At 44.9% G+C, this 70,656-nt stretch overlaps 3 protein-coding genes and 1 non-coding gene across 13 annotated transcripts in view; 2 read left to right on the forward strand and 2 right to left on the reverse strand.

The window, feature by feature from the left end:
- Window positions 1-2,628: 2,628 nt before the first annotated feature.
- On the forward strand, window positions 2,629-2,701 carry TRNAG-UCC. The gene has a single exon. It is a non-coding gene; the product is annotated as a tRNA-Gly (tRNA).
- A 3,100-nt stretch (window positions 2,702-5,801) lies between these two features.
- Window positions 5,802-16,064, reverse strand: LGALS12 (galectin 12). Of its 10 annotated transcripts, none has more exons than XM_043870973.1 (10): window positions 15,893-16,064; window positions 15,174-15,525; window positions 13,428-13,516; window positions 13,119-13,332; window positions 11,988-12,107; window positions 11,030-11,068; window positions 10,411-10,437; window positions 9,713-9,801; window positions 7,526-7,749; window positions 5,802-7,109 (listed from the first exon to the last, which is right to left on the reverse strand). In XM_043870973.1, the coding sequence occupies exons 2-10, from the start codon at window positions 15,240-15,242 to the stop codon at window positions 6,991-6,993; spliced, it is 990 nt and encodes a 329-aa protein (XP_043726908.1). In that variant the 5' UTR covers window positions 15,243-15,525; window positions 15,893-16,064; the 3' UTR covers window positions 5,802-6,990. The 10 variants fall into 10 exon arrangements, with proteins under 10 accessions (XP_043726908.1, XP_043726918.1, XP_043726996.1 ...); XM_043870983.1 differs by lacking the exon at window positions 15,893-16,064 and having other exon boundaries at window positions 15,174-15,339; window positions 15,384-15,539; XM_043871061.1 differs by lacking the exon at window positions 15,893-16,064 and having other exon boundaries at window positions 5,802-6,872; window positions 7,526-7,610; window positions 15,174-15,539.
- Window positions 16,065-24,558: 8,494 nt separating this feature from the next.
- Window positions 24,559-43,046, forward strand: PLAAT5 (phospholipase A and acyltransferase 5). The gene is made up of 6 exons (XM_043871071.1): window positions 24,559-25,104; window positions 26,182-26,275; window positions 27,611-27,719; window positions 37,673-37,781; window positions 41,582-41,844; window positions 42,385-43,046. Exons 1-6 carry the CDS (start codon window positions 24,852-24,854, stop codon window positions 42,475-42,477), a joined length of 921 nt encoding a protein of 306 aa, XP_043727006.1. The 5' UTR covers window positions 24,559-24,851; the 3' UTR covers window positions 42,478-43,046.
- Window positions 43,047-61,450: 18,404 nt separating this feature from the next.
- Window positions 61,451-70,656, reverse strand: part of LOC122673372 (solute carrier family 22 member 9-like) — a 14,545-nt gene continuing 5,339 nt past the window's right edge. The window contains 5 exon segments of the mRNA XM_043871101.1: window positions 61,451-61,672; window positions 62,553-62,756; window positions 63,217-63,325; window positions 66,191-66,405; window positions 67,633-67,748. Coding sequence (XP_043727036.1) covers window positions 61,612-61,672; window positions 62,553-62,756; window positions 63,217-63,325; window positions 66,191-66,405; window positions 67,633-67,748 — 705 coding nt within the window. The 3' untranslated portion in view covers window positions 61,451-61,611.

Genomic DNA, 70,656 nt, shown 5'->3' on the forward strand with positions numbered 1-70,656 from the left:
ATGCACACAGATACACCTACTCATTTTCTGGTTCTGTTTCCATATAACTCATTACAGAGCACTGAATAGAGGTCCTTGTGCTATACAGTAGGGCTTTCTAAGTGGCTCAGTGGTAAAGAATCTGCCTGGCAACAGGAGACGTGGGTTTGATCTTTGGGTTGGGAAGATCCCCTGCAGAAGGAAATGGCAGCCCACTCTAGCATTTCTTGCCTGGGAAATCTGGTGGACATAGAAGCCTGGTGGGCTATAGTCCATGGGTTGCAAGAGAGCTGGACATAACTTAGCGACTGAACAACTGCTATGCAGATGATTCTTAATAGTTATCTAGTCTATCTCAATCTCCCAAATTATGCCTTCTTCCTCCTCTCTTCTGGTAACCACAGGTTTGTTTTCTGTATCTATGACTCTATTTCTGTTTTATAAATAATTCATTTGTAATTATAAATTACAGAATCTGCCTGCAATGCAGGAGAGACTGGTTTGACCCCTGGGTTGGGAAGATCCTCTGGAGAAGGCATAGGCTACCCACTACAGTATTCTTGGGCTTTCCTTGTGGCTCAGCTGGTAAAGAATCCATCTGCAATGCAAGAGACCTGGGTTCGATCCCTGAGTTGAGAAGATCCTCTGGAGAAGGGAAAGGCTACCCATGCCAATATTCTGGCCTGGAGAATTCCGTGGACCGTGTAGTTCATGGAGTCACAAAGAGTTGGACACGGCTGAGTGACTTTCACTTTCTTTTTTCTTTTTTTTTAAGAAGGACATAGTCTCAGGAATTTTTTAATCCTTTAAGACAGAATAAATTCAGCTTTTTAAATAACTCAATACATTATCTTGGTTTTATTCAAATTTCACTGGAAAAGGAAAAATGTTGCCAAGCAGTTCTAGTGCATAGTCTTTTTTTTTTTTTTTCATTTATTTTTATTAGTTGGAAGCTAATTACTCTACAATATTGCAGTGGGTTCTGTCACATGTTGACGTGAATCAGTCATGGATTTACAAGTATCCCCCATCCCGATCCCCCCTCCCACCTCCCTCTCCACCCGATCCCTCTGGGTCTTCCCAGTGTACCAGGCCCGAGCACTTGTCTCATACATCCAGCCTGGGCTGGTGATCTGTTTCACCCTTGATAATATACATGTTTCGATGCTGTTCTTTCTAAACATCCCACCCTCGCCTTCTCCCACAGAGTCCAAAAGTCTGTTCTGTACATCTGTGTCTCTTTTTATGTTTTGCATATAGGGTTATTGTTACCATCTTTCTAAATTCCATAAATATGCATTAGTATACTGTATTGGTCTTTATCTTTCTGGCTTACTTCACTCTGTATAATGGGCTCCAGTTTCATCCATCTCATTAGAACTGATTCAAATGAATTCTTTTTAACGGCTGAGTAATATTCCATGGTGTATATGTACCAGAGCTTCCTTATCCATTTGTCTGCTGATGGGCATCTAGGTTGCTTCCATGTCCTGGCTATTATAAACAGTGCTGCGATGAACATTGGGGTGCACGTGTCTCTTTCAGATCTGGTTTCCTCAGTGTGTATGCCCAGAAGTGGGATTGCTGGGTCATGTGACAGTTCTATTTCCAGTTTTTTAAGAAATCTCCACACTGTTCTCCATAGCGGCTGTACTAGTTTGCATTCCCACCAACAGTGTAAGAGGGTTCCCTTTTCTCCACACCCTCTCCAGCATTTATTGCTTGTAGACTTTTGGATAGCAGCCATCCTGACTGGCGTGTAATGGTACCTCATTGTGGTTTTGATTTGCATTTCTCTGATAATGAGTGATGTTGAGCATCTTTTCATGTGTTTGTTAGCCATCTGTATGTCTTCTTTGGAGAAATGTCTGTTTAGTTCTTTGGCCCATTTTTTGATTGGGTCATTTATTTTTCTGGAGTTGAGCTGCAGGAGTTGCTTGTGTATTTTTGAGATTAATCCTTTGTCTGTTGCTTTGTTTGCTATTATTCTCTCCCAATCTGAGGGCTGTCTTTTCACCTTACTTATAGTTTCCTTTGTTGTGCAAAAGCTTTTAAGTTTGTTTAGGTCCCATTTGTTTATTTTTGCTTTTATTTCCAATATTCTGGGAGGTGGGTCATAGAGGATCCTGCTGTGATTTATGTCAGAGTATTAGTTTTTAATAAAGTCACTATGGTCATTCAAATGTGGGTTTTTTGCATTGACATGTATTTTCATTTCACTTGGGTGAATTAGGAGTGGGATTGCTGGTCATATGGTAAGTGTATATTTAAGCTAATAAAAAACTGCCAAGCCACCAACCAGTCTTTGAAGTAAATCTGTATTTTGCAGACTTGTTCTTCAGGTTCTCACTACTCACCCTCTCGCTCCTGCTTTCATTGCTATTCCTTCTTTCTCCTCCATCTCACCATCACACATGCACACTCTGCCCACCCACTCCTCCCACCCCACCCCAGGCCCCCTCATACACTTAACATAACATACACCAACCCTACAATCCAGCAATTTCACCTGTAAGTGTTCACCTATTCACCTAAGTGAACAAACAATGTCTTTAGTTAAAGGAAAACCAAGAAAATTTATTACCTGCATCTGCTCTATAACTATTGCTAAAGGAAATTCCTCAGAGAAAAAGAAATGATACTGGGACTTCCCTGGTGGTTCAGTGGCTAGGATTCTGTGCTTCCAATGCAGGGGGCCCGGGTTCAAACCCTGGTCAGGGAACAAGATCCCATGTGCTGTAACTAAGACCTCATGCAGTCAAATAAATAAATAAATATATATAAAAAAAAAAAAAAAAGAAATGATACTAAAAGGAAATCAGGAACATCAGGAAGGAAGGAAGAACAACAGAAATTAAATATAATAGACCAGTGGTTTTCAGCTGGGGAAATTTAAACCCCCACCCTCTACCACCCTGGACATTTGGCGGTATAACTGCATTGTGTCCAACTTTTTGTGACCCCATGGATTGAAGCATGCCAGGCTCCTCTGTCCTCCAGTATCTCCCTGAGTTTGCTCAAATTCATGTACATTGAGTTGGTAATGCTATCTATCCATGAGAAACAATATCATATCTAAAGCACTTTAATATGCATCAAAAAACAGAACTTCAAAATAAAGGAAGCAAAACCAGACAGAACTGAAAGGAAAAACAGACAAACATGTAATTATAGCTGAAGGCTTTAACATTCCTCTCTGAAAACCTTACAGGACCTGTAGATGGAAAACCAGCAAGAATACAGAAAAGTTGAACAATACCATCAACAAATTGGATCTAACTGACATTTATTGAACAAGTAACATCAGAGTACACATTCAAGTGCCCACAGGAACTTGAAGTTTATATTCTGGATCATGAGAAAATCTTAAAAATTTTAAAATAATTGAAATTATACAAAGTGTGTTCCTGACCATAGTGAAGTTAAACTATAACTCAATAACAGAAAGATATCAGAATGATCTACAATACTTGGAATTAAATAACACACTTTTAAATAATCCACCCATCAAAGAGGAAGTCTCAATGGACATTAGCAAATATTTTAAAATGAACAAAAATGCAAACACAAAATATCAAAATTTGTGTGGTATAGGTAAAGTGCTGAGGAAAAATGTATTATCTTAAATGCTTATACTAGAAAAGAAGAAAAGTTTAAAATCAGTACTCTGAGCTTTCAACTGAAGAAATTAGAAAAAAAGAGCAAAATAAACTAAAGCAAGTAAAAAGAAGGAAATAAAAAATAATAAGGGCAGAAATCTATAAAGCTGGAAACAGAAAACAGTAGAGAAAATCAATAGGGTTGAAGCCATTTTTCTGAAAATACCAATTAAGTTGGTAAAACTCTAGTGAGACTGACAAAGAAAAAAAGGGAAAAAGATTCAAATTACCAATATCAGAAATGAAAGAAGGGTTTTCACTAAAGACCCCATAGACATTGAAAAGATAAGAAAATCATATTATGCCCTGTATGTATGTATTACATTTGATGACTAAGATTAAATGTAGATTGGTACAGCCACTATAGAGAACAGTATGAAGATTCCTTAACAAATTAGGAATAAAATTACCAGATGACCCAACAACCCCACTACTGGGCATATGCTCTGAGAAAACCACAATTCAAAAAGACACATGTACCCTAGTGTTCATCGCAGTACTGTTTACAATAGCCAGGACATGGAAGCAACCTAGATATTCATTGATAGATGAATGGATAAAGAAGATATGGTACATATGTACAATGGAATATTACTCAGCCATAAAAAGGAACAAATTTGAGTCAGTTGTAGTGAGGTGGATGAATCCAGGACCTGTTATACAGAGAAGTCAGAAAGAGCAAAACAAATATTGCCTATTAATGCATATATATGGAATCTAGATTAAATGGACCAATTTCTTGAAAAACACAAACTAACAAAGCCAACCGAAGATAAAATAGATACACAGTCTATTTCTATGTCCTATTAAAAGAATTGAATTTTTAATTAAAAAATCTTCGAAATGGAAATATCCAGGTCTAGATAGCTTCCCCAGCAAATTTCATGAACAGTTTAAAGAAACAATCCCAATGTTTACAAAATTCCAGAAAATAGAGAAGGGGACAGCACTTCTGAGAGAACACACAGATGGAAAATTAGCACATGAAAAGATGCTCAACATCTTTAGCTGCTAGGGAAATACAAATTAAAGCCATAATGAGATACCTCTACACATCAAGAATGGCTAACATAAAAAATCCTGACAATAACAAGTATTGATGAGCATGCAGAACAACTGGAAATTTCATAGATTGCTGGTGGGAATGTGAAATTTCCAAAGCTACTCTGAAATAACTCTGGAAAATAGTTTGATGGTTTCTTATAAAATTAGACATGCATTTACCACATAATCCATCAAGCCCAGTGGTAGGTATTAAACCAAGATAAATGAAGTTACATTCATACAAAGACTTGTATACAAATGTTTTTAGCAGCTCTATTCATAATTGTCAAAAACTGAAAACCACCCAAATGTTCTTCAGTGGGTCAACAGATATATTGTGGTACAATAGAATCATACTGAGTATTAATAATAAATAGAAATGACTCAGTGTTATACACAGCACTTAGATCAGTACCCAAAGGTACTGCTGATTGAAAGAAACCAATTTCAAAGGGTCACATCCTACCTGATTCCATTTATAAGACATTCTCAAAATACAAAATATAGTAATGGTGAGCAGATCAGTGAGTTGCTGGGGGTTAAGTGAAAAAGTTAGCTTAAAGCTTAACATTCATAAAACTAAGATCATGGCATCTGGTCCCATCACCTCATGGGAAATAGATGGGGAGACAGTGGAAACAGTGTCAGACTTTATTTTTTTGGGCTCCAAAACTACTGTAGATGGTGACTGCAGCCATGAAATTAAAAGATGCTTACTCCTTGGAAGGAAAGTTATGACCAACCTAGATAGCATATTAAAAAGCGGAGACATTACTTTGCCAACAAAGGTCCGTCTAGTCAAGACTATGGTTTTTCCAGTGGTCATGTGTGGATGTGAGAGTTGGACTGTGAAGAAAGGTAAGCGCCAAAGAATTGATGCTTTTGAACTGTGATGTTGGAGAAGACTCTTGACAGTCCCTTGGACAGCAAGGAAATCCAACCAGTCCATCCTAAAGGAGATCAGTCTTGGGTGTTCATTGGAAGGACTGATGCTGAAGCTGAAACTCCAGTACTTTGGCCACCTCATGCAAAGAGTTGACTTATTGGAAAAGACCCTGATGCTGGGAGGGATTGGGGGCAGGAGGAGAAGGGGACGACAGAGGATGAGATGGCTGGACATGAGTTTGATGTAAACTCTGGGAGCTGGTGATGGACAGGGAGGCGTGGCGTGCTGCGATTCATGGGGTCGCAAAGAGTCGGACACGACTGAGCGACTGAACTGAACTGAACTGAACTGAAGGGAGGGGGTGGAGAGGTATGATTACACAGAAGTGACACCAAGGAATTTTTTGGAATGACAGAGTTATATATCCTGATTGTATTGGTGGTCATCACACAAATCTAGAATTTTACCCATCCTGGAAAGTCAATTTTACATGTTAATTAAAAAATAAAATAAAAAGTATGGATAACCACTAGAAGTATATAAAATGGAATTCATAACTTTCAAATTAGCTTAAGAAAAAAATGGGAGAGTGATAAAGGAGACTTCATCAATCCAATAGTAAGTATGAAAGCTGAAAACATAAGGACAAAATAGCAATAGTAAGTAGAAAACACAAAATCAGATCATATGAACGATACCAAATATGCCAGGAATCACAGTTGTGGACCTGTGACCAGGCACATGGTCATCTCACAGAGAACACTTCCAGCCTCCCTTGTAGACAGTGTGGCCATGTAACTATTTGCCAATGAGATGTGAGTGCAAATAGTGTGTGCCAATCCCAGGCCTGGGCTTATGACATCAGGTGGGCCTTGTCCATATTCTCTATTTGCCTTCTCAGTGGTTGAAACCCAGATACAGTGGTGACCATGCCTCAGCCATGCAGGTGATGCTGATGCTCTGGGGTTTGTGGGATGACCCAGAAGGTCCACAGCGAGCAGTTACCCACTGACCTGAACTATTTTCTGTTTATGTGAGAAGGAAATAAACATCTCAATTTTTAAAGCTGCTGTATTTTGGGGTACCTTCATTAGTACCTTTGTTAGGCTTCATTTGGAGTATCTACCTCCTTTTAGAGGCCCCTGAAGGACAGCAGAGCCAAATCCCAGGCTCTCAGAAGAGGGAGCTGCAGAGTTTCTGGAGCCTTCACGTTCTTGTGCCCACCTTCTGCTGTGGGGCCCAAAGCATCTGCAGACTCAGGCTCCTGGTTCCGGAGGTGAGCCAGGCCTGACATCGTGGTGACACTTTTAATGAGGGGAGGAGAGTGGGGTCAGCTGGTGGGGCCTTCGGTATAGGCAGGTCCTCTTCTCTGGCTGGGCCCTCTGGCTCCCTCCTCAGTAGTGGACACAGTAGAGCTGGACACTACCACTGATCCGCAGTTCCCGTAGCTGCTCCAGGACCTGCTGGCCCAGGCTGGTGGCCCCGACGCCCTGCCCATTGAGTGCCAGCTTCAGGCCTCCCTCCTGGCACAGGAGCAGCACCTGTATAGAAGGGCATGGGGTGCTGCAGGCTCCCAGGCCCTCCCTTGCCTGCCTGACGCCCCACCCAGTGAGCTTCTCCTTCCATCAAAGGACACAGGGAATGGACCCATGGGGCACCCACTGGTGAAAAAGACAGGATGACGGAGGGGCCCAGGTTGTCATCAGCCCTGCCACAAGGATCTGCCCAGGACTTGGCCTCTGTTTCACCATCTGTAACAGGGGTTGCTTCCCCTAGGGGAGTGGTCTCAACCTCAGCTGCACACTGGAGTCATTAGCAGGGCTTTTTAATAATGCTGAGGCCAGGGCCCACTTTGATTAATTAAATTGGTGTTTCAGGGTGTGCGATCAGGCCCACTGATTTCCTCTCTTCTAGTGGCTCTGGCTCCACATACCGCGCCCCCCCTCCCCGGACGTACCCCCACTCTCCCGGATGGGAGTGCAGCTCTGCGCTCCACCCCAGAGGGACCAGGGGTCTGGGCTCTGACCCACCTCGAAGAATCGCTGGGGGTAGAAGAGAAAGGGGGCCAAGATCAGCTTCTTCCGGCCCCAGCGGGAGACCCAGGCCAGAGTTCTGTCTGCAAAGGACGCCCTGAGAGTCACGGGAACGTGGGCGGCCTCGTCTCGCAGACTGAGCGTGAAACTGTGGGAAGGGGCCGGAGAAGGGGCTTACAGGCTTGCTAAATAAACACCAGATGCTGTGCTAAGCCTTGAGGTCGGTGGTCCAGGGCTTACCTAACCTGTAGAAATGTTCTGGCTGGCCCCCAGTATTGTTCAACTTTAAAGTATTAACATTTTCAAAAACTGAGAAAGTTTATACAAAAGAGAACTTTTGGCTTCTTTTTTAAAAAAAAATTCAGATCTGGCATCAGAAAATCTACAGAAATATTCTTTCCACTTCACCACATTCCCAACCTGGTGCCTCACTGTTTACGTGACCTGCCTGGCCTCTGAGGACATGTGAATTCACGGCCCTTGAGAGAGAGCAGTAAAATGATCTGTGTGTCAACTACTAATAACCATGTGACTTTGAGCTAAGATCTGGCTTCCTGTCTCCAAATTTGGGAAGGAGCGGGGGTTCTTTTCTTCACTGGAAACTTTTCATCTTCCCTGTTCAGGTGGGGTTATCTTTCTCCTTTTTTTCTGATGGGGGAACTCAGGGCTCAGAGGGGTGGAGTGACTTGCCCAAGACCACAGTTTATAAAAGGCAAAACCAGGAATCCAACCCAGTCGTGCCTGGTTTTCGAGGCCCATGCTGCCGAGAGCTTTGCTGCAACCCGCCCAGAATTCACGAACCTGATCAAGAGCATGGGGGGCAAGGATTTAGTCAGGTCAGTGACTTAAAAAACAAGAGCAAAATAGAAGGCGATGGGGCAGGGAAAATACACGGCATTCTCCTTACTCCCCTGCTCTTCCACCACATTTGTGGACCACTTGTTATATGCCTGGCATAATCCCTAAAGCCGGAACTATTTTTACCCCCTTTTACAGACAAGGAAACGGAGGCACAGAGAGGAAAGGTCACTGCTGTGAAGCTGCTCAGATTCGAAGTGTCCTCAACAGAAGTCAAGGGCTTCCCAGGTGGCGCTAGTGGTAAAGAACGCACCTGCCAATGCAGGAGACCTAAGAGACATGGGTTTGATCCCTGGGTTGGGAAGATCCCCTGGAGAAAGAAATGATGACCCACTCCAGTATTATTGCCTGGAGAATTCCATGGACAGAGAAGCCTGGCGGGTACAGTCCCTAGGGTCACACAGAATCGGACACAACTGAAGCGACTTAGCACCCAGGCATGCAACAGAAGTACACCCAGGAAATCGGGTCCAGAAACGTCATGAGATCCAGTGCAGTTCCGGAAAGAAGGAGAGAAGGAAGGATGATGAGGAAGAAGGAAAGAAAAGAAGGAGAAAGAAAGAAAGAAAAGAAAGATACTTGTCTTACTGGAGCCTGCCGGTTTGAGGGATGAAGTAGTAGCGCCCCCTGTGGGAGAGGCCAGGCAGCATCCACTTGAATAGAGTTCCTCTAAGCCCCCACCTCCCAGTGCCGGGCCTGCTCTCTGGGGTCCTCTGGCGGTGTTTCCTAAACCAGGACACTATGGGAGATCACGTGCTCCCATCTGTACGCGACTTTTCAAGTTGTACACTTTTGTTCTCTAGTTTTTATTTTTTTGGCTGAGAGGCATGAGGGAATCTTAGTTTCCTGACCAGAGAGCAAATCTGTGCCCCCTCACTGGAAGCGCAGAGTCCTAACCACTGGGCTGCCGTGGAAGTCCCAGCCTGTGTCTTTAAAGGGCCTTTCCTGAGGCTGCAGCTGGGGCCTGCGGTGAGAGGCTGGCCGGCCTGACCACACGTCCAGGCAGGGAAGACACTCCCAGAATTGGAGCTGCTGGTGCCACAAAGCTACCTGAGCCCTGGAACCAATCCCAGGTGAGACTTTCACAGGCTCTGTGACCTTGGGCAATGTACTTCTGCTCTCTGCTCCTCTGTCTCCTCACCTGGGGGCTAAGCAGTAGCCCTGGAGATTGAAGAGGTGATGCTTCTAAAGCTTGTGCCTGGCACAGAGATGCGTCCCGTCTCCCACCCCGCCCCCCAATTCTGCATACTTACTCCTTGGGCTCCGGTAAGACCAGTCCCCGCACTATGATGACCTGTCCAGGCCAGAGACCCTGGGGAAAGGCATGTGAGCAGGGCACCTCCTGAAGGAACACAGGAAATGACTGAGAGGCGGGGGTTGGGGGGGATCTCACAGAGGGGGTTGGGGAGGGCTACTGCCCGGAAGAGCTGCTTCCTGGGCTGTCCTTAGGGGCCAGGGAGCCCCGAGGCAGGTAAATCTCTGCCTCTGTGCCTGCAGCCAGGAGGAAACAGCCCTGCTCAGTTATTATACACCTACTGCAGGCCGGCCTCCTGTACTCTGCTCTCCCTGTCCTCCCCTTCTCTTCGCCTGCCCCCCTGTGCTGCGAGCCCCTAATGCTGAGCTCCAAATGGTAATGGCTCATTCCTTGGTCTGCCTCCCCACCAGCCTGTAAGCAGCTGGAGGGGTGGAGCTGATATGTACCTCCACCCTGGAGCCTGGTGCTGGGCCTAGCAGGGACGACTATCAGAAAATTGTGTGCAGGATAAATGGAGAATAGGTAAAATGAAGCTGGAGCTTTAGCCTGAAGTTGCCCGTTCACCCACAACTTGCAATTCAAGGGGAAATCCTGGTGCTGGGGGCCATTTCCCGCCAGGTGGGGGCGCCCTCCCAGCCCTGATAGAGCAGGTGAGGGACTGTCCCTCCACCAGATGCAGGAGCAGCGGTCACTCACCAGCCCCGGGCTCCTCAGCAGGAAAGGCTGTCAAGGAAAGAAAGAGGCGACATGGAGGCCACGTGGTGCTCGCTCAATAAAAGGGATCCTTAAAAGTTGGGGATGCTGGGGATTTGCTTCTCTCAGAGATAATACAGGAAAATGATTGGCCCTCCAGTGGGGCCCTCTTGAATTCAGGTGGACACTGGCTCTGGAATAATGGGGAAGAACTGGACGGAGGGTCTGTCATTCACTCACTGCGTGACCCTGGCCGAGTCCCTGGGTCTCATTTCCCTTCTGCCCTGCAGGCCAACCTGCTACCTTGCAGGGTTGCTGAAGCTCCATCTGAGATGGATTCGGCAGAAAGGCTGGGCCCTGCCCACTCCGGGAAGTCAGCCCACCGCATCCGTCCTCCCTAGCTGGCCTTGGCACCAGGGAGAGGCAAATCCAGGCTCCCATGGGCTGAGGCAGGGCCAGCTGTAACCATGGTGTCCGCACAGTGAGGGAAGGGGCAGCTGGGCCTTGTGCAATGTGAGCAGCAGCCCAGAGAATGGCAGGTCCTGCTGGGGTCAGAGAGAGGGGCACCGGCTCAGCTGGGATGGCTGGGACAGCAAAGGCTAACCCAGCTTCCAAGACTCACGTGTCCAACCGGATACTCGCTGCCACCCTCCACGAATGGCTATTGGGAGAAAGAAAAAGCAACAGGCAGGATTCAGGACCACTGCAAGCCTAGAGCTTGACTGTTTTGGCTCCCGTCTGCCCTTCTGTGCCTGGGAAGGAGGGCAGAGGCCGGCTGTGGCTTTGGTAGCTCTTCCTCTCCCCAGAGGCCTTGTCAGGGCTTCTCAAACCTGGCATTTTGATCATGCTGATTCCTGGGCCCTACCTTCGACTTACTAAATCAGAATCTCTGGTGGTGGGTCCCAGAAATCTGCATTTTTAAATCAACTCCTCAACTGGGAATGATACAGCCAGTGCTACGTTTGGGTCCCACGGCTCCAAGACTCCAAGTCATTTGCCACTGTTCCACATTGACCAGACCCCACGCCCGGGATAGCTCCTCTGGCAGCTCAGTTGGTAAAGAATCTGTCTGCAAAGCAAAGGACCCTGGTTTGATTCCTGGGTTGGGAAGATCCCCTGAAGAAGGGATAGGCTATCCATTCCAGTATTCACGGGCTTCCCTGGTGGCTCAGACGGTAAAGAATCCTCCTGCAATGTGGGAGACCTGGGTTTGATCCTTGGGTTGGGGAGATCCCCTGGATAAAGGAACAGTTTCCCACTCCAGTATTCTTGCCTGGAGAATTCCATGGGCCGAACAGCCTGGCAGGCTACAGTCCATGGGGTCGCAAAGAGTCAGACACAGCTGAGCGACTTTCACTTTCACGTCCAGGATAGACTTCTGCCCCAGGCTCTCGGGCCCCTCTTCTGTGGTCACCTCTTCCCTCAGCCCCGCCATGTCCCACACCTGGATGGGTGCCCTCCACCTTGGCTGTAATTGGTGTCAGGACTTGTCTGGGATGGAAAGGGGTCCCAGGCTTGTCCAGGCATCAGGAGAAGTCAGAGGCTGCTGCCACCTAGGCCTTGGCCCCAGAGGAACTTACATTGGCGTTCAGGAATCCAACAGCCGTCACCAAGATGTCGCCAAATATGCCCAGGGTGTCTACCCGAGAGAGCGGGAGCCGGTAGCGGTAGTGGAGGAAGTGCTGTCCATTTACACTCACCTGGAGAAAAAGACGAGGCTGAGACCATACTGACGTGCCAGACATCCACTGAGTCTCTTACTGGAATTTTCCTCTTTTAACTTCACACCAACTCTAGGAGGCAGGTATGTTTTACAGACAGGTGCCCAAGGCTTGGGGGAACTTAAATAGCCTCCCCGAGGTTGTGGAACTGGCAGGCAGAGCACCTTCAGGCCTCCGCCTGGTCCCTGACACACCACGCTGGCCCCCTTTCGCCTCTCAGCTGACCTGCCAGCAGCTGCAGCAGCCCTCCGCCTGCCCCATCCACAGGTGAGGAGCCTCAGGGGCTCTGGGACCCCTATCTCTCTCTGCAGTGCTGGCTCGCACCAGCTCCCTCTGCCCTGGAGAAGTCTGAAGATCCTTCTGGCAGGAGTTCGCAGCAGCGGTGAAAGCCTTGAGGCCAAGTTTCTTTCTCCCTTCCTTCCCCACTCTTCTGTGTGATGGGGAGAATGAAAGTTCCCTCCTCATGGGTTGTTGTGAGGAGTCAGTGAGCTGAGAACAGCGTCTGGCATCTGCAGTGCTCTCTAGACGCTCCCCGTGACAGTGGCAGCACCTTGGCATCTGCTGAATACCGCCATGTATACCGGGCCAGGTGGGCCCAGGGCAGTTTGGAACCGGGGCTGGCAGCTCCTTGGTCCTCTGAGTACTGGATTCTGTGCTCCATCCCTCCAAATATCCCTTAACTCAGTGACAAGGGGGACGGGTGAAGGAAAGAGAGGCAGAAGGACACGAGTTCTAGACCCCGTGATGTCCCCTCCCGTGCGTGCGTGCTAAGTCGCTTCAGTCGTGTCCGACTCTTTGCGACCCTATGGACTGTAGCCCTCCAGGCTCCTCTGTCTATGGAATTCTCCAGGCAAGAGTACTGGAGTGGGTTGTCATGTCCTTCAGGGGGTCTTCCCGATCCAGGGATCGTCTCTTGCATCTCCTCCATTGGCAGCCAGGTTCTTTACCACGAGCACCAGCTGGGAAGCCCTGGTGTCCTCTCCTGCTCACCTTCATCTCCTCATTTCCAAAGAGAAAGAGGATGAGGAAGCTGGCCCCTCTCTGCAGGGCCACGTGGGGCCACCGGGCCTCGGCTTGCCAGCACCCACGGTACAGGGTGTTGCAGATGACGTGGGGTTTGGTGGTGTGGAAGCGAGGGTTGAAGTGGATGGCGATGTCTGGCCGGGGGTGCAGGCTGCAGCCGCACTGGAAGTCCACCATGAACCTGTGGGGAGGTGAGGCTCTCAAAGGGCACCTCTGGTCAGAGACTCCCAGAGACCCTCAAGGCAGAGAGGAAGCCCTGTGGAGCACTTCCCTTACCTGCGTGCATTTAGAGGGACCGCTCCCTGGAGCATGACCATCTTGCCTGCTCGCAGGCCACCAAAAATTGTTGTGACATAAGGAATCACCTGAACAAAGAAGAAACTCATCCGTACAAGGTTGGAGAAAGGGCCTAGGGACCCCTGTGTTGGGGGTGGGATGGGGAGGGAAGAGGAACAAGATAACTCTCCCACCCCAAACAGAAAATGTCCTGATGGGGAAAAACAAGTTTTCTCTGAAATGCTCTCTTTCGTCTCCTCTCCTGTCTTGGACCTTCACAACATCCAGGCCACACCACACAGGGGAAGCTGGATTCAGCTCCACTGCACCCTGGGAGCACCAGCCCAGCCCCCGCTCAGCTCCTAGGGCACAGCAGTGACCCCACTGAGGTTCACAGTCCCCTGGCTGCCACCCTGGCCTCCACCAGCCTGGTGTCCAGTCTCCCTGAGGACTGTTTATAGGCCAGAACCTGGGAACTGGGAGGCAGAGGGATGGACAAGTTGGGATCTGAGCACAGATCCTGGCATGGATGCCTGATAATGACTCAGTCTACCTTCTCAGCTCACCTTTCCCCCTGGTATTCCTAAAAGACGACGCACACTTTTACCGCTTCTGGCCCTTTCTGGGACTGTTTCCTCAGCCCTCCCTCCACCTTGTGAAATCTGACTTGACTTCCCAGGCTCTGATTGCTTTTTCAAGCATCATCCATTTTGGTGCCTGAATTATCCCTTCCCTCACTGTGCTCTCTACTGCCGTGGCTAGTCTGGCCCTTGGCTGACTGGCTTAGAGACCTATGGCTGGTTGTTCCTGCTGGGAGGGACAAGCCCCTAAGACAAAGTCCTGTCTTTAGCTTCTACAGGCTCAGTGCCTGGCCTGGCACAGAGTGGGCTCTAAAGAGGTATTTGCAGAATAAACATGAACTTGCCCAGGTTCATACTGGGCAGTGTCACAAGATGGGCCCTTACCCAGTGTTTTCCAACTCCCGGCAGCTTTCAGAAGCCCAAACTGCCGAGAAGAGCTGAGACCCAACAGCTCTGCCCTCTCGGTGGGAGCTTGCAGCTTGCAAAGCAAGGGGTCCCTCTAACCTGGGGAGGATCGGGAGGCCCCGGCTATCAGAGTGCCCACAGCTTAGCCGGGCTCAGCATGTCAGTCCCTCCCACTTCCCAAGCTTCTTCGGGCCTGGCCTGTAATTAACTGAGCTGAAGCTGCTCTCCTGAGAGAGGACCAAGGAAAGAGAAAGTATAATTAGTGCTCATTAGTGGGAGGGTGGGTCTCCTGGGAGTTTGGTCTTCTGTAATGCACTGTCAGGCTTCAGGAAATCTGCCGGGCACTGGGCCAAAGGAGGAGTCCAGGAAACCCCAACCCCTTGTCTGACTGGGAGGTTCTGACCTGACTCCCAGGCTGGAGATGAGACTGCCCTTCCTAAGTGATCAGGGTCCCCTAACGATACTACGCACTCCCCCCCACGCCCTCTTAACCACCCACTGTGGAAGAGGAGACAGCACTGTCTTCAGGCTCTACTGCTTTTAAAATGCAATCATCCCATGAGCTCATTGAGAGCAAGTGAAAATGAGCTGTCAGTCACTCTAAGCTCAGGAGGACCTTCCAAGAGCCATGGGCAGGGGCTGGGGAAACAGGGTCCATGACTCAGAGCCTCTCCAGCCCCCTGCCAACCTGGAAGACCGGGCCCAGCTGGAAGGGGGAGCCCTGAGACCCAGGAGGTTCCAGACCTGAGCGGCTGCTCACCGGGTGGAAGACTGGCGGCTGCAGGATGAAAGTGTCAGGAAGCGGGTCCAGTTTCTCTCCGGGTGACATGGGGGTGGGGTGGGGTGCCTGGGGCAGCTCTCCCAGCAGTCAGTCTCACTCGCACTCTGCAGGGTCCTAGTGGCGCTGGGAGGTGTCTACCCCCAGCGCCCGGCCCCAGCTCCAGCCCCACCGGCTGGATTGGGTGTCAGCAGAAGTCCAGGTCGAGGGGTGTGAAGCTTGCAGTAACTAATCCTCAGGGTCTGAAGCACGCAGCCTGTTGCAGAGGGAAGCCAGAAGCTGGTTCCTTTGAGGTCCGTAGCGGGTTGTGGTTTCCAGGGCGGCAGCCGGAGCCCTTCAAGGTTCCGAGGCAGAAGCCCCGCCCCCAACTTCCTAGACACCAATGGGGGGCTTCCCCTTCCCTCCGCATAAAAGGTTTCCACCTCTCCCTTCTTTTCTGCCGCTTTCCCCACTCTTCTCCTCTTGGCAAGTTTCATAGTCCTTTGGGGCTCCACTTCAGCAATGGCTGGAAATGCCAGGGCCCAGTTGGGGTCACAAGGAAGTGGCATGGGGAGAGGTAAGAACAGGCAGGGTGAGAGGAGACCCTCTTTGGCTCAGAAGAGGCAGGTGAGCAGAGGGGAGCACACAACTACACCAAAGGAGGCCTGGGTTCTTGCTCAGCCTCTGCTCTAGTGTGCTGTTCCCCAGGACAAGTCACTTACCCTCGCTGGGGCTCCTTTTGATAATTTACATATAGAAAAGGTGATCACAGTAGCGTGTCTTCTGTCTTGAAGGGAGGTGGGTCTAGATTTCTGTTTTTTTTTTTTTTTTTTTAAGCTACCCTGTTCTCCTTTGGTGGAGAAGGAAATAGCAACCCACTCCAGTATTTTTGCCTGGAGAATCCCATGGACAGAGGAGCCTGGTGGGCTACAGTCCATGGGGATGCAAAGTCAAACACGGCTTAACTGAACAACAACAACAACAGATGATCCTTGGGACTGGAACCATTCCAGTTCTGGTTCAAATTCCAATAAGCCTTTTCCTTCAAAAAGCAGCACAACCTCTCAACTTTATCCTGAGTTGGGAAGTCCCAGGATCTGACCACTGTGTTGACTTGGCAGCAGAGAATTCCTGGCAGGACGAAGCTGGGCAAAGGTTCAAGGGCCCGGGGTGGGGAGGGGAAAGGAAGCAGCTGCTCTGATGGGTGAGCCCTTGGGGGGTCCTAGGGAAAGAGGCTGCATCTGTAGCTCTTGGGAACTTATTGGGTTTCCCTGGTGGCTCAGATGGCAAAGAATCTGCTTGCAATGCAGGAGACTCAGGTTCAATCCCTGGGTCTGGAAGATCCAGAAATATAAACTTTGAGCCCCACCCCAGAGACATTGGGGTGGAAGAGCCCAGGAATCAGCATTTTAATGTTTGAGAAACACTGACTTATTTTTTTTTTTAACTTTCTTTTTCTTTTTATTTTTTTTCATTTATTTTTATTAGTTGGAGGCTAATTACTTTACAATATTGTAGTGTTTTTTTTTGCCATACATTGACATGAATCAGCTATGGATTTACATGGAAACACTGACTTAGATCCTAACCTGCAGGGCTCCAGGTACAGAACCAGGCTGTTTACTCAGACCCTGCTGGGTAGGGGGAGCTGGGCAGCTGAAGGTGTTCTGTGTGGGAAAATTGGATCTGAGGTGCGTTCAGGAAGAATAATCTATATACACAGCAGGGGGGAGAAAACCAGAGGTAGAGAAACCAGCTGGGCAGGGATGGGGAGCCCTGCACCTAGAGGGCGGAGCTCAGCTTGGCGGCACCCAAATGATGCCCGTCCCCCACACCCTTTCCAGCCTCAGTGCCTCCTCCCTGAATTGAGGAACTAGGGCCAGCATAACAGAACACTGGGGGCTGGGTGGCTGAGACAACAGGTGTTTATTTTCTCACGGTTCTGGAGGCTAGAAGCCCAGATCAAGCTGTCAGCAGGGTTGTTTTTTCCCTGGGGTTGTTTTTCTCCTTGGTTTGCATCCTCATCTTTTCTTGTAGGGAGGCCGGTCACATTGGATTAGGGTCCACCCATCTGACCTCATTTTACCTTCCTTTTCCTTTCAAAGGCCTTATCTCCAAACAGAACACACCCTCACATTCTACATACTGTGGTTTTGTTGTTTAGTCTCTAAGTCGAGCCCTGCTCTTGGTGACCCCATGGACTGTAGACCACTGGGCTCCTCTGTTCATGGGACTTCCCAGGCAAGAATACTGGAGTGAGATGCCATTTCCTTCTCCAGGGGATCTTCCCAACCCAGGACTGAAGCTGCATCTTCTGCATTGGTAGACGGATTCTCTACCACTGAGCCACCGGGGAAGCCATACTTGGGGTCAGGACTCAACAGATGATTTGGGGGTGGTGGACACAATTCAGCCATTAACAGGAGAGTGGTTCTGAAACCCCAGGTGGTTATAACTGTTTCTCTTTGCAACGGTCAGGAGTGGAGGCTGCTGAGGGCCTGCAGGAGGGAGGCAGCAGAAGAAAGGGGGATGGTGCATGTTATTTCTCTTTTCTGATGACTCCAACTTTTGACAGCTGGTGGCAGATGGGGACCTGGTTGGTTTAAAGCACACATCCAGACTTGCTGGATCTGATCCGAGAGGCTCCAGAGTAAGAGAAGGTCTTAGTTAGTCTGTCCAGGGGTGGCATGGGGCGGTGGAGTAAATTTCTCTTCCTGAGCCAGAGTGAGGGGGCACTTGTGGGAGAGGTTCAGGAGGGGGCTGAGGGTGGCCTGACGCTGGCAGGTGGGGTTCCCCTGCCACAGACTGGCACTCGCCCACCCCACCTCCATACCCTCCATCCTGTACCTTTTCCTCAGAGCATTTATCATAGCTTGTCATTATGTATTGAAGAATTGTTTAATGTCTGTCTCTTATTCCCCCCACTCCTCACCTGTAAGTTCCAAGAGGGCAGATTCTTACAACCAAATGCCTGACACAGGGAAAGTTCTCAGAATATAGACTGGGTGACTGTGAGAGGTGATGGTTTATAGTTCCTGTCCTGTCTCTGCCTTTTTCTCTGTCTCTCTCTTAGCAGGTGTGGAATCATGGCCCAACTGCAAAATAGCCCACATACTCTTCTAACTAGCTACAGATTGTAACTGAGACATTAAAAAAAAAATCAATATTTGTCAATTACCAATTAATAGTTTGGGAAACATAATCCATGCTCAGGGATCTCAAGGTGCCCCAGTTCCCCCATTCTTTGATCTAGGAGCCTCTTTCACTGCTCCTGAATAGGTAGAACTCTCTGGGCCTAGGGAGGGACTACTGCATAGATTAACCTACTTTGATCTATGTCTCCATCCCTTTCTTCTATCTAATTCCCTTCTAGGTCACTGAAAATGCTCATGGATTCTTTTTCTCTCGGAACCAGCTTTGCATCATCCTAAAACATAGTGGCAGGATAGAAGAATTGACAAGGCAAGAAGAATTGGCAGAACCTGACAGCTGGCTGGATAAGGGAGACAGGGAAAAAGGACTCCCAAAAGGGACTCCAACATCTTGAATTAAATGATTCAGAAAATTCTGGAAAAACAGGGAAGATTGAGGTATAATCTGGAGGGGGTGGCAAGCTGGTTAATTCCAGCCAAGATCATTTTGGAGGAGGTGGGGGTATAAGAATCAGTTTAGGTGGAGCCTGGATGTTCAATCAGTGTGTTTGAAGGAATGAAGGTGCTATGGTCTGAAAGCAGGTTCGTATACTCTTGAGTAAACAGTTTCAATTTCTTTTGGTGGCTATGCTGCCCTGTAAGTGAGTTTTAGTGACTGCAGCAATTTTTAAAAAATAACTGGATGCTGCATTTGTTAAAGGGATCAGCAATCAATCTTGCTCTCAGGGTGCCTCCAGTCTAATTGGAGAGAGAAGACATATACTTGGAGGGGAGAACCAACAGGACAAAGCCAGCTGTTTTTATTTCTCTTTCCCCCCTCCAAAGAGATAGACAGAAATATCATAAAATTGGGAAAAGGACAAGCAACACTCATAGGTTCAGTAGGCTAACATGACATTTCTTGTTATTAATATTTTGATGTGTATCTTACTGAACCAACCAACCAAAGAATCCAAAAATCCCAAACCACAACTCAATCAGTGCACAGCTTTTGCTCTCCTGTCCTTTTTGCTGGGGGAGAGATGCAAGGCCTGGAAGAGCAGAAGCACAGTCTGCTCCTGTGGGCACCTTCCCACTGCAGTGTCCTGAATGGGAGGGGAGGTGGAAAGGTCCTGAATGTGGGGATGGAGGAGGAGAGCCATGGGGGCCCACCAGGCACTCCTTCTATCTCTGGGCAGTTCTAGTGCTGGGGGCCTCAGTAGAAATAGTGTAGAAATAGAACAGGCAAAGTTCTTTTACTCCAGCACTCTCTGTCATGGAGGAGGCCCTCAGAGAGGCACCTGGGTCTCCCTTTGGGCCCTTTCAGAGGCAGGAGCCTGTCCTCCCCTAGCCCTCCCAACCCGCCTGGCTGCCTGAACAGCCCGGTGGCTCTTGCTTCTTCATATGATACCCAAGGAACCTCTGAGGTCCTCATCTGGGCACCATGAGAGTCAGGAGTTCAGTTCAGTTTAGTAGCTCAGTCGTGTCCGACTCTCTGCGACCCCATGGACTGCAGCACGCCAGGCTTCCCTGTCCATCATCAGCTCCTGAAGCTTGCTCAAACTCATGTCCATCGAGCCGATGATGCCATCCAACCATCTCATCCTCTGCCATCCCCTTCTCCTCCTGCCTTCAATCTTTCCCAGCATCAGGATCTTTTCCAATGAGTCAGTTTTTTGAATCAGGTGGCCAAAGCATTGGAGTTTCAGCTTCAGCATCAGTCTTTCCAATGAATATTCAAGACTGATTTCCTAAAGGATTTGATCTGGTTTGATCTTGCAGTCCAAGGGACTCTCAAGAGTCTTCTCCAACACCACAGTTCAAAGGCATCAATTCTTCGGCGCTCAGCTTTCTTTATGGTCCAACTCTCACATCCATATATGACTACTGGAAAAACCACAGCTTTGACAAGATGGACCTTTGTCAGCAAAGTAATGTTTCTGTTTTTTAATAGGCTGTCTAGATTGGTCATGGCTTTTGTTCCAAGGAGCAAGCGTCTGGAGCAAGCCAGGAGTTCATCACCCACAGATGTTTACTACAGGAACTTCAAAGGGCTATATTTTAGGAAGAAGAAAGATGGCTTCAGAGGGAAGGTTTGTGATGTGAGAAGGAATGATAAACAAATGGAGTGGCAAATGTATAGGCAAATCTAAGCATATATGTATATATAATATAATAATGGTACCAACAGTAATGTGAATTTGGGGTTTTAAAAAAGGGCAGAACTAAAATAGCATGGAAGGGGCAGATTGGAGTGAAAGTGTTCCAAGGTTCTCACATTGCTTCAGAGGGGTGTTTAGGATACTACTTTAAACCTTTGAGCATGAATGTTAAAATTTTGAGGGCAATAAATAAAAGAATAGAGTGTAAACTTTCAAATGAATAGAGAAAAAAATGTAATACACACCTAAGATCAAATATCTATGAAGAATATTATAAAAGTTCATTGAGAGACATTAAAGAAGTCCTAACAAGAAGAGAGATATAATATGTAATAGATTGGAAGACTCAATTTTGTAAAGATCTCAAAATTGCTAAATTGATTTATGAATTCAATGTAATGTCAATCAAGGTGATGACACACTCTTTTGAGCAACCTGACAAGCTGATTCTGAAATATTTATGGAAGGGCAAAAACTCAAGAGTAGTCAAGAAACTCCTGGGGAAGAATAAGGGGAATCTGAAGATATCTATATATTAAGATTTATCATAAAGGTATAGTAATTAAGATCATATGATAAAATCATTGGATCCCTTCCAGGGTCCAAGAGTGAGTGGGCTCTTGTTTAACACTCAGAAATGGATTGTCCAAGGAGACACACACACTGACAAAGCAAGAGACTTTATTGGGAAGGGGCTCCCAGGCAGAGAGGTAGGGTAAGGGAACCCAGGAGAACTGCTCTGCCATGCGGCTTGCAGTTTCCAATTTTATGGTGATGGGATTAGTTTCCAGGTTTTCTCTGGCCAGTCACTCTGACTCAGGGTCCTTCCTAGTGACACATGCATTGCTTAGCCAAGATGGATGCAGTGAGAAGGATTCTGGGAGGTGGTAGGGCAGGTGGCATCTTCTTTTGACCTTTCCCAGATTCCTCCCATTGGTGGTGGCTTGTTAGTTCTGTGTTCCTTGCCAGGACCTCCTGTCGTAAAATAACTCACACAAATGGTTACTATGGTGCCTGGCCAGGGTGGGAGGTTTCAGTCAATGTTTCCCTTAACAGTAGTAGCACGAAGACAAACACATTTTCCTGTGGAGTAGAATAAGAGCCAACAATATTCCTGCTCATTCACGAAAACCTGACATGTGACAGAGGTGGCCTTGCTCATCTTGAGGGTGGGGGTTGGGGATGGGGTTGGGAGGGAAGGAAGAAACTACCAGTAAGTGATGCTGAGATAAATGATTATTCATATGAGGGAAACACACATTGGATCTCTGCCTCACATGCACACAAAAATCAATTCCAGGTTGACAGAATGAAAAGAACGTTTTAAAAAATTTACAAGAAAATGTAGAAAAATATTTTTTCTGAATTCAGGGCAAAGGAAGACTTCATGGAAAGACACAGGGAGCTGACCTCAGAAGAAAGAATTGGTAAATTCTGCTTTCTTAAACTCCATAATTTCTCTTCAAAAGATTTCATAGAGAGAGTGAAAAGATAAGCCAGGAACTGGAAGAAAATGTGTGCAAACAAATATGACCGGTTAAAGATGAATATAGAGAATTTATAGACAATACCTACAAATCAGTAAGAGTGCAACTCCAAAGACAAATGGGCAGAAGACACAAACAGGCACATTTAAAAGAGAGAGTCTAAATGGCTAATAAATATATGTAAAGGTCTCAATGTTATTAGTGATTGTGCTTAGTTGCTCAGATATGTCCAACTCTTTGAGATCCCATGAACTATAGCCTGGGCTTCCCTGTTGGCTTAAAGGTAAAGAATCTGTCAGCAGTGCAGGAGACCTGGGTTCGATCCCTAGGTTGGGAAGATCCTCTAGAGGAAGGCATCACAACCCACTCCAGTATTCTTGCCTAGATAATGCCCATGGACAGAGGAGTCTGGCAGTCTACAGTTCATGGGGTCGCAAAGAGTCAGACATGACTGAGTGACTACACACAGCACAGGATTATAGCCTCTGGGCTCCTCTGTCCATGGGATTCCCCAGGCAAGAATCCAGGAGTGGGTTGCCATTCCCTTCTCCAGGAGATCTTCCCAACCCAGGGATCAAACCCAGGTCTCCTGCATTGCAGGTGGATGCTTTACCGTCTGAGCCACCAGGGAAGCCCCATTAGTGATCAGTTATGTGCAAATGAAAACGTCAGTGAAATACTATTTTATATCCGCTCACCTGGAAAAATTAAGTAAGATAGTACTGCTGCTGCTGCTAAGTCACTTCAGTCGTGTCCAACTCTGTGCGACCCCATAGACGTCAGCTCACTAGGCTCCCCCGTCCCTGGGATTCCCCAGGCAAGAACACTGGAGTGGGTTGCCATTTCCTTCTCCAATGCGTGAAAGTGAAAAGTGAAAGTGAAGTTGCTCAGTTGTGTCCGACTCTTAGCGACCCCGTGGACCGCAGCTACCAGGCTCCTCCATCCATGGGATTTTCCAGGCAAGAGTACTGGAGTGGGGTGCCATTGCCTTCTCCGACAACAGTACTACGTGTTGGCAAAGACGTAAATCAACAAGAATTCTTACCCACTACTGGTGGAAGTGGAACTGGTACCACCAATTGGGAAAACGTTTTAGTGTTCTGTTGTGGCACTTTAATGAACTGAAACCTGGTGATCCGGAGTCGATGATAAGAAAATGAAGGAGAGAGAGGGAGAGAGAGAGAGAGAAAGACAGACATGGGGACCCAAGCTCTGATGGAGCAAGGGTGCTTTATTAGCAGAAATGCAGGCTTATATATCTTTAGTAAGATGATTACTCAGCTATTACACAGGATGAAATTTTATCAATAGCCACAATATGGATAGTCTAATACATACAAGGTCGCTGACGCTGAAAAGAGTCACTGAAGGGGATTCATGCATGTCTCATCCTATGACCTCAGTCCTGGGAATAGTGTGCCGTTTCACTGGTTCCCATTGCCAGGAACTGATAAGGAACAGAGGATTTACGAGAAATAGAAATCAGCACCCAGGAATCCTCCTGTTAAATGTTCCTTGACAGTGTTCTACTATAAAGTTGAATATTTTCATATCTTGCTAGCTATTAAATCCTATAGACTCTCTTGCATGCATACACCAGGACACAGTTTGGGTTCTTCTCAATATTTTTCTAAATCCAAAATAGAAATAACCCCAAGTAATTTCATCAGGAGATCAATAAATTGTCTATTCACATAATGGAATATCTTTCAGCAAGGGAAGCAAATTACAGATTTGTATAGCAATGTGAATGCATTATAGAGACAACTTTAAAAGAAACAGATTGCAGAAGATACAGCGTGATTAAATTGTGTTATGAGCTTCAAATAAGCAAAATGAAACAGCGTGTTAGGAATACAAAGAAGAGATTTAAAAAATGTTTTATAAAGCAAGAGCATGATAGACAGGAGAGAGGTAACCTATCAGGGGTGGGGGTGAGGAGGAGCTGGGAGACAGGATAAGGGAAGAAGGTACAGGCAGGAGGAGCATCTGTGCTAGGTATTGATGTGATGCAGCATTCTTACCAACGATGGTATATTGCTGCTGCTGCTTAGTCGCTCAGCAGTGTCTGTTTGCAGCCCTGTGGACTGTAGCCCGCCAGGCTCCTCTGTCCAGGGAATTTTCCTGGCAAGAACACTGGAGCAGGTTGCCATTTCCTACTCCAGGGGATCTTCCCAACCTAGGGACTGAACCCGCATCTCTTGCATCTCCTGCATTGGCAGGCAGATTCTTTAACCCCTGGTGCCAGCCGGGAAACCCTGGATGGTGCATTCATCCGTGGTAACTTCATCATCGTTTCAAAACTACATATATCCCATTATTATTATTTTTTTATGTGTGTACATATATGTACATATATATATAACATATGTATATAATTTAATTAAAAGTTTGTAAAAAACTATCTGTCCATCTACCTAGTCTGAATCTCCCAAGATTTTAACTCCTAAACAATAAGATGCCTCTCCAAGACCTCCTAACCAGGCCTCAACTCCTGTCTCCATTTGTCGCTCCCCTGTCTGCACCGTTGACCTTCAGCTTCTCTAATCACATCAGATTCCACCTGAGTCCTATGCAAACGGTTGTTACTTTCCATCCCACCAACAGCCCACGCTGCTTTTTCCGGCCTTTCCTCTCAACATCCCTCCGCCCCCAGGTTCCTGGGCCTTCAAGCGCGCGATCGGTGCCCGCCCTGTTCGGGCACGTGCTCACGGCGCCCGAGCCCCCGGCGCTCCGAGCGCTCTGGCCGCGCGCCCCCGCCGTTTGCTGCGCGCCCGCGTGCCGGCTCCGCGCCCGTCTGCCCTCCCTGCGCGCCGCCGACCGGGCCCGCGCCGTCTGGGAGCTAGCCCGGCGCGTCGTCCCCTGCGAGGCCCGGGGACCGGCGGGGCGGCAGCAAACCGGATGGGCCTGAGCCCCGCCGCCCGGGGCGAGGGCGGGCGCCGCCTCCCTAGGTCCTTACGCTCCCGCGTCAGGCCCGCCTTGGGAACCGCGAGTACTGGGCCGAATGGCACCCAGCCCGCTCCTGGACTTCCAGCCGGGCCCCGGTCAGGCCGCCGCGGGCGTGGGGCTTCTCCCCACCGAGCCGCCACGCCCGGGCCTGGAGCCTTCCGGGGTCGTTCTCCAGGTCCCAGCAGGCCCTCGGACCTCCAGAAAGGTCACCGTGGTTTCCTTCAACTCTCCTCATAGATATTTGTTCATTGTTAGAGATGCTTGTTAACCGAAATAAGTGAATAGTTAGGAATGGTCGTTGGCTATTAATTTAATTACAGCGGGCCAGGCATCCAGCGACCCTCGCGAGTATTTACCCTGTAAACAGACGCGGCTGCTGCCCGGCAGGTAGAGTTCAGAACAACTCCAGCCCCACAGAAGCTTCTGCCATTGGGTTTAACCCCAAGGCTTCTGCCATCTAGGTTAGAGGCAACAGTTCCCCGATTCCGTACCCAGAAATTCCAAAATCTCTCTTTCCCGGAGGAGGAACCCCTTTCAGGATGGCCTCACAGCCCCCTTTATCCCAGAATTTATTCAGGGCTAAGACGCTTACTCCTGGGAAGGAAAGTTATGACCAACCTAGACAGCATATTAAAAAGCAGAGACATTACTTTGCCAACAAAGGTCTGTTTGGTCAAGGCTATGGTTTTTCCAGTGGTCATGTATGGATGTGAGAGTTGGACTGTGAAGAAAGCTGAGCGCCGAAAAACTGATGGTTTTGAACTGTGGTGTTGGAGAAGACTCTTGAGAGTCCCTTGAACAGCAAGGAGATCCAACCAATCCATCCTAAGGGAGATCAGTCCTGGATGTTCATTGGAAGGACTCATGTTGAAGCTGAAACTCCAGTACTTTGGCCACCTCATGGGAAGAGTTGACTCATTGGAAAAGACCCTGATGCTGGGAGGGATTGGGGGCAGGAGGAGAAGGGGACGACAGAGGATGAGATGGCTGGATGGCATCACCGACTGGATGGACATGAGTTTGAGTAAACTCCGGGAGTTGGTGATGGACAGGGGGGCCTGACGTGCTGTGATTCATGGGGTCGCAAAGAGTCGGACACGACTGAGCAACTGAACTGAACTGACTGAACTGGGAGCCGGGCTCAGTGCTAGACTGGAGCTCCCACCTTCCCAATGCTGTCAAGGCCTGGCTCCAGCCGTCCTTTCATGGGTTACACTCCCCATAGAAGGCAGTTGTGGTTTAAATATTCAGTAACATGATTTCTTTTTTTCCTTTGCATTAGAAGAATCTGTGGGATCTCAGGCGTTGGACCAGCTTTTGCCCAAGCAGCCACAGCAGGACACGATAGAACAGGGCAGAAGCAGTGTCCAGCAGGGGTAAGATTCTTTCTTTGTGTGGAAGGACTGGGTCTTTAAGGGGTGGTTTTGAAGAACTGACTTTGATGACAGTTCTGTAATACAAATCCTTAGCTGGTGTCTGCATGAACCAGGCTGCCAGCGAGGCCTGGCATGCTCCTGGTGATAACAGCGGGAGGGCAGTCCTGGGACCTGCAGGCCAGGCTTGGAGGCTGCCTTGTAGTAGTTTCTAGCCACAGGGCCATTCTGCAGACCCCTGAGAACTGAACTGCTTCCCAAGAATGCTTACAATATTGCCAGCTGGTCTCACTAACTAATGAATGATGCAACCGTCTTCCAGTTTCTGCAACTGACTTTCTTGAGAAACATGATATTTGTCTCTGTTTAAGATTCTGAGAGCTGAAAGTTTGGAGAAGAACAATACTGAAAACGGGGAGTATGTCCCATCTCCTCCCCATCATTCCCATACACTGTACCTTTGGAGAAGAGTTAAAATTTGGGGATGTAAGGAAAAAGCCATTTTGGGGGTGGTCATTCTGAACCCAGTGATCACACCTGGGTCTCCTACATTGCAGACAGATTCTTTACCATCTGAGACACCAGGGAAGCCAGATGTATACATATGCTTTTTCATTTAACCCGCTTGATAACTGTGAGACCAATATTAGCATCTCTAGTTTATAGACAGTCAAACTGAGGTTCAGACAGACTAGTTTACTAGCTCAAGGATGCACAGCAAATATGAGAGCCATGATTCAAACTCAGGTCTTTGTGGCCCCATATAATTCACTCTACTGTTCTACCCCAAAATCATATCCCTGCCTTTAGTTTCAGTCCTCTCCTGTAACATTTTGCTTTGAGGGACAAAATATACTGATTTCTATCACATTACTGGCAGTTACAGTGTTGTCAACAGGCTTTCTCAGAAATATGGAGCTAATTATTGGAAGAAACAATCCAACAGTTGAGGGGCCCTTCTTCTGGCCTGGAGGACTGGGAGGGGAAGGAAAGAAGAGGCCTGTTGAATTTCCTTAGAAGTCATTGTGTACTATTTTTAAAAAAGCTATGTCTAAATATTTAAAACATCAAAAAAAGATTATTAGAGGGAGGAAAACACCTCTGAAAACTACTCATTGCTGTCATTAGCATTTAAACAATTGTCTGAAAAGCAGAAAATAGCCATTATTTTTGCAGGACAGAATGGCATCACAGAAACAAATTTCATAGGCAAAATGTTTCCTAGAATCTCAAAATTGAAAGATATCTTAAAATCGTAACTCTGAAGTAATATAGAATTTCCAATAGTTGTGAAGTAGTGGTTTTTCTATTAACTATATGATCTCAAAATTCATTCAGGGAGAAGCCCGTAGTCAGCCTGGAGTCCACACCCAACCAGAAGAGAACAGAGCGGAATTCAACCCCGAAGCCTGGGACTGCGGGCAGGTTAACGAAGCAAGCAGCGGAGGTGGGTACTGTGGGAATTCTCAGACCTGGTATATCTTTAATTCCTGGAGACTTCTCTACATTATACTGTATTTTACTTTATTTATATGGTGGAAGGTTGAATTGCACACTGATTAGGGATGTTGCTTTCAGTTCAGTTGCTCAGTCGTGTCCGACTCTTTGCATCCCCATGGACTGCAGGCCATGACACCAGGCCTCCCTGGTCATCACCAACTCTCGGAGTTCACCCAAACTCATGTCCATTGAGTTGGTGATGCTATCCAACCATCTCATCCTCTGTCATCCCCTTCTCCTCCTGCCTTCAATCTTTCCAGGCATCAGGGTCTTTTCAAATGAGTCAGCTCTTCCCATCAGGTGGCCAAAGTATTGCAGTTTCAGCTTCAACATCAGTCCTTCCAATGAACACTCAGGACTGATTTCCTTTAGGATGGACTGGTTGGATCTCCTTGCAGTCCAAAGGACTCTCAAGAATCTTCTCCAACACCACAGTTCAAAAGCATCAATTCTTCAGTGCTCAGCTTTCATTATAGTCCAACTCTCATATCCATACATGCCTAAAAAAAAAAAACATAGCCTTGACTGGACGAACCTTTGTTGGCAAAGTAATGTCTCTGCTTTTTAATATGCTCTCTAGGTTGGTCATAGCTTTCCTTCCAAGGAGCAAGCATCTTTTAATTTCATGGCTGCAATCACCATCTGCAGTGATTTTGGAACCCACCAAAATAAAGTCTCTCACTGTTTCCACTGTTTCCCTATCTATTTGCCATGAAGTGATGGGACCAGATGCCATGATCTTAGTTTTCTGAATGTTGAGCTTTAAGCCAACTTTTTCACTCTCCTCTTTCACTTGCATCAAGAGGCTCTTTAATTCTTCACTTTCTGCCATAAGGGTGGTGTCATCTGCATATCTGAGGTTATTGATGTTTTCTCCCAGCAATCTTGATTCCAGCTTGTGCTTCCTCCAGCCTAGCATTTCTCATGATTTACTCCGCATATATATGTCAGGGTGACAATATACAGCCTTGACGTGTTCCTTTTCCTATTTGGAACCAGTCTATTGTTCCATGTCCAGTTCTAACTGTTGCTTCCTGACCTGCATACAGATTTCTCAAGAGGCAGGTCAGGTGGTCTGGTATTCCCATCTCTTTCAGAATTTCCCACAATTTGTTGTGATCCACAAAGTCAAAGGCTTTGGAGTAGTCAGTCAATAAAGCAGAAATAGATGTTTTTCTGGAACTCCCTTGCTTTTTCAATGCTCTAGCAGATGTTGGCAATTTGATCTCTGGTTCCTCTGTCTTTTCTAAGTCCATCTTGAACATCTGGAAGTTCACGGTTCACTGAACCGTAGTGCTGAAGCCTGGCCTGGAGAATTTTGAGCATTACTTTGATAGCGTGTGAGATGAGTGCACTTGTGTGGTAGTTTGAGCATTCTTTGGCATTACCATTCTTTGGGATTGGAATGAAAACTGACCTTTTCCAGTCCTGTGGCCACTGCTGAGTTTTCCAAATTTGCTGGCATATTGAGTGCAGCACTTTCACAGCATCATCTTTTAGGATTTGAAAAAATTCAACTGGAATTCCATCACCTCCACTAGCTTTGTTCATAGTGATGCTTCCTAAGGCCTGCTTGACTTCACATTCCAGATGTCTGGCTCTACGTGAGTGATCACACCATTGTGGTTATCTGGGTCATGAAGATCTTTTTTGTACAGTTCTTCCGTGTATTTTTGCCACCTCTTCTTAACATCGTCTGCTTCTGTTAGGTCCATACCATTTCTGTCCTTTATTGTGCCCATCTTTGCATGAAATGTTACCTTGGTATCTCTAATTTTCTTGAAGAAATCTCTAGTCTTTCCCATTCTGTTGTTTTCCTGTATTTCTTTGCACTGATCACTGAGGAAGGCTTTCTTAGCTCTCCTTGCTATTCTTTGGAACTCTGCATGCAAATGGGTATATCTTTCTTTTTCTCCTTTGCTTTTCACGTCTCTTTTTTCACAGCTATTTGTAAGGCCTCCTCAGACAGCCATTTTGCTTTTTTGTTTTTCTTTTTTTGGGGATGGTCTTGATCCCTGTCTCCTGTACAAGGTCACGAACCCCCATCCATAGTTCATCAGGCACTCTGTCTATCAGATCTAGTCCCTTAAATGTATTTCTCACTTTCACTGTATAATCGTAAGGGATTTGATTTAGGTCATACCTGAATGGTCTAGTGGTTTTCCCTACTTTCTTCAGTTTAAGTCTGAATTTGGCAACTAGGAGTTCATGATCTGAGACACAGTTAGCTCCTGGTCTTGTTTTTGCTGCCTGTATAGAGCTTCTCCATCTTTGGCTGCAAAGAATGTAATCAATCTGATTTCGGTGTTGACCATCTGGTGATGTCCATATGTAGAGTCTTCACTTGTGTTGTTGGAAGAGGGTGTTTGCTACGACTAGTGTGTTCTCTTGGCAAAACTCTATTAGCCTTTGCCCTGCTTCATTCTGTACTCCAAGGCCAAATTTGCCCATTACTCCAGGTCTTTCTTGACTTCTTACTTTTGCATTCTAGTCCCCTATAATGAAAAGGACATTTTTTTTGGATATAGTTCTAAAAGGTCTTGCAGGTCTTCATATAACTGTTCAACTTCAGCTTCTTTAGCATTACTGGTTGGGGCATAGACTTGGATTACCGTGATATTGAATGGTTTGCCTTGGAAATGAACAGAGATCATTCTGTCGTTTTTGAGACTGCATCCAAGTACTGCATTTTGGACTCTCTTGTTGACTATGATGGCTACTCCAATTCTTCTAAGGGATTCTTGCCCACAGTAGTAGATATAATGGTCATGTAAGTTAAATTCACCCATTCCAGTACATTTTAGTTTGCTGATTCCTAAAATGTCAATGTTCACTCTTGCCATCTTCTGTTTGACCATTTCCAATTTGTCTTGATTCATGGACCTAACATTACAGGTTCCTACAATATTGCTGTTTACAGCATCGGACCTTGTTTCTATCACCAGTCACATCCACAACTGGGTGTTGTTTTTGCTTTGGCCCCGTCTCTTCATTCTTTCTGGAGTTATTTCTCCAGTGATCTCCAGTAGCATATTGGGCACCTACTGACCTGGGGAGTTCATCTTTCAGTGTTCTGTATTTTTGGCTTTTCATACTGTTCATGGGTTCTCAAGGCAAGAATACTGAGGTGGTTTGCCATTCCCTTCCCCAGTGGACCATGGTTTGTCAGAACTCTCCACCATGACCTATCCATCTTGGATGGACCTCCACGGCATGGTTTAGTTTCATTGAGTTAGACAAGGCTGTGGTCCATGTGATTAGATGTTGCTTATGCCTTTTAAATTGTTTAGAAACAGCGTTATGGATCTGTTTATTGAGCGTTGTTGAGGTATAACTAACATACCATAAACTGCATATGTTCAGAGTATACAATTGGATATGATTTGATGCATGTATTCGCCCATGAAACCATCACCACAGTCAAGATAACAAATAACCAAGGAATTCCCTGGCAGCCCAATGGATAGGACTCTGTGCTTTCACTGCTAAGGGTGCAGGTTCAATCCCCGGTGGGGGCACAGACATCTGCCTCACTCCCACAGCTTTCTTTGTCCTCTCTGTAAACCCCTCCCTCTTCCACTCTCATCCCCACGCAACAACTGATCTGCTCTCTATTGCTATGCGTTAGTCTGCATTTTCTAGAGGCTTGCATAAATGGAATCATATTGTATGTGTTTTTCTGGGTCTCTCTCCTTTCACATAATTTCATATAATTATTCCAATTTATATCTGTGTGCTGCATGTTATCAATAGTTTATTTCTTTTTATGACTATGTAGTATTTCATTGTATGGATCGACCACTGTTTGTTCATTCACTCACCCGTTGATGGGCACTTGGGTTGTTTCTAGTGTTTGGCTGTTGCAAACAAACTTATGAACACGTGTGTACAGATTGTTATAGAGAAGAGCCAATTTTGACTCCATATTGGATCTGTTTCTTTGACTTTAACTTGTGTTTCCCATTCTTTTGGTCACTAAAAGGATACTTTCCATACATAATGGCCTGTCTCAGGGAGCCCTCCCCTCTGCTGTAGGCATGAAGAAGCCCTCCACCCACTTCCTTGCATCACCCCTCAGAGTTATAAGACTTTCAGAAACTTTTATCGTCTAGGGGCCTTATGAAAGACTGGTTTTTCTAAACAGGTGCCTATATCTGGGAGAAGGGCCAGGGCTGGGCTGCCAGCCTGTGCAAAGGAAATAAATAACAAGATGGATGGAAGATTTTGAAGTGACATCTTATTTCCAAGAGAGTAAAAGGACAGAGAAAGCTTAATCTGGATTTGGAGACTGGAGCACCAGCTGGGGCTGGAGGTCAACCTGGAAGATATAGACTGGTTTCCTGAGGTTCATGAAGTGCTGGGGGCTGGGGAAAGTCAAGGATAAGAAAGGATGAGGCCTTGGAAAAGCTCCCAGTGTGGCTACAACCTTGGCTGCCACTAGAGGCACTCAAGGAGCTCTTAAAACTCTGGTTCTCAGGCCATACTCCACATTAGTCTTAATTTTTAAGAGTTCTGCAGGGGATTTCCACGTGCAGCCCAAGTTGAGACCCAAAGCTCAATACAATGTTTATAGTGGGACAAACTTCAGCAAGAGAGCAGGTGGCTATTAAGCAGGTGACTCTAGGTGACTGTTAAGTCTATTGTAAGTTCCATTCAAGTTTTCACCTTCCTACCCCTGTTAAAACTCAACTTTCAAAAAACCAAAGATTATGGCATATGGTCCCATCACTTCATGGCAAATAGATGGGGAAAATGTGGAAACAGTGACAGATTTTATTTTCTTGGGCTCCAAAATCACTGTGGACAGTGACTGCAGCCATGAAATTAAAAGACACTTTCTCCTTGGAAGAAAAGCTATGACAAACCTAGACAGCATATTAAGAGGCAGAGACATCGTGTTGCCGACAAAGGTCTGTATAGTCAAAGCTATAGTTTTTCTAGTAGTCATGGACGGATGTGAGAGTTGGACCATAAAGAAGGCTGAGTTCCAAAGAATCGATGCTTCTGAACTGTGGTGCTGGAGAAGACTCTTGAGAGTCCCTTGGCCTGCAAGGAGATCAAACCAGTCAATTCATTCAGAATATTCAACCCTGAATATTCATTGGAAGGACTGGTGCTGAAGCTGAAACTACAATCCTTTGGCCATCTGATACAATCCTTTGGCCATCTGATGCTGGGGACAAGACGCTGATCCTGGGGAAGATTGAGGGCAGGAGGTGAAGGGGGTGACAGAGGATGAATTAATTGAATGGTGTCACTAATTCAATGGACGTGAGTTTGAGCAAACTCAGGGAGATAGTAAAGGACAGGGAAGCCTGGAGTGCTGCAGTCCATGGGGTGGCAAAGAGTCAGACATGAATTAGCAACTGAACAACAACAACCATTATCCAGTGGCAATGTTGCAGGTGGATTAAAATTCTAAAATCCACTCCTTTCAGTGCTGAAACTTCCTGTTTCTTGTACCAAGCTTGTTAAACATCCTTGATGGCCAGCATGTGGTTTTCTTTTGATTTTTTTTTTCTGGCTTAGACTAGCATCAGAATAAATTGTTCTATCTTCCTAATGGCAGTCATTCCAGGAAAATTCAGCAGGGATAGTGATTTCACTGTCCACATGGGAAGGCTGGTTTGAGGCGCCCTCTAGTGGGAACTCAGTTGCTATTGTATTTTCTCTTTCAGGCAAGAGTTAGTTTGGTCAGGGGGTAGAAACCTGATTTTGGTCCTAGCTCTGCCAGCTGACTTGCATAGGACTTTGGCAAAGCACTTCATCTTTCTTGGCCACAATTTCTTCCATGTAGTATTGCTGGGTCAATGGTCTGCAATGTGCCCATAAAAATTCATTCCCTCAAGTGGGTAGGACTTCTGAAATGGCTAAGGATCTCAGAAAATCTCCCCAAATAGCAAAAATAAAGCTGGATGAAACTGTCAAATACAATGATTTAAAGACTCTGGGGCTTCCCTGGTGGCCCAGTGGTAAAGAACCCGCCTGCCAATGCAGGAGATGCATGCTCAATTCCTGGTCCGGGAGGATCCCACATGCTACGGAGCAACTAAGCCCATGTGCCACAGCTATTGAGGCTGTGCTCCACAGCCTGGGAACAGCAACTACTGAAGCTACACTCCCTAGAGCCTGTGCTTAACAACAAGAGAAGCCAACACAATGATAAGCCTGCACACCACAAGGAAGAGTGGCCCCTGCTTGCTGCAACTAGAGAAAAACCTGTGCAGCAACAAAGACCCAGCACAACCAATAAGTAAATAAAAGAAAACTCTGAAATTTGACCAGAAGCATACAGTAAGTTGATATATATTAAATCAAGAAAGTCTACTAAACCCTGGAATCTCAGAACAATGGAGATCTGTAGTGTCTTAGGATGCCCTCCATCCCCTACCTTCCTCAGCTCTGTGGTGGGAAAGTGGGTGGGACATGCCAGGAGGATTGGCAGTGGCCACAGAGGGAAACTTTATTTGAAACAAAACATGGAAAATTCCATGCCCAGGGATGTTGTTGAAAACAATAGTTACCTCAGTGACAAACATCATGGAAGGCCAAAATTGCAGCTAGCTTGAGTTTGCAGTGTTTGTTGGGACAAGCGATAGATTAACAGACTAGCCAGAAATTTAATACAGAAATGCAGGTACTGATACAGTTAAAGAGGGCCTAGAAAAGCTGCTGGTCTGGAAGGGGTGCACAGGCTGCACACACATTCAGGAGACACTGGAGGGGCCTGTCCTTCCATTCCTGGAGGAGCATGAGGCCTTGTGAATGCAGAAAGTATTAAATAACAGCTCACAGACTTTTCAACTTTAGAACCTTGAATGAATTCTCCAAACCACACCAAGCTCCATAGAAAAAAAGTGATGCCTTATTGGCCCAAGATGTGTGTCAGCCTCTGACCAGTCACTGGCTTAGCATTAAGCCATGTCAGGCTTAAAAATAGAAGCAAGAAAACAAAACAAAACTGGAGCAGATACACCAGGGGTTGAATACTGTGAGGGAAACAGACATTGAAGAATTAACCCAGGCAGGCCTCTAAGCAAACAAACAGCAGCAACCACCAGCTCTGGGGGAATCAGAATCAAAACAGTTGAAACATCTTGAAAGCCACAAGAGAGAGAGAAAGAGGAAAAAAAAAAAAAAAAAAAAGACTCATCGTGTACAAAGGAACCACAATAAAACTGATAGCTGGTTTTTTGTCAGAAATGATGGAGGCCAGAAAGCAGTGGGATGGCGTATGAAAAGTGACAAAAGAAAAAAAAAAAAGGCTGTCAATCAGAAATCCTGTGTCTGGTAAACTATCTTTCAAAAATGAAGATGGAATAAAGTGAAGTCTGAGATAAGTGAAGACTGGCAGAAAGTGTTGCTAGAGGACTTGCCTGAAAGGAAGTAGCAAAGAAAGTTCTTCAGGCTGAAAGGAAGTCACACCAGACAGTAACTAATCTACATGAGGAAATACAAAGCACCAGTAAAGGTAATTACATAGGTTATTATTGTAAAAGAATATAAATATATGTTTTAGCTTTTGTTCTAACTAATTTTAAAGTCATGGAGCTTATATTGGATTAAGGACTCCAGATGGGAATTTGAATCCACAGTTTCACAGCAGTTTGTGACTCAAACAGTCCAAAAAAGGATCGTCTGACTTGCCAATACAAGATCCAGTTACAGGCCACCTACAAGAGACAAACTATCTGTTTATTATTTTGGCTGCATGGCTTACAGGATCTTAGTTCCCTGATCAGGAATTAAACCTGGGGTCATGGCAGTGAGAGTGCTGAGTCCTAACCAGTGGGCCACCAGGGAATTCCCAGGAGGCACTCTTTAGATTCAAGGTCATAAATAGGTTGGATGTAGAAAGATGCAAGCAGAATCACAGCTGGAGTGGTTATACTAACATAAAAAAATAGACTTTTAAGAGAAGAAATTGAATTAAGGAGAGGAACAGTTTTGATGATAAAAGGTTAATTCATCAGGAAGATATAACAATTGTAAACACATATACATTTACCAATATAAGCCCCGAATTCATGAAGAAAAGCTGACAGAATTGAAGAGAGAAATAGGCAATTCAGAAATAATAGTTGGGGACTTAGATATTCTACTCTCTATACTGGATAGAACAACTGGACAAAAAATCAGTGAGCATATAGAAGATTTGAACAATGATATTAATCAACTTTACCTAACTGACTTTTACAGAATAGTCTACTCAAAAATAGAATACATATTCTTCTTAAGCAGACTTGAATATCCCCCAAGATAGATCATATTCTAGGCCATAAAACAAGTCTCAGCAAATTGAAAGGGATTGAAATCATACAAAGTATTTCTTTGTTCACATGAAATTAAACTAGAAATCAATAGCAGAATGAAATTTGGGAAATATGTATTTGGAAATTAAAAACATACTTATGAATAATCCATGGGTGAAATAAAAATATACAAATTAGAAGATATTTTCAGTTGAATAAAAATGAAAACAGCATATCAAATTTTATGAGATGCAGTTAAAGCAGTGCTTAATATAAGCTATAAATGCCTATATTAAAAAAGAATAGAGATTTCAAATCAAGAATCCAAGTTCTTACCTTGATAAACTGGAAAAAGGAAAGCAAGCTAAACTCAAAGCAAGTAGAAGGAAGCCATATGTTGGTTCTCTGAGATGATAAACAAAATGGGCAAAACTTTTGCTACATTCATTGACCAAGAAAAAAAGAGAGAAAACTCAAATTACCAAAATCGACACTGAAAGAGGGAGCTCGTTAACAATCTTGCGGAAATTAAAAGGATAATAGAGGAGTACTACGGGCAACTTTATACTACCAAATTAGAAAACATACATGAAATGAACGAACTCCTAGAAAGGCACAGATTACAAAACTGGCTCAGGAATAACTGGAAAATCTGAACAGACCTACAACAAGTAAATTGAATTTGTAAATAAAAGATCTTTTCACAAGGAAAAACTCAGGCCCAGATGGCTTGACTTGATAATTCTACTATACCTCTAAAAAAGAAAAGTTACCAATCCCTCATAAACTCTGAAAAATAGAGGAGGGAATGCTTCCCAACTCATTCTGAGGTCAGTGTTACCCTGATACTAAAATCAGGCAAAGAAAAGAATTACAGACCTTATGAATATAGATGTAAAAGTCCTCCACAAAATATTAGCAAACTGAATTTAACAACATAAAAAAAGGATTAATCATCATTACTAAGTGAGATTTATCCCAAGAATTAAGAGTTTGGTGTAAGGAGACCAGAACCTGCAGGAGATCCCCTTCCTCTTGCAGTGTCTCTCTGGCGCCCTCTATTGAAAAAGTTTGCATGGTGCGCAGCGTCAAGGAGAAGGAGTACAGGCGCTCCATCACTTACTGAAGGGCATGTATACATGTGAGCTGCGCATTTGGAGCTGGTGCTGTTAGCCTCTGTGGCTTTAATAATGAGGGCGGTAGCAGGAGTGGGTGGGTCCTTCATTCATTTGTGTGGAAAGATCTTTTTGCACCCTGCTGCTGCTGTGTTGCTTCAGTCGTGTCCGACTCTGTGCGACCCCATAGACAGCAGCCCCTCAGGCTCCTCCGTCCCTGGGATTCTCCAGGCAAGAACACTGGAGTGGGCTGCCTTTTCCTTCTCCAATGCATGAAAGTGAAAAGTGAAAGTGAATTTGCTCATGTGTGTCCGACTCTTCGCGACCCCATGGACTGCAGCCTACCAGGCTCCTCCATCCATGGGATTTTCCAGGCAAGAGTACTGGAGTGGGGTGCCATTGCCTTCTCCTTGGGTTTTGGTAATGTGATGAAAGGCAGTGTCTTCACACTGAGTTGTAGCTGATCCCCAAACAGGATCTCTGGATTTCCCTGGGCACGTGAAGTCTCATTTTATTTTGTTTTTCCATCATAGGATAAACCAAAACCCAGACCCGGAGACCTGATTGAGATTTTTCGGATTGGCTATGAGCACTGGGCCATCTATGTGGAAGATGATTGTGTGGTTCACCTGGCTCCCCCAAGTAAGAGTGGATACTCTACTGCAGGCATCCCCAACCCCTGGGTCATGGACCAGTTCAGGTCCATGGCCTGTTAGGAACTGGGCAGTACAGTAGGAGGTGAGTGGTGGGCCAGTGAGTGAAGCTTCAACTGTATTTACAGTGGCTCCCCATCGCTCACTTTTCCAAATTGCCACAATGTGATAATAGAAATAAAGTGCACAATAAATTTAATGTGCTTGAATCATCCCGAAACCATCCTGTCCTGACCCATGGAAAAATTGTCTTCCATGAAAATGGTCCCTGGTGCCAAAAAGGTTGGGGACCACTGCTCTATTGAAATATTGATACTGAAGTTAGCAACGTAAAAGGGACAGTTAATTATTGTGTCCCTCAGCTGCTACCTTAGTTCAGTTCAGTCGCTCAGTCGTGACCGATTCTTTGCGACCCCATGAACTGCAGCACGCCAGGTCTCCCTGTCCATCACCAACTCCCGGAGTTCACCTAAATCCATGTCCATCAAGTCAGTGATGCCATCCAGCCATCTCATCCTCTGTCATCCCCTTCTCCTCCTGCCCTCAATCTTTTCCAGCATCAGGGTCTTTTTAAATGAGTCAGCTCTTCCCATCAGGTGGCCAAAGTATTGCAGTTTCAGCTTTAACATCAGTCCTTCCAATGAACACTCAGGACTGATCTCCTTTAGGATGAACTGGTTGGATCTCCTTGCAGTCCAAGGGACTCTCAAGAGTCTTCTCCAACACCACAGTTCAAAAACATCAATTCTTTGGTGCTCAGTTTTCTTTATAGGCCAACTCTTACATCCATACATGACCACTGAAAAAACCATAGCATTGACGAGATGGACCTTTGTTGGCAAAGTAATGTCTCTGCTTTTTAATATGCTGTCTAGGTTGGTTATAACTTTCCTTCCAAGGAGTAAGCGTCTTTTAATTTCATGGCTGCAATCACCATCTGCAGTGATTTTGGAGCTCCCAAAAATGAAGTCTCTCACTGTTTCCACTGTTTCCCTATCTATTTGCCATGAAGTGATGGGACCAGATGCCATGATCTTAGTTTTCTGAATGTTGAGCTTTAGGCCAACTTTTTCACTCTCCTCTTTCACTTTCATCAAGAGGCTCTTTAGTTCTTCTTCACTTTCTGCCATAACGGTGGTGTCATCTCCAAATCTGAGGTTATTGATATTTCTCCCAGCAATCTTGATTCCAGCTTGTGCTTCATCCAGCCCAGCGTTTCTCATGATGTACTCTGCATATAAGTTAAATAAGCAGGGTGACGATATACAGCCTTGACGTACTCCTTTTCCTATTTGGAACCAGTCTGTTGTTCCATGTCCAGTTCTAACTGTTGCTTCCTGACCTACATACAGGTTCTCAAGAGGCAGGTCAGGTGGTCTGGTATTCCCATCTCTTTCAGAATTTTCCACAGTTTGTTGTGGTCCATGCAGTCAAAGGCTTTGGAGTAGTCAGTCAATAAAGCAGAAGTAGATGTTTTTCTGGAACTCTCTTGCTTTTTCGATGATTCAGCAGATGTTGGCAATTTGATCTCTGGTTCCTCTGCCTTTTCTAAAACCAGCCTGAACGTCTGGAAGTTAACGGTTCACGTATTGCTGAAGCCTGGCTTGGAGAATTTTGAGCTGCTACCTTACTTCAACAATAAAATACCAGAAGCATGACTGGACCTTAATTTACTGTGTGGTTGAGCTTGATCTCTGCCCATCAAAAACCACCGAGTGTCCAGCCCTAAGACAGACACAAGTGTGAAGAACATCCCTGAGTTCCCTGGCCGCCTAGACCACCCTTTCTTTTAAAATAGAAATGTCAGGTGGCTCAGTAGTAAAGAACCCATATGCCAAGCAGGAGATGCAGGTTTGATCCCTGGGTCAGGAAGATCCCTCAGAGAAGGAAATAGCACTCCACTCCAGTATTCTTGCCTGAAATATCTCACGGACAGAGGAGCCTAGGGGTTGCAAAGAGTCAGACACAACTTGGTTCAAGATCTTCCTATTTCTGAGGATTCCCCGGGAGGGGTGCAGATGCTTACGCATTCTGATTGCCCACTTGTTTCCTGTTGTCCCCAAATGCTGCTTCCAGCTTCCTGCTCACCTTCGGCAGCTCCACCCTCTCTGGGTCTCCGTGCTTTCCAACCAATCCTAGGTGGCTTCCCCCTCAGTGTGGACACTGTTCTCCTTTCATTTCAGCATGAACACAGGGCTGAGATCAAACAGGTGACTAACTAAATTTTAGTTGAGGCTTGCTGGGGGTGGAATTGGTGATAGTGGAAGATTACCGCACGGAATGGGAAGCGGCTTAAAACTGGACATCTAGAGCTGTTGGTCACATGGTGTCCTCAGGAGATGGGACCTGGGGGAGTTGGAAGGTGGAGAGGCATGGGGCTCCACTGTGTAATCTTTGACGCCTCTGAAATTTTGCCTCCTGTGTTTGTACTGCCAGTTCAAGCTGAGATTACAAAAGGGGAGTGATACCAAATGCCTATGGCCACACCGTGATCACACCGACTCGATGGACCTGAGTTTGAATGGACTCTGGGAGTTGGTGATGGACAGGGAGGCCTGGCATGCTGCAGTCCACGGGGTCGCGAAGAGTCGGACACGACTGAGTGACTGAACCGAACTGAACACCGTGGTCATGGCTCTCCTGCCCGTGTCCTGTCCCCTTTGGTTGGCCCAGCTTCTCACCTGGCTGAGACCTTCCCGCAGAGCAGAGTCCCTCTCTCCTGCTTTGCTTCCCCACTGCCTGTCCCACTTCCTGTCTGCATGCCTACGTGAAAAATGAAAAATCACTTCACAATGCATTCATCTCCCCTCTCCTTTCCAGTCTAAATCCAGAAAACTTCTTCTGGTATAACCAGAGTTGTTATAGGGATAAGGTAACAGTTATGTCCCTATCCTCCCTGTCAGATCTTCCTCTAAAAATGAATTCTGCCATCTTTGTTCCCAAAAGCTGAATTGCCTACTGCCAGCTTTTGTGAAATCAGCAGATAGACTTCAAATGCTTTGCAAAGGAAACAGGGGACATTTCTTGCGCTCACACAACTTACAGCAGGGGACGGTTCCCATGTTTGCATATCCATATGGTTGTAGCAGGAAAACAGTCCTGTATTAAATCGCCACTTAACTGGCCTTGAGTGGGTTCCTGACCCTCTCTGAGGCTCTCCTGTAAGGACTGAGTATGATAATACAGCAGCTTCAGATGTTTCTTTTTTCAAAGGTGTGGAACCCTGGTATTAAATAAGCCCTCAAGGAGAATCCTAATACTTGAGTGGAGAGAAAGGGAGAATGGCTTTGGGTGGAAGCTAGTTGGAATGGGTCCCATCTAGAGTCCTGTCTGCATGGCCTCTTGGTTTCACCTGCACCCATGACAGGCAGGGGGAGGCCTGTCATGAAGCCATAATCCTTCCTCCAGGAGCCAATGACTCTTACATGTAAGGGTGCTTGTCACCCTGGGTTCTGGTTAGGAAAGCAAGATTCCAGTCCTAGGACTTGGTCGGGTCAGTACACAGAACGGAATCTGGGGCCACACCGTAAGGTGCTTCCAGAGCTTGGTGAGAAAGAGATTGCTGTGAGGGTTGAAAGCGGGGAGTGCAGAAAACAGGGCAGAAGGTTTCTTGGGGAGGCCGGCCCTTTGCATTTCATTTAGCCCAACCCCCCATTCTCTGTTGTGGCTTTTAGAGACAGTGAAACTGGGGCCCTAAGAGAAGCCATTCACCCAGCCCCTGGAGCGAGCTGATGGCTCTGTACCGTGGCCGCTTGCAGCTCCCAACTTTGGCTTGTCTTTGGCCGCCAGGTGAGGAGTTTGAGGCTGGCAGCATCACTTCTGTCTTCAGCAACCGGGCGGTGGTGAAATACAGTCGTCTGGAGGACGTGCTGCACGGCTGCTCCTGGAAGGTCAACAACAAGCTGGATGGGACGTACCTGCCCCTGCCTGTGGACAAGATCATCCAGCGGACAAAAAAGATGGTCAACAGGATCGTGCAGTACAGCCTGATCGAGGGCAACTGCGAGCACTTTGTCAACGACCTGCGATACGGCGTGCCCAGGAGCCAGCAGGTGTGGTATTCCACTCCCGGGAGACCTTGCTCTAGTGCTCCAGGCTCGGTGGGCCCTGGCGTGAGGGGTCTCCCATCTCACGAGCATTTGCTTGTGGAAAGAAGACACCAGGGAGCAAGGGGGTGATAGGAGGTCCTCCCAAGGAGCCAGGGCCGGGCGTTCAGGAGACCCAAGCCCAGGTCTGTGTGAAACTGATCCCTGTGTGACTGTGTCCGAGGGGGCGCCCCTCCCCACCTCTCGGGCCCCCTGTATGTAGAATAAGGGACTGTGCCCTTCTCAGTGTCACGCTACAGGCAGACCCTGGGCTGAATGGCTCTGGGGGAGCAGGAGAACTAGGAGCCCAGGTTGCCTCCTGGAGGAAAGGGCTCCCCCTTGCCTCCGATGCCTGTCTTGGGCAATCCTGGCTTGTCCAGGTCTCTCGCGGCTGTAGCATCTTTGGGAATATATGGTGGCTTCCTCCTAGGCAGGCCAGTTCCTGAAGGGAGTGGTGAGGGAGGGGTGGGCCTCACCGAGGGTCCTGTGAGCTGGTCTCCTTTGCAGGTGGAGCACGTGCTGATGCAGGGAGCCAAGGCGGCAGGGGCGGTGCTGTCAGCCGTGGTGGACAGCATAAGACCCAAATCAGTGACAGCCTGAAGGTGCTGAAAACCCCAGGCAGAAGAAGAGCGGCTGAGCTGGCAAAGAGAACCCAGGCCTCCTTCCCTCCCCTGCCTTCCTCTCTCCATGGCCCCTTGTAAGAAAATTGTGAGCTTCTGGAAGAATCTAGAATGTACCCAATTGCCCCTCCAGAAATACATCCAATGTATGTGCTCATAGGCCCCTGGACGCTCAGGGTGGGAAGAACCTAATATTTGTTATACATCTATTAGGCACCAGGCACTGTGCTAGGCATTTCATATACTTCATCTTAACTTTTTTTTTTTTTTTGGTAGGAAAAGGGCCTTACTTACTTCTTAGGCTGAACCTAGTCTGTGATGCTTTTTAACATCCTGGAAGATATGCTGAATGTTCCCAGGAGCAAAGAACTCTTTCCAGAAGTTCTCTTTACTGCCCTTTTCAGACCCCCCTAGTGTGGTTCAGGGGAGGAAGCCTTTAAGGAAACCTGTAACTCTCTGCTCAGGGCCAACTGTGCCTTCATCCAGAAGCAGGTTTCCCAAGAAATATTTTCTTTTAAAAATTATACATCAGCTTTATTCTTTATTGTCTAAAAAGTGTCCCAATGTAAAGTTTAATTGACGAGACCATTTATCTTGCTTTTTCTGCCTCATAAGCACCAGAAAATTTAGAAATTTCCATCTTCACCAATTTCAGAGGAATATTTAAAATAATTTAATCAATGGACTTTGGTGTGAATGAGGGAGAGAAAGGAGTGATTTTTGTGCTTTGAAGAATGTGGACATGACACTAAAGCTAAAATGATGGCCGGAGATTGTCAGTGCTAGCAGAGAGTTGAAGCTAGCCTAGAAAGCCAGAGAAGGACTCTCGAAATGCCTGGGAAGCATGAGAATTTGGAATAGAGGGGGATGGAACCCCCAGAGCATCTCACATCAGGTCCGTTAGGATCTTCCATCTTTCTCCCGTTTGGAAGAAATAGACCTGCAGTGAAACCATTCAGTTTCCCCTGCTCTGTTCTGTTCTTAGTCATCCAGGCTTGACTGACTCCTCCTCCTGACTGTCTCCTAGATTTTGGAGTCTGGATGTGTGTCTTTGACTGATTCCCCTCTGCCCTGCCTAAAGGGCCTCTCTCTCTGCTTTGTGCAACAGTTTCAGGTACTGGCGAGTGGAGCTTGCCCCCATCTCTGTGAATCACGACTAGGATAAAGTCGTTGCCCCTGGTTCCTGCCATCACCTCCTCCCTGCCCCCCAACATCACCAGAGTTCCCAGTATCCCTCCCTTCGGTCATGATATGGTCCACGTTGGAGACTTCCTTTAGAGGAGAATCCAAGTGCCAGGGTTATACTTTATAGATTTTAGCTTTGAATGAACTCAGTGATAGATTAGTAAACCTTTTGATCTGAAGGTCACTTTGAACTCACAGACCATATTAATCATTAATCGAAGGAACAGGTGTTGTTTGATTAACAAACAACTCTGTCACACCAGGATGTATTTAGTAACTTTGAAATAAGGACTTATCTATTTCTTGCTTATGTTTGGAACAGAAAGACACTTCCATGGGTCCTTTCTGGTTTGTACTAGGTGGGACAGAGACCCTCAGAAGCATCTTCAGGGCTTATGTTCACTCAGTTCATCCAACAAACATGTTGGAATGTCTGCCATGTGTCAAGCCCTGGCTCCGCCCACCTTTGTCTGAACCCATGCATGGTGGTCTGGAATGGCAGTGAGTCGTTCTGAGATGGTTGGAGGGATGCAAGACACAGTGGAGCATGGGTTGGAGACCACCTACTGGACAGTGGCCTCCCCCTGCTTCCAAGCTGTCCATAAAGTCATGAGCTCTAGGAGGCACTCTTCACACTTTGCAGATGAGGAGGGGAGGGTTTCTTAAAGTGTCATTAAAAACTTGTTGCTGCATTCTAGGGTAAAAAGAACTCTGCTTTGAGTGGGACCGTGGTGTGTGTATGTGTGTGTGTGTGAACGCTCAGTTGTGTCCAACTCTTTGCAACCCCCTTTGGCTGTAGCCTGCTAGCCTCTTCTGTCCATGGGATTTTCCAGGCAAGAATACTGGAGTGGGTTGCCATTTCCTTCTCCAGGCATCTTCCCAACCCAGGGATCGAACCTTCATCTCTGGCGAATCCTGCCTTGGCAGGTGGATTATTTACCACTAGTACCACCTGGAAAGCACTTGGGTGAGCCTGTTTAGTCTTGTAAATATAAAACACATACCCACAATTGGAGAGGAGGTCCCAAGGGAAAGCCATCTGAATGCAAATATTTCTGAGATGTTAACTACTGATTTGTGTTCTTTTTTTTTTAGTGTCTGTTCCTTTTTGCTTTGGCAGGCGTGGGTGAGTGGGGACGGTGGTGGCATTGGTTCGCTTGGCGTATCACATGGAACAGAGAACACGAATGTGCTGTGTGGTTAATGGTGGGGAGGCCCACTCTAAGAGACTCGTGGGCTGGCAGCTCCTAGGTACAACCCAGATGTTCTGCTTAACGACAGAGGAGAGACAGACTTTGGGAAACCCTGAATAACCTCTGCAGAGATTACTGTGACAACAAAGGGATCTGGTTTTGCTGGCCAGGCGTTGGGAGATAGGAGGGGAAATATGCCAGTCAGGCCTGCAAACTGACACAATGGGGCAGCAGGCCAGAGCCTGAGGGGAGAAATGGAGGGGACCCCCCGAGTGACCCTGGGAGTAGAGATAAGCTGCTCCCAAGTTCCTGGTTTTAAGTTTTTGTCTTATGCCTATAATCACTTATTGTTATCTGTAAGCCTTGTATTTGCTGTGTTTGGCACATAAAGGAAGGGGCCGGTATGCATGGTTTGTAGCACCTCAGAGGGCTGCAGCTAAGGGAAGAAGCTCTCAGGGACCCCAGAGGGGAGTGCATTAGAAGCAAGCTGACCAGAGATTCCGTGGGGGGTCCTTTGGAATACTGCGGGACAGAACGGATTTCCTGCAGGCCGGTGGGAGGGGAGCTCATTCAAAGAAGTAAAGATTTTTAAAGGGGAAGTTGACTCAATTCTGCAGGACTAGGATTTTTATATCACACAGAGTCAAGCGCAACATAAGGAGAGGGGGTGCTGGACACAGTCTGACCCCAGGCTGTTCCTACTGAAACTAATGTTAATGCTGTAGCAGAACAATACACAGTTAAACAAACTTTAAGAAGGCTGAGTTCAAACTCAAGGTTCTGTTCTCTAGAAGGGTCTGTTCTCTGTGCTTTCGAAGCCAGCCAGCCCGTTGTCAGCCAGCTGAGCAGACGCTTTAATGAGAAGGCAGCTATCTGTCGACCGCGTTGGTGATGTTTCTTGGTGCAGAGAAAGTGGTTCATTTTTTAAAATTTGTTAAATTATGGTGGTGGATATTAAAAAACATTCAGTTTTCTAGGTTAAATATAAAAAATAATTTTTATGTTTTCAGAAAAATTGCTTCAAGTTCAACTTAAAAGGTAAAGCATATGTGAGTTTGTAGCAGTGTGGGGGGATGCCTTGTAAATGAGTAATTTTGGATTCTTCCAGTTGTGTTTCAAAAGAAGGGTGTTTGAAAAAGACAATCGACTGAGGAAAAAAAAAAAAAATTGACCGAGGCCACAGATTCCTGGCCTTTACATCTTGATGCAGGAGTCCTTGCCTGACCTTTGCATGAGCCCGCGAGCTGTGACCAAGGTGGTGGGGAGACAGTCTGAGTTGGAAAAACACGGGAGGTCTGTCTTCAGGGGATTTTCCAGAGCAGTGCTTTCCAAGCGTTGCCTGAGCGGTGGAACCCTCCCTGCAGGCAGAATGTCGTGGAGCTGTCCGATGCCAGAAATAAGAAAAGTGGAGCAGCTGTGGGTGAAGCCGAGTCCAGACCTTCACCACCAGCTAGCCTTGGGGGAGGGCGTGTGCTGGACCCGAAGGCTTCATTGACAGGCTCCCAACAGTTCAGGGGAATAAAACAATAATGCCGAGGACGGCAGTGACAGCAGAGAGCTCACCCTGTTCCAGGCACTGTTTTTTTTTTTTTAATTAGAGTGAATTTTATTTAATTTTTAATTTTTATTTAATTTTGGGGTATAGTTGATTTCCAATGTTGTGTTTCAGGTGTACAACAACGTGATTCCCTTCTATAAAATACATGTATCTATTCTTTTTCAGGGCTTCCCAGGTGGCATTAGTGGTAAAGAACCCGCCTGCCAATGCAGGCGACATGAGACTCAGGTTCTATCCCTGGGTTGGGAAGATCCCCTGGAGGAGGGCATGGCAATTCCCTCCAGTATTCTTGCCTGGAGAATCTTATGGACAGAGGAGCCTGGCAGGTTACCGTCCATAGGGTTGTAAAGAGTCAGACATGACTGATGTGATTTAAGACACACACACATTCTTTTCCAGCTTCTTTTCCTGTATAGGTTATTACAGAATATTGAGTAGAGTTCCCTGTGTTGTATCGTAGGTACTTGTTGTTTTATATACAGTACTGTGTGTCTGTTAATCCCAGCCTCCTGATGACCATCAGTGACCCTGTGGCTCTGTGTGTTCATTATCTCCATCAGAGACTCAGTGCCCGCTGTGAACAGGTGGTACCCACTCACCCACCTTTGCCCAGTCCTTTAAGTGGGTAAATGTTTATAGCAGTAATGTCTCCACTTGGCAAAATAAGGACTTTGAGATTAAGACCTGCGTTATAATGACATGAGGGAAGAGGGTAATTAAGGCCAGCAGATGCATAATGAAAAGGCTATGTGGGGCAGGGACAAAGGGTTCCTCATCCACAGCAAAGGCAAAATCAATTGCACATAATCTTTATATCAGACTTTGGCTGTTGGATGAATATTAACAGATATGAGTAGGATAAATTTTTGATCTGATCTATGGTAACTGGGCTTCCTTGGTGGCTCAGCCAGTAAAGAATCCACCTGCAATGCAGGAGGCATAGGTTAGATTCCTGGGTTGGGAAGACACCTTGGAGAAAGGAATGTTTATCCACTCCAGTATTCTTGCCTGGAGAATCCCATGGACAGAGGAACCTGGAAGGCTACAGTTCATAGGACTGCAAAGAGTCGGACATAACTGAGTGACTAAGCAAGCAGGCATGATACCTTTGGACAGGAAGTCCCTGCAGGATACGGACACTGACAGTATCTCTGTCACGGCTGAAGCAAGAAAGTGTGTCCTCTCTACTGGAAAGTGGTGGGAGAAAAGTTAATCTCTTCCTTTTGTACCTCTTTGATGCAAATCCAGGATTGATGCACAGAGTCATATGCCCCTCCCCCCCCCCAGCCCCTTGCCCCTCACCTGACCCCCTGTGGCTGCGGCAGAGCTTGCCTGGGTGCTCTGGAGTCTCAGGGAGCCCATTTCGGCACACTGTATCAGGAGCAGGCTTCACTACCATCTAGGCTCAGGGATAAAGCAAGACGTTCCAGCATGTCTTGCTCACATGCAGACACCGAGGGTTCTGTTCTTCCATAGGTCTGCCTGGTGGGTGACTGTCCAGGGCAGCCCTGGGACTTCACAGGGCAATAGGAAAACAGTGCTCTAACAGTGAAGAAATTACCTTTTAGGGGCTCACATTCAGGATTTCTAATCTGCAAGGCTGGTCTCTGGAAGGGTGGGGCAGGGGTGGAGTTAATCAAGCCTTGTCTAACAGCATTACCTAGATGCCAAATAGGAGGACCCGGCCAGGTAGTAAAATTAAGAAAAGTGTGGAAAGGATATTTGGTGTGGTTGAGCTGTCATCTTCCAAACACAGGTAAATAATCCTGGAGTGTGAAGTCAAGTGGGCCTTAGGAAGCATTACTACAAACAAAGCTAGTGGAGGTGATGGAATTCTAGCTGAGCTATTTCAAATCTTAAATGATGATGCTGTGAAAGTGCTGCACTCAATATGCCAGCAAATTTTGAAAACTCAGCAATGGCCACAGGACTGGAAAAGGTCAGTTTTCATTCCAATCCTAAAGAAAGGCAATACCAAAGAATGTTCAGACTACCACACAATTGCACTTATTTCACATGCTAGCAAGGTAATGTTCAAAATCCTTCAAGCTAGGTTTCAACAGACCCTGAACTGAGAACTTCCAGATGTACAAGCTGGATTTAGAAAAGGCAAAGAAACCAGAGGTCAAATTGCCAAGATCTGTTGGATCATAGAAAAAGCAAGAGAATTCCAGAAAAATATCTGCTTCATTGACTATGCTAAAGCCTTTGTGTGGATCACAACAAACTGTGGAAAATTCTTAAAGAGGTGGGAATACCAGACCATCTTACCTGCCTCCTGAGAAATCTGTGTGCAGGTCAAGAAGCAACAGTTAGAACTGGAAATGGAACAACAGACTTGTTCCAAATTGGGATAGGGGTATGTCAAGCCTGTATATTGTCACCTTCCTTATTTAACCTATATTCAGAGTAAATCATGAGAAATGCTGGGCTGGATGAAGCACAAACTGGGATGAAGATTGCTGGGAGAAATATCAATAACCTCAGATATGAAGATGATAGCACCTTAATGGCTGAAAGGACAGAGGAACTAAAGAGCCTCATGATGAAGGTGAAAGAGGAGCATGAAAAACCTGACTTAAAACTCAATATTAAAAAAACTAAGATCATGGCATCCAGTCCCATCACTTCATGGCAAATAGATGGGGAAACAATGGAAACAGTGACAGACTTTATTTTCTTGGACTCCAAAATCACTGCAGATGGTGACTGCAGCCATGAAATTAAAAGACGCTTGCATCTTGGAAGAAAAGCTTTGACCAACCTAGACCGCATATTAAAAAGCAGAGACATCACTTTGCTGACAAAGGTCCATAGAGTCAAGGCTATGGTTTTTCCAGTAGTCATATATGGATGTGAAAGTTGGACCATAAAGAAAGCTGAGTGCTGAAGAATTGATGCTTTTGAACTGTGGAGAAGACTCTTGAGAATCCCTTGGACAGCAAGAAGATCAGACCAGTCAATCTTTGCCACCATATGGACTACAGCATGCCCTGCCTTCCTGTCCCTCATTGTCTGCTGGAGTTTGCCAGTGAGGTGGCAAAGAGCCAGACACAACTCAGCGACTGAACAACAGCAGCAACCATTATATTGCCTATCAGACTAGCAGTTCCATTTTGGCAGCAGCACCACCATCTTTGACTATACAGCAGAGTTCGTGCACTTATAAGTCCACCCCTTGGACTACAGCATGACAGGCCTTCCTGTCCCTCACCGTCTCCCAGAGTTTGCCCAAGTTCATGTCCACTGAGTAGGTGATCCTATCCAACCATCTCATCTCATAATAGTTGCTCAGTAGTGCCAAATGCTTAACCATTGATGTATGAAGAGCAGCCTATCAAAGGTGAATTTTATTTTATTTATTTCTTTTTCTCTCTTACTCAAAGGTGAATTTTAATGTTTAATACATAAAGATTAAGATTTTGTGAAACTCAAATGCATGGAAAGTGAAGCTGTTCCTGCCCTGTTAATACAGCATCATAATAACTAACCAGAAATATATTAGTCCTTCCAATAGGAGGAAGTGCCAAAGAGTTGATGCTTTCAATTTGTGATGCTGGAGAAGACTCTTGAGAGTTCCTTGGACTGCGAGGAGATCAAACCAGCCAATCCTAAAGGAAATCAACCCTGAATATTCATTGGAAAGACTGATGCTGAAGTTGAAGCTCCAATATTTTGGCCACTTGATGCAAAGTGCCGACTCGTTGGAAAAAACCCTGATGCTGGGAAAGAATGAAGGCAAAAAAAAGAAGGAGGTGGCAGAGGATGTTTGTTAGATAGCATCACTGACTCAATGGACAGGAATTTGAGCAAACTCTGGGAGACTGTGGAGGACAGAAGAGCCTGGTGTGCTGCAGTCCATGGGGTTGCAAAGATTTGGATATGATATAGTGACTGAACAACAACGAAAGGAGGAATTGAGGGAAGGACATTTATTCAGAGAAAAAAGAGCTTATCTCCTGGCTACTTATAAAAGAGCTGTGTATTCCTGGCCATGGATGAATAAATTTGAACTAAACTGACCTATCTTAAATGGGGTATCCCTGCCCTTGGATTTATCATTCACAGCTAGGGTCAACCGGTTGGGAACTATGTATGAGGTTACCAGAGAATCATTCTGAGCAATCATTTCTCTCCTGGGAATTTGAAACTTGGCTGAAGAGATGTGCAGAAGGTAAATTGTTGGTCTGAAGCATTTTAATGGGTTCAGCATAAAAAGTCCAAATTCCTGCTTTTGGGGCTCCAGAGGGACCCCCACCCCTGCCTTTCTGAGACCTGCTTCTTCAAATCTTCTTTTGATTTTCTAAGTGCCCTGGGGCTCAGGGAGATAGGGTGGGAGAAATATGGCTCCCCTTTGTCCATTGCTGGTTCTCTTCTTGCTGGAGAATGGGGCCAGGTCCCCAGTGCCAACGGGTTAGAGGAAGGATTTCAAAATTCTTTGATTGTATCAGTTCCAGTGTTACTGAGATAGAACAAGCTCCCCAGACTGACTGCTGCCAGTGTCTCCAGTGGGGAGTCCCAGTTCCCTTTGCCTCTCCAGGAGGCTCTTCAAGATCAGCCAGGCTCCTTTCAAACTACTGCTTCTGTGCTTCCAAGTGTTAGGACTTGGGGCTTGTGAGATGTTGCATGCACCATTTAAAAGGAGAGTCTGTCTCCTACAGCTCTCTGGTTCTCTTGAATATAATCCTGCTGGTTTTCAAATGAGATGTTTTTGGGGTCTTGTTTTCCTGGTTCAGGACCCTTGGGCTAGGGACCCTGATGTGGACCCCTCAATCCTTGAGGAAGACCTCTACAATTGTGATAGTCCTCCCATTTGTGATAGTCCTCCCTAGGCACTCACTGATTTGTGGGGGTCTGCATCCTGACAATATTATGTCTCTGTCCCTCCTCCTGGCTTGCTGTAGTTCCTTATGTCTTTAGTTGTGGACAATCTTTTCTGCTAGTCTTCAGAGTGTTCTCACAGATATTTGTTCCACTAGTAGTAATTTTGGTGTGTCCATGTAGGAGGTGAGTTTGGGTCTTCCTCCTCCACCATCTTGGTCACCTGCCAAATCATTGAATATTGGATTTAGGAATAGAAAAAGGGAAGAAATCAAACCAACTCCTCAGTTTCTTTTTTGTGCATTGGAATGACATTGTCTAAAATCGGAATACAGGAAGGGCAAAAATTTGCTTTCTTTCTATTATTATTTTTGGGATATCTATGTAGGGTTTTCCACTTGAGATTTGAAATACTTCTTTAGACAAAATAGTGAGTCTAAGCTGCAGACATAGTAGGTATAATTTTGTTCAGTCACTCAGTCATGTCTGACTTTTTGTCACCCCAAGAACTGCAGCACACCAGGCTTGTTTATGGTCCAATTCTCACATAGGTACAGGACTAGTGGAAAAACAATAAATTTGACTATATGGACCTTTGTAGGCAAAGTGATGTCTCTGCTTTTTAATACACTCTCTAGGTTCATCATAGCTTTTCCTGCAAGGAGCAGGTGTCTTTTAATAGCATGGCTGCAGTCACCATCCTGCAGTGATTTTGGAGACCAAGATAATAAAAGTCTGTCACTGTTTCCATTTATATAGCAGGTATAGGTGCACACTAAGTACCTATCAGTGGCAGGAGCACCAGAGAAGACCATATAAAATGAAAAGAGAAGAAGCCTAAGGATGAGCTTTTAGAACTCTGATTTTAAGTAGAGCATTGAGAAGATAGAGCCAGCAAAGAACAGATCAGAAATGGCTAGACAAACTATAGGAGAAATAGAAATGTATCTTCCTACTGCAGACTTAAAAAAAAATACTCATGAAACTTCCCTGGTGACTAGGGATAAAGAATCCACCTGTCAGTGCAGGAGACACAGTTTCGATTCCTGATCTAGGAGGATCCCACATGCCACAGAGCAGCTAAGTCTGTGTGCCACAATTACTGAGCCTGTGCTGTAGAGCCTGAGAGCTGCAACTGCTGAAGCCCATGTGCCCTAGAGCCCATGCTCCAAAACAGGAGAAGCCATTCCAATGAGAAGCCTGGGCACAGCAGCCAGAGGGTAGACCCCACTTGCCGTAAATAGAGGAAAGCCCACACAGCATTGAAGACCCAGCACAATAAGCAAAGTTATTAAAAAAATTCACAACCCACAAGTTGAGAGTTATGTTTTATTTTAGGACTGCAAGCCTGGGAGACAGCACTTCAAGTAACTATGAGAGAACTGCTCTGAGGAGGTGAGGGGAGGAGCCAGGTTATGCAGAAGTTTTGCAACAAAGGGGAGGCAGTTCAAATGACTAAAGTTTTTGTAAATTAAAGAAAATCAGATATATAAGGATATGAGTTCACTGAAATCATTCCTTTGATATGCACCTCAGCTATCTTGAGGCCAGTATCTTGCAACTCATTTGCCAACAACACAAGAGATAACTCTACACATAGACATCACCAGATGGTCAATACCATAATCAGATTGATTATATTCTTTGCAGCCAAGATGGAGAAATTCTATACAGTCAGCAAAAATAAGACCAGGAGCTGACTGTGGCTCAGATCATGAAGTCCTTATTGCCAAATTCAGACTTAAATTGAAGAAAGTTTGGAAAACCATTAGACCATTTTCAGGTATGACCTAAATCAAATCCCTTACAATTATACAGTGGAAGTGACAAATAGATTCAAAGGATTAGATCTGATAGAGTGCCTGAAGAACTATGGAGGGAGGTTCGTGACACTGTACAGCAGGCAGTGATCCAGACCATCCCTAAGAAAAATATGCAAAAAGGCATAATGGTTGTCTGAGGAGGCCTTACAAATAGCTGAGAAAAGAGAAGCAAAAGGCAAAGGAGAAAAGGAAAGATATACCCATTTGAATGCAGAGTTCCAAAGAATAATAAGGAGAGATTAAAAAAAAGCTTCCTCAGTGATCAATGCAAAGAAACAGAGGAAAACAGCAGAATTGAAAGACTGGAGATCTCTTCAAGAAAATTAGAGATACCAAGGGAACATTTCACGCAAAGATAGGCACAATAAAGGACAGAAATGGTACGGACCTAAGAAAAGCAGAAGATATTAAGAAGAGGTGGCAAGAATACACAGAAGAACTGTACAAAAAAAGATCTTCATGACCCAGATAACCACAATGATGTGATCACTCACTTAGAGCCAGACATCCTAGAATGTGAAATCAAGTGAATCTTAGGAAGCATCACTATGAACAAAGCTAGTGGAAGTGGTGGAATTCCAGTTGAGCTATTTCAAATCCTAAAAGATGATGCTGTGAAAGTGTTGCACTCAATATGCTGAGAAAGTTGGAAAATGCTGCAGTGGTCACAGGACTGGAAGGTCAGTTTTCGTTCCAATCCCAAAGAATGACAATGCCAAAGAATGTTCAAACTACTGCACAATTGCACTCATCTGAACACACTAGTAAAGTAATGCTCAAAATTCTCCAAGTCAGGCTTCAACAGTATGTGAACCATGAACTTCCAGATGTTCAAACTGGATTTAGAAAAGGCAGAGGAACCAGAGATCAAATTGCCAACATCCATTGGCTCATCAAAAGAGCAAGAGAGTTCCAGAAAAACATCTACTTCTGCTTTATTGACTGACTACTCCAAAGCCTTTGACTGTGTGGATCACAACAAACTGGAAAATTCTGAAAAAGATGGGAATACCAGACCACCTGACCTGCCTCTTGAGAAATCTGTATGCAGGTTAAGAAACAACAGTTAGAGCTGGAAATGGAACAACAGTCTTGTTCCAAAATGGGATAGGAGCATGTCAAGGCTGTATATTGTCACCCTGCTTATTTAACTTATATGCAGAGTACATCATGAGAAATGCTGGGCTGGAGGAAGCACAAGCTGGAATCAAGATTGCTGGGAGAAATATCAATAACCTCAGATATGCAGATGACACCACCCTTATGGCAGAAAGTGAAATAGGACTAAAAAGCCTCTTGATGAAAATGAAAGAGGAGAGTGAAAAGTTTGGCTTAAAACTCAACATTCAGAAAACTAAGGTCATGATATTTGGTCCCATCAGTTCATGGCAAATAGATGGGGAAACAAAGGAAACAGTGACAGAGTTAATTTTCTTGGGCTCCAAAATCACTGCAGATGGTGATTGCAGCCATGAAATTAAAAGATGCTTGCCCCTTAGAAGAAAAGCTATGACAAATCTAGACAGCATATTAAAAAGCAGAGACATTCCTTTACCAACAAAGGTCCATCTAGTCAAAGTTATGGTTTTTTCAGTAGTCATGTATGGATGTGACAGTTGGATTACAAAGAAAGCTGAGCGCCGAAGAATTTATGCTTTTGAACTGTGGTGTTGGAGAAGACTCTTGAGAGTCCCTTGGACTGCAAGGAGATTCGATCAGTCAATCCTAAAGGAAATCAGTCCTGAATATTCATTGGAAGGACTGATGCTGAAGCTGAAACTCCAATACTTTGGCCACCTGCTGCGAAGAACTGACTCATTGGAAAAGACCATGATTCTGAGAAAGATTGAAGGTGGGAGAAGAAGGGGATGACAGAGGATGAGATGGTTGGATGGTATCACCGACTCAATGGACATGAGTTTGAGTGAGCTCCAGGAGTTGGTGATGACAGGGAAGCCTGGCATGCTGCAGTCCATGGGGTTGCAAAGAGTCAGACTCGACTGAGCAACTGAACTGAACTGAACTGATCTTGTTCTCACATCCTGAGCTTCCTTTTCTCAGGCTCACAGTAGGGAGTGGCTACAGTCTGATGGCCGCTAGATGGCAGGTATTCTTTTCTTCCTGAATTCCCTCAGGGATTTCTGGCTCAGTTGCTGATGACTGTGACAGCCTTGTTTACTGATATGGCAGGAAATATTTCATTCTTCACTACTGTCTCCTCATGTTCCACCTCTTGCTATCACTTGCTCCTCTTGTTTATCTCTGTAAATAGTACTCCCTTCCACCCAGTTATCCAAGTCAAAAGCCTTTACAATATCCTCTGACTATCCTTTGTGTTCACTCAAGGCTCAGTCAGTTCCAAATCCAGTGAATTCTACTTACCAAACATCTTCCTATCATCACAATAAGATCAGAGAGAAAATTTTAGTGTTACTTGACTTAATATGGTTCCAGCCCAAACCGAAGTAATCATGTTCATGCTAACTTGGGCTGCTTCACTGCAGACCCAGGAATATCTTATTATTAACATTTGCCTTGGGTTGTGTTGTGGCAGTCTGAGTTGGAAAGACTCAGATTTTCTGTAAAAGAATTTCCAGACGCAGAATATTTCAGAAGGGGTGAATTTATGGAGAGCAATGAGCTGAGATAATGAAGATACTGCAAATGCAGTGGACAGACCTTCTGACAGACCAGGGAGAGCTGACAGTTTTTGTGGATTGGTGGTGGTGGTGGTTTAGTTGCTAAGTCATATCTGACTCTTGCAACCCCATGGACTGTAGTCTGCCAGGCTCCTCTGTCCATGGGATTCTCCAGGCAAGTATACTGTAGTGGGTTGCCATTTCCTTCTCCAGGGGATCTTCCCGACCCAAGAATCGAACCCAGTTCTCCTGCACTGAAGGCAGATTCTTTACCAACTGAGCTACAAGGGAAGTCCTGTTGTGGGTTAGTAGCCAATTTTTATAGCCACTAGGCAAAGATAATTCCTGCTTCAAGGTTGGCATTAGGTGATTGGTTAGGGTACTATAGAGTGACTATTGGGGTGGGCATTTTTGCCTACTTTGGGGCCAGAAAACCTGCTGGTGATGATCAGGGGGGCCTTTGGCAATGCTTACAAGGGCTCAGTCAGTGCTGGGGGTGACACTTGGTTATCGGCTCTGCCTCAGTGGCCTTGGTGAAAGGCCTCACACCTGTGGCCTTGGGCCAGGACTCCACAGGCTGGTTTCTAGGGAAAGAAGTTCCAAGGTACAAATGTACACACAGGTTTATTATAGCATTCTTTTAGAACTTCATTCCATAAGTGTGCGACAGAAGCCTGATTGCTGAGAAGTTCATGTTGAATCATGGTAGACTGTCCTTAAGTCATTCCATGGGCAGATGGAATGGCTCTTCAGAAATGTCTGGAATTAAACCATAGTGGGAACCTTTGTAACTACACATTGATTAGTCAATAGATACAGGTTTCCCCTCACTAGATGGATGTAACCTTGGGGATATATTTCCCCTTCTGAAGTGAAGTGAAATTTGCTCAGTTGTGTCCAACTCTTTGCGACCCCATGGACTATATAATCCATGGAATTCTCCAGGCCAGAATACTGGAGTGGGTAGTCTTTCCCTTCTCCATGGGATCTTCCCAACCCAGGGATTGAACCCAGGTCTCCTGCACTGCAGGCAGATTCCTTACCAGCTGAACCACAAGGGAAGCCCAAGAATACTGGAGTGGGGAGGAGAAGGATCCAGTAGGTCCTGGGAAAATAATAGACCCATAACAGAGTGGCTGCATTAAGAGCAGATCAGTCAGACTGGGAGCTCCAGATTCTAGCGCCTGATGTGGTGGTGATTGGCAAAGTGGTAGCAACCAAGTGAGTACAGGACCAGTACTAACAGATAAGGACAATCAGCTGTCTTGTTCTTATCCCATCACTGGGGCATTGCATATGCCTATGAGATCTGGAAGTTCAGGTAGGGAAGGATCATAGTAATAATTCTCCAAAACTAACTGACTTGTGATTGACTGCCAACCTAGAGGAAAAGGGAACTTAAAATTATGTTCATCTGTAGAAAATAAAGATGTGAGACCACACCTGCCTCTGTTTTGTGCCCATCTTTTAAATTTCATTTGTGTATGTAGATTGCTTGGGCTTTGCAGGTTGCTCCTGCCAATGCAGGAACTGTGGGTTGCATCCCTGGGTCGAGAAGATTCTCTGGAGGAGGGCATGGCAACCCACTCTAGTATTCTTGCCTGGAGAATCCCATGGACAGAGGAGGCTGGCGGGCTACAGTCCATGGGGTTGCAAGGAGTCAGAAATGACAGATCATGCAAGCATGCATGCATGCATGCAAGTATGTAGATTGCTTACCTTGGTAGTTATTATGTGCTCAATAAACAGCTGCTGGATTAGCAAGTTTATTTTAAAGCACTTGATATTGATGCCAATTCTGTGTCTCTAGCACCCATCTAGCATGAATTATTTTATAATTCCACCATCAAATAATACATTTCCACTGAACTGCATTCTCACCAGCTTGACAATAAGAACACTAATTTTTGGCCATTTGAAAATATAAGTTGATATTTCATTTTAACTTGTATGTCTTATGATTTCCAGTGGGTTTGTACAGTTTTTCATACATTTACTACCCATGTGGCTTTTTTCTCTTAAAAATGATATGGCCCGGATTTTACACGTTTCTATTAACTTATTTTACTATCTTTTTGGTAGATATTTATGACAGAATTCTATGTATTAAAAGTACACTTTGAAAATTGTTTGTTTTGTCATTTGTTCTTTCATTTTTGACACCTTATAATATTTTGAAATTTTACACATTCCTTGACTAAAACTTTGAATACAGAAATTTACAAAGAACAAAGTGAAAATCACTTAAAAGTCCACCATTAAAAGTTAATTGTTTTTATCATTTTGGTGAATATTTTTCTAGTTTGCTCTGATAAATTGTTAGAATTTTGCCAAACATAGGCTTTAAATGAGTTATCATTCAATTTGTTGTTTGTTGTTGTTGTTCAGTCACTAAGTCATGTCTGACTCTTTGCAACCTCATGGGCTGCAGCACACCAGGCTTTCCTGTCCTTCTCTGTCTCCTGGAGCTTGCCCAAACTCATGTCCATTGGATCGGTGATGGCATCTGATCATTTCATCTTCTGTCACCCCCTTCTCTACCCTCAGTCTTTTCCAGCATCAGGGTCTTTTCCAATGAGTTGGCTCTTCCCATCAGAAGGCCAAAGTATTAAAGTTTGAGCTTGAGCTTCAGCATCAGTCCTTCCAATGAATATTCAGGACTGATTTCCTTTAGGATTGACTGGTTTGATCTCCTTGCTGTCCAAGGGACTCTCAAGAGTCTTGAGAATTATTCAGCTTCAACTTATCTGTCTTTAAATTTCTGGAATTTCCTTTACTATTCAGAATATTTTTAATTTCAAGGTTTTGTAGAATTTTCTATTGAAAATTGTGGTTTACTGATTCCATTTAACTTTATTAGATTATTTTTCTGGTTTAGGGCATGGAGCTAGAAAGATGGAGAAGCTCTATACAGTCAGCAAAAACAAAACTGGGAGCTGACTGTGGCTCAGATCATGAACTCCTTATTGCCAAATTCAGACTCAAATTGAAGAAAGTGGGGAAAACCACTAGACCATTCAGGTATGACCAAAGTCAAATCCCTTATGATTATACAGTGGAAGTGAGAAATACATTTAAGGACTAGATCTGATAGAGTGCCTGGTGAACTATGGATGGAGGTTTGTGACATTGTACAGGAGACAGGGATCAAGACCATCCCCAAGAAAAAGAAATGCAAAAAGCAAAATGGCTGTCTAAGGAGGCCTTACAAATAGCTGTGAAAAGAAGAGAAGTGAAAAGCAAAGGAGAAAAAGAAAGATATACCCATTTGAATGCAGAGTTCCAAAGAACAGCAAGGAGAGATAAGAAAGCCTTCCTCAGGGATCAATGAAAAGAAATAGAGGGAAACAACAGAATAGGAAAGACTAGAGATCTCTTCAAGAAAATTAGAGATACCAAGGGAACATTTCATGCAAAGATGGGCTCAATAAAGGACAGAAATGGTGTGGACCTAACAGAAGCAGAAGATATTAAGAAGAGGTGGCAAGAATACACAGAAGAACTATACAGAAAAGATCTTTACAACCCAGATAATCATGATGGTGTGATAACTCAGCTAGAGCCAGACATCCTGGAATGTGAAATCAAGTGGGCGTTAGGAAACATCACTATGAGCAAAGCTAGTGGAGGTGATGGAATTCCACTTGAGCTATTTCAAATCCTAAGAGATGATGCTGTGAAAGTGCTGCACTCAATATGCCAGCAAATTTGGAAAACTCAGCAGTGGCCACAGGACTGGAAAAGGTCAGTTTTCATTCCAATCCCAAAGAAAGGCAATGCCAAAGAATGCTCAAACTACCGCACAATTACACTCATCTCACATGCAAGCAAAGTAATGCTCAAAATCCTCCAAGCCAGGCTTCAGCAATATGTGACCCATGAGCTTCCAGATGTTCAAGCTGGTTTTAGAAAAGGCAGAGGAACCAGAGATCAAATTGCCAACATCCGTTGGATCATTGAAAAAGCAAGGGAGTTCCAGAAAAACATCTATTTCTGCTTTATTGACTATGCCAAAGCCTTTGACTGTGTGGATCACAACAAACTGTGGAAAATTCTGAAAGAGATGGGAATACCAGACCATCTGACCTGCCTCTTGAGAAACCCGTATGCGGGTCAGGAAATAACAGTTAGAACTGGACATGGAACAACACACTGGTTCCAAATAAGAAAAGGAGTACATCAAGGCTGTATATTGTCATCCTGCTTATTTAACTTATATGTGGAGTACATCATGAGGAACGCTGGGCTGGAGGAAGCACAAGCTGGAATCAAGATTGCTGGGAGAAAGATCAATAACCTCAGATATGCAGATGGCACCACCGTTATGGCATAAAGTGAAGAAGAACTAAAGAGCCTCTTGATGAAAGTGAAAGAGGAGAGTGAAAAAGTGGCTTAAAGCTCAACTTTCAGAAAACTAAGATCATGGCATCTGGTCCCATCACTTCATGGCAAATAGATGGGGAAACAGTGGGAACAGTGGCTGACTTTAGTTTTTTGGGCTCCCAAATCACTGCAGATGGTGATTGCAGCCATGAAATTAAAAGATGCTTACTCCTTGGAAGGAAAGTTATGACCAACCTAGACAGCATATTAAAAAGCAGAGACATTACTTTGTCCACAAGATCCGTCTAGTCAAGGCTATGGTTTTTCCAGTGGTCACGTATGGATGTGAGAGTTGGACTGTGAAGAAAGCTGAGTGCCGAAGAATTGATGCTTTTGAACTGTGGTGTTGGAGAAGACTCTTGAGAGTCCCTTGGACTGCAAGGAGATCCAACCAGTCCATCCTAAAGGAGATCAGTCCTAGCTGTTCATTGGAAGGACTGATGTTGAAGCTGAAACTCCAATACTTTGGCTCCCTAATTGGAAGAGTCAACTCATTTGAAAAGACCCTGATGCTGGGAAAGATTGAGGGCAGGAGGAGAAGGGGACGACAGAGGATGAGATGGTTGGATGGCATCACCGTCTCAATGGACATGAGTTTGGGTAAACTCCGCAAGTTGGTGGTGGACAGGGAGGCCTGGTGTGCTGTTGTCCATGGGGTCGCAGAGTCAGACCAGACTGAGCGACTGAACAGAATTGAATGGAGTTACATTATTAGTCATTTAACTCTAAATAGTTATGCTATTTGTTGCATAATTCCTTATTTTACCCCAAATTTGTGATGCCAAAATTATATATTAAGTGTTACATCTGTGGTCTGTCTGGACTTTCTTTGATATGTAAATGCATCTACTCTTTTGACTATTGCATTTATAGTAAATGCTACTGTGAGTAGCAAATGCTACTCCATAGACTAGCCAGCACCCTCTCACCCCATGATCTCCTTTTTTTTGGGAATCATCTTGCTTATTATTAAATTGTAGGTAATTTAAAACTATTTTTCAAATTCTTCCAAAAGTATCTGGTTTTCATTGTACTTACTACATCAATTATTCTACTGATTAATTAGGGGAAGACTAGTTATTTTCAGTTCCATTCTACCTTCCTATTCAGAAACATGCTAATTATCTACAATTACACACATATTCAAAATCTTTAAAAAATATTATGGTTTTCTTCACTTAAAAAATTTTTTTCATTTATTTTTATTAGTTGGAGGCTAATTACTTTACAATATTGTAGTGGGTTTTGTCATACATTGACATGAATCAGCCATGGATTTACATGTATTCCCCATCCTGATCCCCCCTCCCACCTCCCTCTCTACCCAATCCCATTTTTTATTATGGTTAATCAGAGGTATTTTATAGTTCATAATTTAGTACCACAATTGTAAAAAATCAATTTTTTCTATTATATATTTATTTACTTTACAAAGGTTTCCAGCATCTTAACATCACCTCATTTTCCCTCTTTTTTTATGCTCTAGAATCAGCAGTTACTTAATGGAATTCCTTAAAACTGTGTCACTTGCATGAAGGCTTCTTCCTGCTTTGCTCTCCTTGAACATTTTCCCCTGGAAAAATTACAATGAAACCAACAAAGAAAAAATATCAAATAAGCATATATGTCTTGTATCCTCAGGGGCAAGCTTATCCTTTGCCAAACAGCATTGGTTATAAACTGTGAGCCCTGCCCCAAGGGTTGGAGTAAACTTTGTGAATGAAAGACCAAACTCCCGGAGCAAAATTTGGAAAGGAAGCTTTGATACTTTCTACTTTTACTTTTGGACATCTTTGCATTGGTCAAAAGAGTTTTTGGTAAAGGCAAATGGTACACAGAAAGTCATAGAATCATTTCCTAGTCTTCATCACTTAAAATCCCAATATTTACTACTCTCTCTTTTTGTAACATTTCATTTCCAGGGAAAGTCAGACGGTCCGAATCTCACAGGCAACACATAGGACTCTTTCCCCCGAGATACATCGTTATCTGTGGGAGCGGAGGGGCTCTTGTCTTCTCCTTGGTCTCCCTCAGGTCTTCAGTGACCTGGGAAGGTCACAGACCTACAGACACCAACAGTCTCAGAGAGCTTACTGCCCTCACTGGGCTGAGGTCTGCCAGGGTCTGAGGGATGAGAATCCGGTGTTTGGATCATGTTTGTGAAACACCTTCAGGGGTGTGTATGTCACACCAAGGCATCTAATTTTGGCTTCTTCACCTCTAAACCTACTGGTCATACTGATGTTGGTCTGGGTGATCCAGGGAAGCGTGGGGGAGTCCGAGGTCACTGTGGGGAGGGATGAGACTGTAGCTAAACCAAAGGCACTGATCACCTGGAAATAGCTTAGAGCTTAGCTTGTTTGGGGGACAGTGTCTCAACTCATGTTTTTCCCTCCTCGTCACAGACCCTGAGTGCACAGCTCCCCCAAGGGACGCTTAGAGGGTTTACTCACTCATTTTCCACATCCTGGATGGAGTCGGGCAGAGGTTTATTCCTGGTTTCGGGAAGGAGTAGGATGACAAGGCCACCAAGGATGGAGCAGACTCCATAGATGATCCAGGGCAGGTGTGGGGAATACACACTTAGGATCATCACGAGAGGAGCCAGGGCTGTCCCAGTAGCAGAAGCAAATCCTATGATTCCCAGAGCTGTTACCCTTGGGGTGTAAACAATAATCCAAGAAAGTCAGGTAAAAATCTACACTTGTAATTTTGTGATGTATTACTTTACTTTGATTATGGTAGATAGCATAGCAGTGCAGAAGGTTGACCACATATGGTTCCTTTTGAAATTTTTTCTTTAATTTTCCAGCAATTTTTTCCCTCAAATTCAAGTGCAGTTAAGTGCATTATGACCCAGTTTGATCATTAAGAATTACCGTTACTCATGACATCTTCCTTTCTTGTCATTCAGAAGATCACAGGAGATGTCGCACACGGAGACTATATCCAGTGTCTGGCAAAAACTTTAAATAATCTTTGGGTATAAATTGTTAGGTTTTTGTTATTACACTTGGTTACTTTTGATAACTAACCAATCTTAGTTTTCCTCCTCCAATAAGTGTCAGTTAGCTGGCAGAGGTCTGTTTTTCAAAGAGTATCCATGAATTTTCATACCTGAGTACAGTAGGAGTCAGTTCAAATGCATGAGAAAGACAGCTGGAGAATGCAGCACCAGAAACTCCTACTGCCAAAGTTGCTGTGACCACACGCAGGGTCTGCATGTCTGGAGAGAAGAAAACCAGTGAGGCTCAGGCAATCTGAGCTGAAGGAATTAGCATCTCCATAGTTACAAACGAGATAGAGATAATGAAATAGAGCCTGCACACACTGTTCATGTGTGATTAGTCCTGTCTGACTCTTTGCCACCCCATGGGCTATAGCCTGTCAGGCTCCTCTATCCATGGAGTTTTCCAGGCAAAGAACACTGGCTGATGTTTCCTACTCTATGACATCTTCCCAACCCAGGGATGGAAACTGTGTCTCCTGTGTCTCCTGCCAAGGCGGGTGGAGACTTTACCACTGCACAACTGGGAAGCCTGATCAAATGAAGAAGAGCTTATTGGAGCTGTTCTCTAGTGTAAAATACACAGAACAGAAACTACACAGAGGCTGAAAATGTGCGGTGTCTAATAGGCTGAGAAATGTGACTTAGCTACATTTTATGACTTACGGTGAATAAAAGGGTCTGAATTATTTCATCAACTGTCCCTGCCTCTCTGAGATTTGCCAGAAAAGGAGAGGGAAGGTGAGACCAGCAGAACTTGATTTCATTTATTTTCTCCAGTGTCTCCTCTGCCCCTCAGGTAGAATGTAGGATTGTCAAGTGAGCAATAACTGCGGGGTGTAAGATTCATCCATGTCTCAACAGATTAAAACCTAGGAGCTTTCACAATATTGACATGGACTAGTATTGCAGAGACACGACTGAGTGATTTCACTCTCACTTTTCACTTTTCTGCATTGGAGAAGGAAATGGCAACCCTCTCCAGTGTTCTTGCCTGGAGAATCCTAGGGACAGGGGAGCCTGGTGGGCTGCTGTCTATGGGGTCTCACAGAGTCGGACATGACTGAAGCGACTTAGCAGCAGCAGTATTGCAGAAGAGATTAATACAAGGACAGGACTCCTGTATTAATGGATAATCTGGAGAGTGTCTTTATCTAGGACAATGTTTCAATAGTCAAATATAAGAATCTCTATTGGGAAAATAGTCTGATATTGGAAACAACAGAAGGGAAATTTCAGAGAGTCTGTTTTCTATGCCTACATGTCCTTCCCTGCGAGGAAATTTCATTATGAGTGCTACAATACTGGGAGTGGGCTGTGTCATTATGTAGCAAACTTGCATCACTGCTAATATTCAAGGTGAGCAGTGGAACCCCAACAATCTGGGATCCCATAAAGTGCATCCCTGCACTGGGAGTTAGGTGAAGCATGTGAACAGCTGGGTTTCCCTCTTCGTTACATATGATCATTCAGTTTAGTAAAATAGATTGTAAGACAGGCTGTTAACTGCTTTCTGCCTTGTTACTACTATTCTCTTCTCTGCTTGAAGACAGGGAATTTTATTTTCTTGAAGTTAAGATGACACCCCTAAACTAGAGTTGCCCTAATGGTGACCAGACATGAGACATATAAGTAGTTATATAGAGATCAGAGGATACATTTTCAGTGAAGCTACAGAACCAAGAAAGAGCTTGTGGAAGTGATAGTCAGAGGAAGTGACAGTATTGTGTCCTCACATGAGAGCCTATTACAAGGTCTAGACCCACCTTGCTTACTGTGTAAAGTATGATTGGCCAAAGGTGGCTCGGGGTAAAGGATTTGCCTGTAATGCAGGAGACACAGGTTCAATCCCTGGGATGGGACAATCCCCTGGAGAAGGAAATGGCAACCTACTCCAGTATTCTTGCCTGGGAAATCCCAAGGACAGAGGAACCTGGTGGGCTGCAGTCTATGGGGCTACAGTCTATGAAGTCGTAAACAGTTGGACACAACTTAGTCAGTAAACCAACACCACTAAATGATTAATTACTGTCCTAGAGTAACTGCCAATCATAGATGGCACCAGTTTCCAGATATTTCTCAGATGTGATGAATACAATCATATGTCTGAGCCGACTTTAATTATGTTTGATTCTGTAGGGGAGCAAAACTCACCACCCCAAAATGTGTCTCTTTGGCATGAAGGTTAATTTAGGTTGGTTAGTTTTGAGAAATAGAAGATTCAGGAAGTCTTTCTTTTTACTTCCCCCTTAGCTGATGAAAGAATTTAGGTAAAGGGCTTAGTCCTGGAATAGACCTAACACTAGAAATGTCTGCAGACAACATGGGCTAGGTATGGTGGGGGAAACTCAGCGGGGCCCAGAGACCAGCATCCACTCTATGTCCCATTGTTTCTACATGGCCAAGCGAACACTTGTTTACCAAACATCTTTTCCATCTCCAGGCGAATTGCCTTCCTCCCCTTTGAAGTCCTAAACCACCACCCCTCAACATCCTATTTTTCTCTTTTGTTTTTAGCTGAAGATGGTATTGAAGGTGGGGGCTTTGTCTATTTTGATAGGTTACTCAATTTTGCCTGGGTCTCATGCTTCCCTGGCGACTCAGTCAGTAAAGAATCTGCCTACAATATGGGACCTGGGTTCGATCCCTGGGTCAGGAAGTTTCCCTGGAGAAAGGAATGGCTACTCACTCCAGTATTCTTGCCTGGAGAATTCCAGGGACAGAGGCTTCAGTTCATGGGGTTGCAAAGAGTCGGACCCTCCCGCGTAATTAACACTTTCACTTTCCCATGTTTATACACGTTATTAAACTTTTGTTTGATTTTCTTCTGTTAGTTTGTCTCATGTCAATTTAATTCTTAGTCCAGACAGAAGAACTTAAAAGGGCAGAGGAGAATTACTTTCTTCTGACAGTTCTTTTCCCAGCAATGTAAGTGCAGAAGCTTTACTAACCCCCTAGATTGGTTTCAGGGAATCCTTAGAACACAGTGTTGCTTTCCTTCTGGTTTTAGCTAGGTGTGATCCATATAGTTCCTGAGGGGAGGATGCTGAGAAACCTATTTTTCATGCTGAGTTATTTTCTCACCTTGGGGTATGAAGATCAGGAGAAGAATGGAGACAGTCAGCAGGAATATGAAAACCATCTGGCTTACTCTGCGATCCAGGTGAATCAGTGCTAAAACTGCAGCATAATTGCCTCTAAGTTGGACTATGTCAAAGAGAATTTGGAGTAGGAAAATGTCTTCCCCCACAAACTGGAGGTGGAGGAATAGGCCAAAAACTGGTATGGTGGTTAGAAGTCTGTGGGTGGACAAAAGAGCTAAGACAGATGTCATGAGTTTAGATTCTCCAATCATAATCTCCAATAATGATATTGTGCCAGTAAGCTAAGGCTTGGTGTTAGAGTATTCAGACATGGTCTGATTTGTAGAATATTTCAATTTTGATTATACTGTAAAATTTTCTGTATTTTTGATTCACTGGAAGAAGGGGCCTTGATCGTGGAGAGTCTGCCTCTTCCAGGGCTCACTGATAAGGTGGCAAACTGCTCCCCTGTGAGTATACCTTTGATATAAAAACCACCAATCCAGGGCCCACATCCCCAAGCATCCCCTTTATCAAACTCTCACACCAAGCCAATATTCTCCCTGCCCTAAGTAGCTCCAGGGTCAGGTGTTGGACACTCAGAGCCATCTCTATAGCACAGATCCTGCTGAAATTATTCAAACAGTCCAACCCTCAGCTTACTCAAGATACATAACCTCCTCTCATTCCCTCCCACAAAACCCCAATAAAGGCTTGGGGCCATCCTCTTCCGACTGACCCAGGTGCTTCCCTGCATGGCCCCATCTGGCTTGTCACATACTTCCTCTTTCTAGGGATTTGTGAGTAAAACTTCCTTCATGACAGTCATTTCCAAGTTTGCATGTCTTAACATACCTGGTTAAAACAAATCTTGGGGACTTTATAAAAACAATTTCCTTGTGAGGTGATGATTTAAAAATTATCACAAAATAATTATATGATGATGGAAGTCATAATTATTATTACACTTTTGGGGGGAATGCAGGGAGTTTTGTTACGGAGGAGACATAATGGGGCCTTCCAGAATTTTAGCTTTTTTTCTAAACCTTGATCTGGGTGATGGTTATATACTTATATATGGAACTATTCATTGAACTGCATGCATCTGAACACCTTACTTTTTGTTTATAGTTTTACTTCACTGAACATGAAAACAAGTGAAGAAACTTATAGCCAAGATCTGTGCCATGATTGACATTCTCAGCAACATCTTTAGTGATAAGCCTTTAGGGTGATGTGATAAATAGAACTCCTCACTGTATGATTGGTTCTGTGTCTGTCTTTTCATAACCCTTTTACTTTCTCCAAACCTAGCAACCATGTTCTTGACTTCTTCATGCTTAATCTCAAATCTGTCTCTTTAGCATGTTATAGATGCTGAAATAACAAATACAATCACATCTTCACTATTTTAACATCCCTCATGCATTGTGTGAAGCCCACCTCACAAAGGACAGGAGACAGATCCTTTTACTCAGGTTGGGTGTGCGGAACAAGTCAAACACAGACGGTTTGGTCTGTGCTGCCTCCAGCTCCTCATGCATGGCGGATCTCAGGACCTTTGAAACAGTAACAAACTATTCGGTTGTCATGCAATGGTAGGCAGTATGAGGCCCCCAACAGATGACTCCCCTTTGTTTCTACTGGAAAATATAGCCACTGAGGATGTAATGATGAGTAATGAAGATGTAAAGTGCTATGAATGGAAAATCAGGGAGGTAAGGGGAAATTGTGCAGTGACAAGGACATTTCAATAAGAGACTCAGTTTGCCTGCTGGGCATCAAAAGGGATGTCAAGGTTATAGATTTAGGTCAGGAAGGGGCTAAAAAAAGAGTTATTGGATTTAGGTTCGAAGTTTCACTTGTACCAGAGGGGCATGAAGGTCTGGCATTGAGCTTGCTTCTCAGGTGACTGTTGGCAGAATTTTTTTTTTTTTCCAGGAAGAAAGAGAATAATTTCCTTGAGAGACTTAATTTTGGCTCTTGGGTTAGCCTCTTTCAGGGAAACCCTAGCATGTTGTGCCTCCATGAATGAGATGCCTAGAACTAAATCTGAGGACAAAAATCAGGGGCGATATTGGAGTAGTATGATTTACACCCAGACTTTATTACCTGTCATTATGCAATAGCTTTACTAAATGCTAAATGTACAGTTTAATGAAGGTAATAGGACATCTCTAAGCCTCAATTTCTTTCTCATTAAAAAGATGACTAGGAATAAGAAAATGTGTGCACTTAGTTGCTGAGTTGTGTCTGACTCTTTGCAATCCCATGGACTGTAGCCCACCAGGCTCCTCTGTCCACAGGATTTCCTAGGTAAGAACACTGGAGTGGGTTGCCATTTCCTTTTCCAGAGGCTCTTCCCCACCCAGGGATCGAACCTGCTGCTCCTGCTGCATCTCCTGCATTGCAGGTGAATTCTTCACTGCTGAGTCAACGGGGAAACCCCAAGAAATGTGACAACCTACACAATGAGAAAAAATATTTGCAAATTATGTATCTGATAAGGGATTAAAATCTAAAACATGTAAAGGACTCATTCAACTCAATAGCAAAAAGCCAAACAATCCAATTAAAAAATGAGAAGAGTGTCTGAATATACATTTTCTTCAAGGAAGATATACAGATGGTTAATAGATACATGAAAAAGTGTTCAACATCCCTAATCACTGAAAGTGAAAGTGAAAAGTTAGTCATGTCCGACCCTATACAGTCCGTGGAATTCTCCAGGCCAGGATACTGGAGTTGGTAGCCGTTCCTTTCTCCAGGCGATCTTCCCAACCCAGGGATGGAACCCAGGTCTCCCACATTGCAGGCAGATTCTCTATCAGCTGAGTTACCAGGGAAGCCCCTCCCTAATCATTAGGGAAATGCAAATAAAAATTACAGTGATATATAATCTGTTGTAATGGCTATCATTTAAATGATAAGAAATGTCAAGTATTGGCAAGAATGTGGAGAGAAGGGAACTCTTGTATACTGTTGGTGGGAATGTAAATTAGTGCAGCCAGTATAGAAAAAAGCATAGAGGTTCATAAAAAATTAAAAAGAGAACTACCATATGATCCAGCAATTCCACTTGTGGGAATTTATCTGAAGAAAATGAAAACATTAACTTAAAAAAGTATCTGCACCCTCATGTTCACTGCAGCATTATTTATAATAGCCAAGATAGGGAAACAGTCTAAGTGTCCATTAATGGATGAATGGATAAAGAAAATGTAGCTTATATATCTAATGGAATATTATTTAGCCATAAAAAGAAGGAAATCTTGCCATTTCTGACAACATGGATGGACCTTTAAGCAATTATGCTAAGTGAAACAAGCCAGACAAAGAAAGACAAATATCATATGATCTCACTTACATGTAGAATCTAAAAACATAACAAAACCAAGCTCATAGATACAGAGAATAGACTAGTGTTTGCCAAAGGTAGGGTTTAAGGGGTAGGTGGGTGAAATGGGTCAAGGAGGTTAAAAGATACTAACTTGCAGTTAGAAAATATAAAAGTCCTGGGGGTGTAGTATGCACCATGGTGAATATAGTTAGTAACACTGTATTGCATATTTGAAAAGTTTCTAAGAGAGTAGATCTTAAAATTTCTTTTTACAAGAAAAAAAAATGTAACCATGTGATGATAGATGCTAACTAGACTTATTGTGGTGATCATTTTGCAATATATACAAATGTTGAATCCTTATGTTTACATCTGAAACTATTATAATATTATATGACACTTACACCTCAGAAAAAGGAATCAGGATCAGAAAAAATAGGAGGGGAAGAAATGCCTCTCTCACAAGGATTTCCAAGGCTGTACAGAAGCCACAAGTGTACACATGAAATTCCATCTCACATGGTTCAGGCAGTTATTGATTTATTAATTATTCAAATACTATTAGCCCCATTGTCATCCCACCTCCACAAATAAAATGATACCACCAAATTCGTTAGAAAAATTTCATGGTAAAGGGGATTCAGAGAATTGAAAGGCCACCCTTCTTGGAAATCTGGAGTAGTCAATTGATCGGTATTGATATAAAGTGGAGCAGCTTTAAGCTAGAAGGATTTTTCAGAGCAGATGTGTTTGGCTACCCATCAGATGGATTAAACAGGACAAAGATCACAAATTTCTAAACTATCTTTACAAAATAAAACAATTAAATGAAAGCCCATTAGCTATCCATTCATTCAAATGTAGTTTAAGGTACTCTTGCATAAACTACACTTTAACTGCTACTCATGTGCCATGCTATTTTTGTTCCCTGTTGTCACTGAGCTGATTGTCAGTTGTCATTCTTGATTATGAATTGCTCTTTTCTTGCTTCCAGCTAATATAACTTATTTTTGTATCTGCCTGGGCCTGTAGGTATTTAAGCTTTCTTCCTTTGTATTGGGCCAGAAGAATTGAATTTCAGAGCCCCACCCAAATTTCAAGGTTCACTTCCCTCATTTTTTTTTTTT

This window comes from Cervus elaphus, chromosome 2 (assembly GCF_910594005.1).
Source record: "Cervus elaphus chromosome 2, mCerEla1.1, whole genome shotgun sequence".
NCBI classification, from domain to species: Eukaryota; Metazoa; Chordata; class Mammalia; order Artiodactyla; family Cervidae; genus Cervus; species Cervus elaphus.

Bases quoted from the DNA above. Each gene is read 5' to 3' on its own strand.
- LGALS12 (XM_043870973.1), bottom strand. From the start codon at position 15,242: ATGTCACCCGGAGAGAAACTGGACCCGCTTCCTGACACTTTCATCCTG. The intron at 13,517-15,173 runs GTGAGCAGCCGC...TTCTTTGTTCAG, and splicing joins AGCCGCCAGTCTTCCACCCG to GTGATTCCTTATGTCACAAC. The intron at 11,069-11,987 runs GTAAGTTCCTCT...TTCTCCCAATAG, and splicing joins TTGGATTCCTGAACGCCAAT to CCATTCGTGGAGGGTGGCAG.
- PLAAT5 (XM_043871071.1), top strand. From the start codon at position 24,852: ATGGGCCTGAGCCCCGCCGCCCGGGGCGAGGGCGGGCGCCGCCTCCCT. The intron at 26,276-27,610 runs GTAAGATTCTTT...AAATTCATTCAG, and splicing joins AGAAGCAGTGTCCAGCAGGG to GGAGAAGCCCGTAGTCAGCC. The intron at 27,720-37,672 runs GTGGGTACTGTG...TTTCCATCATAG, and splicing joins TAACGAAGCAAGCAGCGGAG to GATAAACCAAAACCCAGACC.